Genomic DNA, 72,089 nt, shown 5'->3' on the forward strand with positions numbered 1-72,089 from the left:
ATAATGTAGCTTATCATAAAAAGAATATGTTGAGACCTGATATATTCATTATTTTTTTTTGAAGTATTATAATTTATATAGTATAATAAGAAATCAATATTCGATTATATGTCTTGACAAGTTAACTCAAAAATAAAAGTTTAGAAAATTAGAGCTTCATTTTATGAGAAATATACATATCTTTCATTTTGATGTGGAAAACCAGAAACATAGAACATGGGTCAACCATCAAAGAACATGTATACACATCAATTCATATATATAAAACATTTAAGATAGTGCGAGAAACTAAAGTTTGTACCTTTGAGGTGATGCTTGGCGTGTGATTAGATTGGGTATTTCCAGTCATAGCAACTGTAGCAGTAAACTTTGCCGACTACCTTTATGATGAGTTTCTTGTGATGAGTGTAAGGTACGGGGTAGTAGGATTTTGGTGGTGGTGGTGGAGAACTGTAGTAATAGTGTGGGGGAGACTTTGTTGGTGGTGGTGGGGATTTGTAGTAGTAAGGTGGTGGTGGAGAATGCACAGGAGGAGGAGGAGACTTGTAGTAGTATGGTGGTGGTGGTGATTTAACTGGCGATGGTGGAGAATTGTACAAATATGTTAGTGGTGGTGAATGCACCGATGGAGGTGGAGACTTGTAGTAGTATGGTGGTGGTGGTGACTTAACTAGGGGAGGAGGAGACTTGTATTCATATGGTGGTGGTGGTGAATGCACCGGTGGAGGTGGAGACTTGTACAAATATGGTGATGGTGGTGAATGCACCGGTGCTGGTGGAGACTTGTACAAATATGGTGGTGGTGGTGAATGTACCGGTGGTGGTGGGGACTTGTAAAGATATGGTGGTGATGGTGAATGCACCGGTGGTGGTGGAGACTTGTACAAATATGGTGGTGGTGGAGAATGCACTAGTGGTGGTGGGGACTTTTAAAGATATGGCGGTGGTGGTGAATGCACCGGTGGTGGTGGAGACTTGTACAAATAGGATGGTGGTGGTGAATGCATCGGTGGTGGTGGAGACTTGTACATATATGGTGGTGGTGGTGAAGAATAGATATAAGGATCAGCTGAGACAACTATAAGGTTAGCAACGCCAAAGAAGGTTAATGCCTGAACGGGGCCCCGGTGGTAACTCTCATGGTTCATCGGTAGTTAGAGAGGATGAGGTTGAGGGAGGGAGGTTATGCTTTTGGCTGTGTGTAACAACGTGAATTTTCAAAACAATTTTTCGTTTCTCAAACAATATAAACCATCATATAATATTCTTAAGTCTCATGTTTAGCAAATATCATCATAATAAAATACATCCCAAGATCATAAAATAAATCTTTCATTAGTGTGTACAGATCATGATGGCGCCTTCCCACGGTCCTCGCTCGTACCTGAAACACATAACACAACAACTGTAAGCATAAATGCTTACTGAGTTCCCCAAAATACCACCTACACACGTACGCCCTTCCAGGCCATGACCTTCCGGTCCATGTGTCTCAGGGGACTTCCATCCCAACCCGGTAAACCTTCCGGTCCTACCCGCGTCGACCTTCCGGTCCACATCACAATGCCTTCCGGCCCATAACATAATGCCTTCCGGCCCATATCAAGCATAACATACATAGCACATACCAAACGGGTAATTAATCACACACATTACATATATCATATAGCATATCCGGCCTTCCGGTCACACATAGGTACCCTTTCCAGGTACAGTATACTGAGAAGACTCACCTTTGATATCTCGGTAAATCACTGACTCGGTAGAAATATGATCTAGCCTTCACCTAAACACATAAAACAAATACTCCCATAAATATTACTATACTCCCACTTTTCCTCAGAAGGGTAAAAGACCATTTTACCCCTCTTCTGGCTCAAAAGGCCTTACTGCTAACCAAACCCTAAAAGTTAACCAAAGTCAACGGTCAACCTTTGACCCGACTCGGCGAGTGCGCTTGGGCAACTCGGCGAGTCCACATGTGTCCACTTAACTCCTTAGTCCCACTTAACACGTCGAGTCCCTCCCTTTACTCGACGAGTCCCCAGCCAAGAATCACGGGGCTACCCTGACTCAACTCACTGAGTCCCAAGAACAACTCGGCGAGTACATGCCATGCACATGTTTTATTGACCTCCTGAGGTCAGTTCCGTTCCTCAAATCCATAGATCTGACCTTCCCAAGCAATATAATCACGTAAAGCTCGAATCTTGATGCTTATAAATATACATAATGGCATCAAATGGTGATTTAGTCCCAAAAAAGGCAACCTAAGTCCAATCACCCCACAAGGACTCATAAAGCTTAATGGATTGAAGTCTCTGGACCTCTTTGAGTCCAGATCCAAAGCATAGATTCGATAAGGGACCAATTGTTCCACATAAACATCCTCACAAGAGGTTAGAAAACCCTAATCTCTAAGTTCAATACCAAAACTGAAGAAGGTCCGAATGAATACCTCAAGTTGTAGTCTCTGGACTCTGAAACCACTTGAATCACACCTCCTTCAGCCTCCTCTTGCTCTTGATCACCTTCTTTTTGCCAAACCAAGGATAGAAAGATCAATTATGGCTTCTCCTTCCTCTCAAACGATATAGATCACTAAGGGTGCTCTCAAGGGACTGGTAGCCGCAATGGAAGGCTAAGAGTGCCCTTAAATAGGCTCCAACCTCGGAGGATTAAGGTTTAATTAAACAGCGTGGACTCGCTGAGTCCACTCATGGACTCGCCGAGTCCAATGCGAACCCGGATGATCAACCACGACCCTACTCGGCGAGTCTACGCATCAACTCGCCGAGTTCCTTCACATAATCCAAAAATAAATATTTAAATAATATACTTGGGATTCCGGATGTTACACTGTGAAGCTGAGAGGTATAAATAGCAACTAACACCAAAAGAATATGCCAGTAATTTGTATATTAAAACACTTGTAAACGCTTCCAAGGCAACTAGGCCACATTCTACTTTTTTTAGGCGCTCGTTCTCAAGAGTTACTCGGACAATTATTTGGGTTGACATTTATTTTATCTCAAGCTGAGCTTTGAACTATTCAATAAACGAGCTTTATATATTTGACTTGTTTTCATTTCCATAAGGAGTCTCTGCGAGCTTTGGGTTACCTCTTGGTAAGTGGAGTCAAATGATAGAGCATTATTTGATTTTATATTGTTTGAATACTAATATTTAACGCATTTAATGGTTCAGACTGCTATACATGAAATTTCGAAGGAATATGGTTTCTGTGTCTATTAGGTATTATCATAATTTATTTTGTTTGTATGTGTTTGTACTGGTGATTTTATTTATAAATTGAACTTTATTAAGTGCATATATTTTAAATTGAAAATGCATTATTTGTATTTACCAACATAAACTTACAAACTCGATTGCTAACATTCTTTCTGTTTACTGTAATGTTTCTATTACCATCTGATCTGAACGTAAATGATAAAACCAACTTTAAAACAAAAAAAAAAAAAAAAATGAAATTAATGGGTAATGAATATATAAAGTACTTTAGCCTTCAGTAATTTCAGTAATATATCATATGTTAAAAAAGTTCCAAAAGGTAAACGATACATTTTATCACGTGGTAAAACTCCAAAACAAAAAACGAATAAACATATAAATTAAAGAAGTAGAAAAGAAATAACGTTCTTTCACACGTCAAATATGTATTTATAATATTATCTTTCACATATATTTGGATGCTAATTAAAACTCCTTACGGTCATATAAAACTCTTACGGTCATATAAAACTCCCATTTTTACTTTATTTTCCAAAAACATACAAAAAGCGACACTGATTATTTTAAACAAATTTAATTTTAAAACAATGCATGTGTCATACTCTGGTATGTGGGAACACTTAAATGAATTTTCTTAATCATCTTTTTCTCATGCAACCCAATTGGAGAGGATTAGTGCGATCTTGAACTTGTTTATTTAGAAAACATGAATTGAAAATGAAAATAACAACCGATATATGCTTGGTTCACATGATAATATTTTGTTACTTTTAGTATTTTAATTGTATATGAGTAAATTACTGAAATCATCCCTGTGGTTTGATCAAAATTAAACGTTTGGTCCTTAATTTATTTTTTTTTTCATTTTGATCGTCCCTATGGTTTGATTTTGTTACGTTTTTCATCCCTATGGTTTGGTAAAAATTGTATGTTTAGTCCCTAACTTTATGTATGTAATTGACGAAAAATGCAACAAAATCAAACCACAGGTACGAAAAACGCAACAAAATCAAACCACAGGGACGATCCGAGTGCAAAAAAAAATTAGGCATACAACGTGCAATTTTGACCAAACCACAGGGACGATTTCAGTAATTTACTCTATACATTTTAAACAAATTTTAGTGTATATATATATATATATATATATATATATATATATATATATATATATATATATATATATATATATATATGGAAAAGTAAATATACCCTTAAGGGTATATAAGCTTAGGTATCCAAACCCACCATAATACATCGTTTTGTTTGATATATTCATTATATTTTTCTTAAATTTCAATCTCTAACTTGAATTATGTTTAGGATTTTCAAAATATCACCATTATCTTTCTCTTACATCTCATCTTTTTGCCAAACACCTACTAAACTATGTATATATTATAGTTGAAAATGAAAATTATGTAAAAGGAAGATAAATGTGAAATTTATAAAAATCTTGGAAGTAAATAATGTTAGAAGTTGAATTATAAGAATATTGGACTATTACAATCTATATATATATATATATATATATATATATATATATATATATATATATATATATATATATATATATATATGATACAAAACGATATACTATGATGAATTTGGGTACCTAAGCTTATATACCCTTAAGGGTATATTCACTTTTCCCATATATATATATATATATATATATATATATATATATATATATATATATATATATATATTTATAGGTTCAAATGTTTTTGATAATTATTGTGTGCCTGTGTGTACCAATGAGAATTTAGGAAATAATAAATCTTTAAATAAATTATTTAAGGGTATTATAGTAATCTTGACATATTTAAATATGGTAGATAATTAATATATTTGTCATCCCTTTAAATATGGGATATCAAAGTCAAACCCAAAAAACCCTACGCTTGAAAATTACAATTGCCGTCAATCCCTTCACCCATTTTCCATTCAACACAACCTGTTTTTGCAGAGTAGCTAACTCAGTATTGTTTATCGATCGGGGTTACTTTAATATTCCTTCTATATTCTTGATTGTTCCCTTCTACACCACCGCCTAATGCATGGTCGGTTTGATTCCACCTCTTACCAATATGAAGGGGTAAAATCTAAAATGGTACCTGGTAGCCTTACCAGGAGATTTATAAAGGTATCCCATTGGTTCATAATGTCTTCGCGAATCTCGATCGGCCTCATCATCGCCGGATTTTAGTCCTTGTTGCAGCAGTCCTCTTGAGGTTAGCGATTTTAGGTTTTAGCTACTGATTTGTTTTGAATTCTCCGTGTTATCCTGCGACTTCATTTGCTTATGTGTAAATTTAGATAAATTGCACATCAATTTCGTTCTCCGTTTTGTTTTTCTGTTCTTATTTGCTTCTCCTGACCGCTAGAAATCATTTAAATTTTTTGCTGGTTGTGATTTGAGATATAAAAAGTAGATATAACTTTCTGAACTACTGCAATGATCTGAATGACGGACGAGGTGTGCGCATTAAAATAAAGATTTGTAGTTTATGTTGTTTATCACTAGTATGTATGTCTGGTACTCAAATGGAGTATAAAGATTTATGAATATGATTTTGCCCGCCAAATGTTTGTTAAAATGCTTGAATCAAATATTTCAGCCATTTTTTTTTGTAATATTTGAACTATCATATCTCTATCATACTAGCTTGGAATGATATGAAATTTTTTTTATGCATATTCTCCTTTGTGTTAGCTACAAGTTAGGTTCAGAATTCATTTAAAATTGATTAATATTGGTTGAGTTATAGTCCTTCGAACATGCGATGTTAAAGTTGTATTTTTAGCACTCTTTGTTCAGAAACATTTGTGATCTTTGAACTATCATATGTACAACATTCTAACTTGTAATAAGCTGACCTTTTTCCAAAATATTGTCCTCTATGTTAGCAACAATGTAGTCATTGTATTAGATTAAGTCGATAATTATAATTTGGATCAGGTGACTCGGGAAATACTTGATTGTAACATCCGGACTTTTATCAGGTATCATGTTAATTGCATTTTGTTGATTTGTGAGGGGGACTCGGCGAGTTGGAGCTCAGACTCGCCGAGTAGGGACGCGGATTTGGACGAAGGATCGCGCCTGGACTCGGCGAGTCTGCGCTGTGTAATGAAACCCTAATTTCTCAGGTTGAGACTTATTTAAAGGGCCTAATGGCCGTCATTTGTGCCCACCAGCCCCTTGAGTGAAACCCTAATCGTGTGTGAGCACTTGGAGCTAAGTAGGAGGCCATTATTGACCTTGGAGGTGCCATTTTTGCAAGGAAGAGAAGAGCTAGCCAAAGGGAAAGCAAGAAGGAGCCATTTCTGTGGGTTAGGAGTCCAGAGCATCATTTTGTGGTAATAAATCCGAGTTACCTTCTTGTTTGTTGTTGTTTATTTAGATTTAGGGTTTGTTAAACCCTTTCATGGCTAGATTTGGTGCCCTTTTGGTCCCTTATGAGGTTGGAACCATAGATCTGGACCCTTAGAGGTCCAGAGTGTCCCTTACCCAAGCTTTTTGGGGATCAATGGAGGCTTTGGATTGGAATCCTCATGCCTTGGGTCAAAAACTCCATTATGGAGCTATAGGGGGTGTTATGAGCACCAAGATGGGAACTTTACGTGATGAATCAGTCGAGGGAGGCCAGATCTATAGTTTTTGGAAGCAGATCTGACCTTAGAAGCGAGTTGGAGTGGTTGCATGGCATGGACTCGCCGAGTCTGTTCATCCGACTCGGCGAGTATCTTGAAGATTGCCTTGGGACTGTTCAGCGAGTGGTCCAATCGAGTCATGGGTAGACTCAGTGAGTCAGGGTGAGTTGGAGGAGGGTAACGGGTGGACTGAGTCAACCTTGGACTCGCCGAGTTGTCCTTGAGACTCGGCGAGTTGAGTCGGGGTGGCCCCGCGATTCATTCAGGTGAAACTCGTCGAGTAAAGGGGGGGATACTCGACGTGTAATAATAGGATTTCAGAGGGTTGGTAAAAACGTCTAGACTCGCCGAGTCGCCTTGGTACTTGCCGAGTCCGGTCAGAGTTGACCGTTGACCGTTGACCAGAGTTGACCTGTGTTGACTCCTTATTGATAGTCAACCTTAGAGATATAAAGTGTTAATTAGAAGCATATAATGTTATAGGAGGATTAGAGCTCGGAGGATTGAGCACGAGGGATTTCCAGGATTCGTGAGATACCGAGATACGCGAGGTGAGTCTTCTCACTATACTACATTACCTTGAGTAGGTAACCTGAGTTATGTGTTAGGGTATTGTATGCTATGCATGTTATGTGTTGTACTGCATTATTTCTATGTGATTTATGTAGTGCATGTTTATCAGATCTAGAACCTGAGGGTTCACAGAGTTTGGGTGCACGGACCCACAAAGTTATAGCCTCGAGTGGCTAATATGTGTTATATGTGGTATTTTGGGGAACTCATTAAGCCTTGTGCTTACAGTGTTTGATGTTATTGTTTCAGGTACTAGTGACGATCGCGGGAAGGCGCCGACTTGATCCGTACACACACATGCTCGGAGTTTTTACATTGTGATCTTGGGATTTTGTATTGACCTATTTTGGATAATTAAAATGGTTGTTTGATGAATATTGATGGAATTATGTTTTATAAAAATTGAAAAATTTGTTTTGAAATTTACGGTGTTAAAAATTGGTATCAGAGCCTTGGTTTGAGGGATTCGGGTACACCTTCGGGAGTATTTGAACTCAAACTGAGGAATTGGAAAGATATTTTCAAAATAAAACCAAAATTTTCTAAGAGTAAAAGACTTTCTTGAAAAAGAAACAAATTCCAGGAAGAAACGTGTGTATGATCAGTCAGCGCCCGAATGGTGAATTCCCAAAATACCTTTATATTACGTGATATTTAATATTAATATGATGTGTTTGCATGCTAGAGTAGGCTAGGTATTGGTAATAGGACTAGAGTGGCCTGATTTGTGATGCCTTAGCCTAGGGAGGGGTGAGCTGCTATGAGATGCTGAGAGTGAGTAGGTAGCAGCTAGGGGTTTATGAGAGATCTGTTAGAAAGTGGTTTACGCATGATAGAGTACTTGGGAATTGGGATCCGAAGAGGAAGGTCTGGGGTGTGTACTGAGACGGTGTGGACAGTAGTATTGGGCCCGTACTACTGAAAGCACCGGGGCAGTACACAGTCCAAATAAGAATCTTGGGATACCAAGAATCAAGGAGGGGTGGATTGTCGGATGTAAGAGTGTTCGAGTGAATTCTAATTAATCTCATGTTGTATTTCAGTGGTTGATCATGGTGAGGACACGTCATATGCCGGAGGATGCCGGAGCTAGTGATGAGAAGATTCGACAGATCATTCATGAGGAGGTGGCTGCGGTCATCAGAGCTGAGATACCAGAGATGTTTGGGTCTATTAAGACCGCGCTAATTGAGACATTTGACGAGCGTTATGCCGCTCTTTCTGAGGCTGCTGTTGCAGCAGCTATCGCAGCGATCGCTGCGGCGAGACCCCAGGGAGGTGATGCGTCACTGTTTAGGGAATTCAGCAACACCAAACCACTAGAGTTTGATGGTACACAGGATCCGGTAGCAGCTATGAGGTGGATATCTGACATGGAGGGGTGCTTCTTCACTTGCTCATCCCCTGAGCATTTGAAGGTTCGGTTCGCGCTGAACCAGCTTCGCTTGGGAGCGAAGGACTGGTGGAAGTTTGTGACGGCGCACTTCACGCCTACTAAGCTTTCGGCAGTGACCTGGGAGAGGTTCACTACCATGTTCCGAGATGAGTATGTTCCACAGGTGGAGAGGGAGCGTTTGGCACATGAGTTTCTAACCCTCAAGCAGGGTACCGAGTCAGTTACAGCGATCACGAGGATGTTTCATGAGAGGGCGATGTTCTACCCTGAGCACGTGTCCACTGAGCAGGCACGTATGAGCCACTACCTGAGCATTCTGAGACGGGATATTCGGGAGTTCGCTGCGAACTCCTCGTATCGGACATTTGCTGAGCGAGCTTGAGACTCAGGCCAGGGAGGAGGCGGAGTCTCTAGGGAGGGATCGGCGGCCGGCACAGTTTCAGCCGGCAGCCAAGCGGGCCAAGCCCGCTGATCCCAAACCCGGGAGCCAGAAGGGCCACACTTGTGGGAAGTGCGGAAAGGGTCACGATGGAGTCTGTCGAGCAGGGTCTTGCTACAAATGTGGCAAGGAGGGGCATATGGCCAAGGACTGCCCCAAGGGGTTTGTAGTGTGTTTCCACTACAACCAGACCGGACACCGGAAGGCGGAGTGTCCACTGCTGCGTGGAGCGTCTCAGGGATCTGCTCCCGCCGCCATCAGAGCTACAGAGAGTCGGACCGTGAAGGCCGAGGCACCGAAAGCTCGAGGGAGAGCCTTTCAGCTAACTGCGGAAGAGGTCCGCGCGGCACCCGACGTTGTGGCTGGTACGTTTCCTTTTATATATTTATTTTTGGTGTTGAGATATTATGCTTATATTATGCTATGCATAGGTACCTTCCTTGTGAACTCTGTGCCTGCTTTAGTGTTATTTGACTCGGGTGTGAGTCGGTCTTTTGTATCTTTGGCCTTTAGTCAGCATATCAATGTTAGTCGTGAGGCATTGAGTCGGCCTCTGCGGGTTTCCATAGCCGCCGACAAAGTGATTTGTGCCACGGAGGTCCTCCGGGGATGCGTGTTAGAGATTTTTGGTGTCGAGTTCCCGATCGACCTAATTCCTATTGCGATGGGTGATGTCTGTGTTATCGTGGGCATGGACTGGTTGAGCCGATTCGGCGCGGTTATCGATTGCGAGCGTCAGCTGGTGACCATACGAGATCCTAGTCGGGGAGTTCTTTCGGTTTACGGTGAGGGTACACGTTCTGGATCAGCCTTTTGTTCGGCTGCTAGGGCGAGGCAGTGTTTACAGCAGGGCTGTAAGGGTTTCGTGGCGTATGTGATGGATACGCGAGTGATCTCCGAGAGACCGAGTTCAGTGGATGAAGTTCCGGTGGTGCGTGAGTTTCCAGATGTTTTTTCCGAAGAGTTGCTAGGTGTGCCTCCCGTGAGGCAAGTGGAGTTCGGTATCGATTTGGTTCTGGGAGCCGCGCCTATCGCTAAGGTGTCTTATCGCCTTGCACCTCCAGAGATGCAAGAGTTATCCTTGCAGCTTCAGGAGCTGCTGGGGAAGGGGTTTATTCGGCCGAGTAGCTCGCCGTGGGGAGCACCCATTCTGTTTGTGAAGAAGAAAGACGGCTTGCATCGCATGTGTATTGATTACTGAGAATTGAATAAGCTGACGGTCAAGAACCGTTACCCATTGCCGAGGATCGACGATTTATTCGATCAGTTGCAGGGAGCATCTTGGTTCTCCAAGATTGATTTGAGGTCGGGCTATCATCAGGTGAGAGTGCGGGAAGAGGACGTCCAGAAGACAGCATTCAGAACGCGTTATGGGCATTATGAGTTTGTGGTGATGCCTTTTGGGCTCACCAATGCCCCGACTGTGTTCATGGACCTCATGAACAGGGTATGTAGGCCGATGTTGGATCGGTCGGTGATTGTGTTCATCGATGATATTTTGGTATATTCGAGATCTAGAGAGCAACACGAGGAGCATTTGAGGGAGGTTCTTGGAGTTTTGAGATCGGAGAAACTTTATGCAAAGTTTTCCAAGTGCGATTTCTGGTTGCGAGAGGTCCAGTTTTTGGGGCACCTCATTAATCAGAAAGGGATATTGGTCGATCCGGCCAAGGTTGATGCGGTGATGAGGTGGGAGGTGCCAAAGTCACCTTCTGAGATCAGGAGCTTCCTTGGGTTGGCAGGGTATTATCGGAGGTTTATCAAGGATTTCTCCAAGATTGTAGTGCCACTCACCAGATTGACCCGGAAGGGTGTTACATTTTTATGGGGTCCCGAGCAGCAGACCTCCTTTGAGACGCTTTGCCAAAGATTGTGTGAAGCTCCGGTATTAGCTCTTCCGGAAGGGATGGAAGATTTTGTGGTATTCTGTGATGCATCGATTTTAGGGCTGGGAGCGGTGCTGATGTAGAAGGGACATGTGATAGCATATGCATCGAGGCAGTTGAAGCCTCATGAGATGAGGTACCCCACACATGATTTGGAGTTGGGGGCAGTGGTGTTCGCTCTCAAGATTTGGCGGCACTACTTGTATGGGGTTCGTTGTACGATATACACGGACCATAAGAGCTTGAAGTACTTGATGGATCAGCCTAACCTAAATATGCGGCAAAGGAGGTGGTTAGATGTAGTCAAGGATTATGATTGCGAGATCTTGTACCACCCGGGCAAGGCTAATGTGGTAGCCGACGCATTGAGTCGCAGGGCGGAGAGTACTCCACTGCGAAATGTATGTTTGAGATTGACCGTGATAGCTCCAGTTCTGGACGCCATTCGTGGGGCACAGGCCGAGGCTGTGCATCCGGAGATGCAGAAGAGAGAATGGGTCGTTGATTTGGTTTCTGAGTTTGTGTCTGATAGTCGAGGGCTTATGACTTATCAGGGCCGGATTTGGGTACCGTTTGTGGGCGGTACGCGTACTACATTGATGGAGGAAGCTCATAGATCGAAATTTTCGATCCATCCCGGGGCTACAAAGATGTATTTGGATTTGAGGAAAGAGTATTGGTGGCCTTGTATGAAGAGGGACGTCGCATGGTTTGTCGAGAGGTGTTTGACCTGTCGAAGGGTGAAGGCCGAGCACCAGAGACCGCATGGCAAGTTGCAGCCATTGGAGGTTCCCGAGTGGAAGTGGGAACAGATCACTATGGATTTCATCACCAAATTGCCGAGGACTGCCAGAGGAGTCGATGCAATTTGGGTGATTGTGGATATGTTGACAAAGAGCGCTCACTTTCTTGCCATCAGTGAGAGTTCTTCGGCGGAGAAATTGGCAGAGATTTATGTGAGGGAAGTTGTATCTCGGCATGGGGTGTCGATCTCGATTGTTTCGGACCGCGATGTGCGTTTCACTTCCCGATTCTGGAAGAAATTTCATGAGGAGTTGGGTACTAAGCTGCATTTTAGTACCGCATATCACCCCCAGACAGACGGCCAGAGTGAGCGGACGATTCAGACGCTTGAGGACATGCTTCGAGCATGTGTATTGGATTTTGGGGGTAGTTGGGATACGTATTTACCCTTGGCAGAGTTTTCCTACAATAACAGCCATCATTCGAGCATCGGTATGCCGCCCTTTGAGCTGTTGTATGGTAGGAGGTGTCGGACTCCCATTTGTTGGGGTGAGGTTGGGCAGAGGGTAATAGGCAGTACAGAGATCGTGATTCAGATGACAGCAAATACAGCTGGTCGGACAGAGGTTATTGACCGCCCAGAGCCGACAGAAGAGTTACGCGGACAGACGCTGGTCCGAGCTTGAATTTCAGGTCGGCGACTTCGTTCTCCTGAAGGTTTCTCCTTGGAAAGGGGTGATCCGGTTCAGGAAGAGGGGCAAGTTGGTGCCCCGGTTTATAGGTCCATTTTGTGTGATTGTAAGGGTAGGCCGGGTAGCCTATCGGTTGGAGTTGCCAGCAGAGTTGGGACAGATTCACAATACTTTTCATGTATCGCAGTTGAGGAAGTGTATAGCCGATGAATCGGCAGTGGTTCCGCTAGAGGATATTCAGGTAGATGCAAGCCTGAATTATGTCGAGAGACCAGTGGCCATCAGGGATCGGAAGATCAAGGTTCTGAGAAACAAGGAGGTACCTCTGGTGTTGGTTCAGTGGCAACACCGGAGGGGATCAGAGATGACCTGGGAGCCAGAGCGTATGATGCAGGAGCAGCACCCGGAGCTGTTTTAGAGCGAGATTTCGAGGGCGAAGTCTAGTTCTAGTGGGGAGAGTTGTAACATCCGGACTTTTATCAGGTATCATGTTAATTGCATTTTGTTGATTTGTGAGGGGGACTCGGCGAGTTGGAGCTCAGACTTGCCGAGTAGGGACGCGGATTTGGACGAAGGATCACGCCTGGACTCGGCGAGTCCAGGATATGGACTCGACGAGTCTGCACTGTGTAATGAAACCCTAATTTCTCGGGTTTGAGACTTATTTAAAGGGCCTAATGGCCGTCATTTGAGCCCACCAGCCCCTTGAGTGAAACCCTAATCGTGTGTGAGCACTTGGAGCTAAGTAGGAGGCCATTATTGACCTTGGAGGTGCCATTTTTGCAAGGAAGAGAAGAGCTAGCCAAAGGGAAAGCAAGAAGGAGCCATTTCTGTGGGTTAGGAGTCCAGAGCATCATTTTATGGTAATAAATCCGAGTTACCTTCTTGTTTGTTGTTGTTTATTTAGATTTAGGGTTTGTTGAACCCTTTTATGGCTAGATTTGGTGCCCTTTTGGTCCCTTATGAGGTTGGAACCATAGATATGGACCCTTAGAGGTCCAGAGTGTCCCTTACCCAAGCTTTTTGGGGATCAATGGAGGCTTTGGATTGGAATCCTCATGCCTTGGGTCAAAAACTCCATTATGGAGCTATAGGGGGTGTTATGAGCACCAAGATGGGAACTTTACGTGATGAATCAGTCGAGGGAGGCCAGATCTATAGTTTTTGGAAGCAGATCTGACCTTAGAAGCGAGTTGGAGTGGTTGCATGGCATGGACTCGCCGAGTCTGTTCATCCGACTCGGCGAGTATCTTGAAGATTGCCTTGGGACTGTTCAGCGAGTGGTCCAATCGAGTCATGGGTAGACTCAGTGAGTCAGGGTGAGTTGGAGGAGGGTAACGGGTGGACTGAGTCAACCTTGGACTAGCCGAGTTGTCCTTGAGACTCGGCGAGTTGAGTCGGGGTGGCCCCGCGATTCATTCAGGTGAAACTCGTCGAGTAAAGGGGGGGATACTCGACGTGTAATAAGAGGATTTCAGAGGGTTGGTAAAAACGTCTAGACTCGCCGAGTCGCCTTGGTACTCGCCGAGTCCGGTCAGAGTTGACCATTGACCGTTGACCAGAGTTGACCTGTGTTGACTCCTTATTGATAGTCAACCTTAGAGATATAAAGTGTTAATTAGAAGCATATAATGTTATAGGAGGATTAGAGCTCGGAGGATCGAGCACGAGGGATTTCCAGGATTCGTGAGATACCGAGATACACGAGGTGAGTCTTCTCACTATACTACATTACCTTGAGTAGGTAACCTGAGTTATGTGCTAGAGTATTGTATGCTATGCATGTTATGTGTTGTACTGCATTATTTCTATGTGATTTATGTAGTGCATGTTTATCAGAGCTAGAACCTGAGGGTTCACAGAGTTTGGGTGCACGGACCCACAGAGTTATAGCCTCGAGTGGCTAATATGTGTTATATGTGCTATTTTGGGGAACTCACTAAGCCTTGTGCTTACAGTGTTTGATGTTATTGTTTCAGGTACTAGTGACGATCGCAGGAAGGCGCCGGCTTGATCCGTACACACACACGCTCGGAGTTTTTACATTGTGATCTTGGGATTTTGTATTGACCTATTTTGGATAATTAAAATGGTTGTTTGATGAATATTGATGGAATTATGTTTTATAAAAATTGAAAATTTTGTTTTGAAATTTACGGTGTTACATTGATCAAGTGACTCAAGTACATTCTGTTAGAATAAATTAAAAGTCTTTAGTGTCTAACACATTCTGTTAGAATTATAGTTTTATTCTATTAGAATATACTAAAAGTTATACTATTTTAAAGTTGATTTTGTTTTTTTTTTTTTTTGTTTTTCTTTTGGATTTAGGTTTTGAAGGGGCTACCATTGATGTGAAAAATGAAGAAAACATGGAGAACGAGAGTATTCTAGCAGAAAGTTGTTATTTTTTAAGAATGTTATTCATTTTTGTTGATATTCTTTTAGAATATTTTATAACTATATTAAAAATATATCAGAATGTTTATTTAGTCTTTAGGAATATGTATGAATTTTTATTTAAGTTCGGATGTATAAAAATATATCAGAATGTTTGTTAATTTTCAACATTTGGTTGAAGAATTTTGTTTTTCTTCAATAATATTCTATTAAAATAAAATTTTGAAAGATTATCATTCTAACAAAAAATATTTTGGCAGAATAAATCGGTAAAAATTCAAATTAAATTAATTAAAAAATTCAGAGTTTTTTAAATTAGGAGAATTAATCATCCCTAAAAATCCGAAACTTTACTTTTATAAATGTAGTTAATTGTCCAAAATACCCTTTTGCTAAAAATTGTGTGATTATATGGTACATGTTACCCCATTGTATTATCATACACTCTCAAATCATGTCCATTGATTAATTTCATCCGTTGGTCCAGATCTGTGCATTCTGGCACACAATACTTAGTAAAAACAAAATAACCTAAGCCTATATATATATATATATATATATATATATATATATATATATATATATATATATATATATATATATATATATATATATAGGTTATGGATCCAATAAGAAGTGAGAAAATGGTAAGAAGGTAAGAAGAGAAAGTAATCAATGCTGCACAAGAGGTATATTGGTAATCTTCTATCTAAAAATTTAATTATGTAAGTGTTCTTTATATGGGTGGAGTATATCACGTTCCAAGTTTACATAATAAACAAATGCTTCAGTTACAAATAAAAAAAGGTCTGCGTTTTTTTTTTTTTTTTTTTTTTTTTTTTTTTTTTGTCTGGGTTATTTTTTGTATCATAACGACATAAAGAAAAGCAACTCTAATTACGAAGCTAAATGTACATCAACCAATTCACGACCAACAAGCTCATATGTACAGCAACAAATTACAAGATTGAAACTATTAAGCAACATATTCACGAGAAGAAAGAGACGGAAAAGTACACAGGTTTGTGTTTTTGTTTTTTTAGTGTAATATAATGCAGATTATAAAAGTGATAAAGAGTGGGAAAATCGATTCAATGAAGCAATGTTTAATGATTCAATAGAGTTTGTTATGCTATTCATGTTATTTGGGCCTGTAAGAAAAGAAGATGACATTTGAATAGCATAACAGGTGAATTAGTTGTAGTTGCAAGAAGTCGTATGGTATACTGATGGTGAATTGATTGGAGTATATTGTGAACTAGTGTTGTAACAGTTATATCATATTGAGTTTGTTAATTTTTGTAAGTTAGCATTTCACTGAATCCGACATAAAACTTGATATGTGTTGCAGATATGTTTGATTCGGAACAAACATGTATTCAATCTGATGAGATGCAATGTCTTCAAGTTGTTGAAAAGGGTAAGAAGCTTGAATAAACCTTGTCAATTACGCACTAAAAAGACACCAATAACATTAATTTTTTGTTTATTTATTGCAGATATGTGTGAATCGGAACCATCAAGTTTTCACTCTGATGGGGTTCAAGGTGTACTAGTTGAAAAAACCTGGACACCAAAAACTGAGTTGAAACCATTTGTAGGGCAATTATTTCCATTGTATGATGACGCACTGTTGTTTTATAGAGAATATGCACGTAAAAGTGGGTTCGAGATACGAAAAGGTACTACAGAGCAATCGAAAACAGGAGATGGGTACTCGCGTAGGTACATATTATGTAATAGGGAGGGCGAGAAAAAAAAACAGAAACGTTCATTTGATAGTTTGATAGACCGGAGCAAACAAAGACGAAATCGGCCAAGTCACAGAAAAGGATGTAAAGCTTGTATCCGATTGAAGCTCAATGATGAAAATGTTTGGGTAGTCAGACATTTTGAGGAGAAACACAATCATGAGTTGGTTAATCCAGAAGACTTCCATTTTTTGAAAAGTAACAGGAGGCTTACATATCAACAAAAACAACTTATTCATGATGTATCAGATATAAACATTGGTCCGGTTAGAGCATTCAAGATATTGAAGCAAACACAAGGAGGATTTCTCAACGTCGGGGCAACTGAAGTTGAATGCAAAAATTTGAAAAGGGATTGGATAGAATACATTGGTGAAAATGATGCGGACATGGTAATTGACAAGCTCAATAAAAAAAAAAGAATATTTACACGACTTTTCTTTTGAATATCGTGTGGACAGTGAGGGAAAGTTGTGTGGTTTATTTTGGGCGGATGAAGAAGCAAAGCGAAATTATTCAGCATTTGGAGATATTGTCGGATTTGATGCCACATACCGAACAAACAAGTACATAATATCTTTTCATATTAAACAAATATCATGGTTGTTAAAATAACGGTGGTAATAACTTGTGTAATTTATATTGTATATTTGTTATACAGGTACTTCATGATTTTCGTGCCATTTACAGGTATTGACAATCATAAAAAGTGTGTCACTTTTGCAGTTGGGCTGCTTTCTAGTGAATCAATAGAATCGTATAAATGGTTGTTAATGGCTTTTAAAACGACTTTTGGACGAGAACCAACTGTGTTGATGACAGATCAAGACGCAGCCATCAAGCAAGCGATTCCAGCAGTTTTCTCACCATCTTGTAGGCATCGATTGTGTATGTGGCACATATCACAAAAGTTCACCGACAAGGTAAACAATATACCCTCAAAATAGTATGTATATATGGGAATATTTAGTTAGTGTAACTGAATCGACACTTAAAATTAGTATTAAAAGCGTATAGGCATTGAAGAATATTAAGTTAGTGAAACCGAATCACGTTTTGCATGAAGCACTTTAGTTCTAGTACTAAATTCAGTTGGAACCACAAGTAGCTTGGAAGTGAATCACCTAAGAACTGAATCACCTGTTACCAAAAGAAATTTAGATGAAGCATCACGTAAAATCGTATGTATGTATAGAAATATTAAGGTATTCATGACTGAATCATGTTTTGCATGAAGCAATTAAGTGTTGGAACTTGAATCACTGGGCAAAACTCAATTCAGTTGGAATCACATTTTGCTTAGAACTGTTAGTTAGTATATTCAAATGAAATGGTTCAATTTTAACTATTGAAGCACCTATTACCAAACAAGATTTGTTGAAGCATCAGTTAATATTGTATGCACGTATAGGAATATTAAGTTAGAGTGACTGAATCATGTTTTGCATGAAGCACATAAGTGCCAGTACTTGAATCACTTGGCATAACTCATTTAAGTATGGGATCACATTGTACTTGGAAGTGTAGGTTAGTATATATGAATGAAAAGATTAAGTTTTTGCATTGAAGCACCTGTTACCAAATAAACTTTGTTGAAGCATCGGATAATATCGTATGTAAGTTAGTGTGACTGAGTCATGTTTTGGCTGATGCGCTTAAGTGCTAGTACTTGAATCACTAGGCATAACTCAATTCTGTTATAATCACATTCTGCTTGGATCTCAACTCTATTGAAGCACCTTTGACCAAACAAATTTAGTTGAAGCATCACTTAAAATCGTATCTATACATAGGAATAGTAAGGTAGTGTAATTGAATGATGTGTTACATGAAGCACATAAGTGTCGGTACTTGAATCACTAGCTAGAAATCTATTCATATGGAATCATAATTTGATTGGAAGTGTAAGTTAGTATGTAAAAATGAAATGATTCTATTTTTTTTTTTTCTGTTGAAGCGCCTTGGACCAAAAAAGTACTTAATTGAAGCGTCATGTATAATCATATATAAATATAGGAATATTAAGGTAGGTGTGACTGAATCATGTTTTGCATGAAGCACTTAAGTGTCAGTACTTGAATCATTAGGCATAACTCAATTCAGTTGGGATCACATTGCACTTGGAAGTGTAAGTTAGTATATATAAATGAAGTGGGTCAATTTTTTCTATTGAAGCACCTGTTGCCAAAAAATACTTAGTTGAAACATCACTTAAAATCATATGTAGATATGGGAATATTAATGTAGATGTAACTGAATATATAAATGAGATGATTCAATTTTTTCTATTGAAACAGCTGTTATCAAACAAACTTAGTTCAAGCATCACTTACAATCATATGTATTTGGAAGTGTAAGTGCTGGTTACTTGAATCACTAGACATAAGTCAATTTAGTTGGAATGACATTGTATTTGGAAGTGTAAGTTGGTACTTATAAATGAAATGATTCATTTTTTGTCAGAAAAACTAATGATGATTGCCCATTGCTTTTTCAGTTGGGTTCCCATATGTCAAAGACGGGAGTTTTGCAACGATTAAACAATGTTATATGGAATGAACGAATCAATACAAGCGAGTTTGAAATAGAATGGCAAAGGATAATGGATGAGTATGAGTTAAATGATAACAAATGGTTTAAAGATATGTTTGCAATTCGTGATAAATGGATTCCTGCCTATTTCAAGGATTGCCACTTGTCAGGGTTAATGCGAACGACATCAAGATGTGAAGGTGAAAATTATTTCTATGGGTTGATGACAAATACAGATTTGCATTTAATTGAGTTTCTCGGTCATTTTGAAACGGCAATGGAAGCACAACGTTGTGTTCAACGTAAAAATAATCATGACTCCCGCTACACGAATCCTGATATTAAAACAAACTTGTTGATTGAAGAGGAGGCATCTGAGACCTTTACACGAACTGTTTTCTTTGAAATCCAAAAGGAGATAATGGCATCCATGCTTACATGTTACTCAATTAAAGTCGAAGAATATGACGGAATTAATAAATTCAGCATCAAAGATACTGATAAAGACGTTAAGCATTTTGGTGTTTTTGAGGTATGTAAATTGTACTTGGTTGTATCTAGAAACTTTTTTAAAGAAAACGAATTTTAATACTTTGTTATATTGACAGGTTTCATTCATGAAATCTGATTGCACAGTTACTTGCTCTTGTTTACGCTTTGAATTAACCGGGTGCCTATGTAGACACTGCTTTTATGTATTAAGGATGTCAGGAGTAGAACATTTCCCTAGAAAATATGTTTCAAGAAGATGGACAAAGGATGTGGTATCGACGCCATCAAGTGGGTATAATATGTGTCAGTCTGTTAAAGATGATGCAAATGATGATTTTAAATCAATGATCCGGGACATATACTATTCTGTTGACTATTGTGTTGATCGGCTAGTTTCTGATATGGAAAAGTTGAAGTTGTATCGAGAGAAACTAAGGGAGATGACGCAAGAAGTTGATGAAGATACAAGAAGTGTACAACCCATGACGAACAAGGGCTTCATTGAAGCGGTGTTTGGTGTCGAGAAGCGAGATGAAGTAAATGTTAAAATTCCAGAAGGAATTAGAAACAAAGGTAGTGGGCCGGTTAAGAAAAGGATGATAGGAGAAAAAGAGATGGCGATTTTGAAGGCTAAAAAGGGTTCGAGAAAATGTGGACGATGCGGGGAGTATGTTGATCATAATGCTCGCACTTGCAAGAAAAAAGCAAATGACTATGCTTCTAAATAGTTTGGTTTATTTTTTCTTCTTAATTATTAAGTATTCAAGATAGCAATGTTACTTTACGAGTTAACGTGAGTCTTTGAGTTTAAAATTTAGAAGCATTTTATTTTTAATGCAGAGACTTAGAGGATTTTTATTTTTAAGATATTAGTATCTATGTGTGAATCAAATGTTGTGGTCGCTGGAACGCATACATGATAAGTGATAAATGTTGTGTGAATCAAATTTTATTTTTAATTTTATGTTTTTAATGCAGGTGAGTCATACGTAGATCTAGATTGCAGAATGTGATTGGAAGGTGTAATTGCCATAAAATATGAAATCAGTTTTAACTGTCATGATGGCTTAAAGTTAGTGATAAGAAGAATTCCTTCAATTAAATTTTTGTTATTTGTTTTCCATGGGAGTGTAAGTGTCATGAATAGTGTAATGTAAGTGTCCTGAATAGTCAAATGTAAGTGTGATGAATAATCAAAAGTTGCATTTAATAACAATATTGTTGTAACTTTGTTTCAAAATTGATAGTAAAAAAATGTGTAAATGGTATTAAAAAGGTAAATTGTAGTAAATATCAAACACAAATAATAAATTAATAAAAAATATTGTAATTGAAGATTGGTCACTTAAAATTAGATGAGACAAACGTAAATAATATTATTGTCAAACCAAACAACAAAACAAAAGTAAAAATAGTGTAAGACATGGTTCAAAGCTTAATGTAAATCTAATAAAACAAACTGATTCTGCGCTCAATGCGTTGGAGATGTTCTTCAGTGTTCAAGTTTTCCTTCTCCGCATCAGATAACTTATCGTATGATGCTAACTTTCTGTTGACAGATGGTTTGATAATGTTCAAATCTGATGTCAAAATTTTTGTAACATACTTCTTTCTCAATTCATTTAGTTGTATTTGTTGGTCATCACTGTCTGCGAATTCAGGCTCCAAACCCACAATCCATTTATTCGGATCCCCACCTTTATATGTTTCCATGTGTTTCATAAGGAATAACCCACAATCTATGTAGTTTTCCTTTGTCATCCATTCCATAGACGATCGAACTATGATTGCACTCTTCATTGAATTTCTTCTTGGATGATTCCAAGCATCAATGTACAGAGTAAACAATATTTTCTGGAATAAATATGATATGTGATCAGAATATAGTATATGATCCTGGTTAAATTAAATATATATGAAATTTTGTTACCAGATCGTTAGGCACGTTTCCATAAAGCACTTCAATCGACTCTTCACGGTAAATGTTGTCTATGATTACACATTCGGATTTTATGAAATCAAAGACAATAAGGTAGTAATGTTCATTGTCAAGCACGGGGAAGAATACCTGATGTACATAATAAAATTGGTTGAACATAGTTTTGTGTGAAACAAGTTAGTTAATGTAAATTGATTGAATAAATGAAAAGGACTTACAAGGTCCACATCTTTGAAGCTTGTGCATTGTTTGAATTTTTCGATATGCTCATTCATGCGATCAACAAACCTTTTGTATCGCTGCTCAATACAAATCGCCTCATCCAGTATGAAGTTGCTCTGGAATTAAAATATGTAGATTATTGGATCATTTAAAATAAGCATACGACATAAAAATTAATTTTACCAGAAGTGTGCAGGATAAAAACATCCTTGATGGTGACTTCTTATTTCTGCGTAGTTCCTGATGGTTTAGAAGAGTAGCCCAAATGTCTAATATTGTTACATGGATTTTGGATCCAGGAATCATACTCTCAAAAATTCCCCTATGTCCGCTATCTCCAAAAGTTGATTCAAATACAAGATCCCTAAATTACAATTAGTTTTCATCAATAAGTATATAGTTACTGTGATTCTTTATTTACTGTAGAATAGATATATTGATTTAGAAATGTACCATTCCTCGTCCAGCCCTGCGAAAATCCAACCGGACACTCTGTCCTCGATTGGTCTAAGAACTTTGTTTGGATCAACGACCCTATTAAAATAAGGTGATCTAATTTTCTCGGTTAGTTGCACCAATCTTCTTGTCCGTCTTGGTGCCACAACAGTGACAGGACTAACCACCAATCTTGATGTCCGTCTTGGTGCCACAATAGTAACAGGAACCGCGTTTACATCATCAATTTTGATATTTGGTTCGACATGATCCGATGGAGTTGAAAGCCTTGTAGAGGTCGCAAATGCCGATTCTAACATCATGTCAAAAGCATCTGCATTAAGAATTTGTGTAAAAGGTGTACACACAACATCAATAAGTGGCTCATCTGCCATTTGAGCTTCCGTAAACTGATCAACTTTAGTTTCAGCTGTATTATCTCGGACTGGCATAACAGGTGTCGCGGCTCCATTGAAAAATGTCCCAGCATGAGAGTCAACAGATGTTGAAAAATCTGGCCAAGCCAGATTGAATTCGTGATGCCTTTTAGTTACTAACATGCGCAGTTCGACAGAATCTGGAAACTTCTTTACACCTTGCATCAACAACTTCTGTATAGCTCGCATTGCATTGTCGCATGCATTGAATTCGATGTTAATTTCGCTCATAATATCCTGGAAAGAAGCATGGCATAAGTAGAATGCTATAAAAGTGATAGCAGGAAATGGTAAAACAAATATGCTGAAATACTAATTTTCGATTTGGTTTTATGTTGAATTAGTAAAAGCACAAAAGTCACACATATCCCGATAAGGTCACATATACTAAAGTTCTTTAATAATAGTAAACAAATAATGGTTTTACATGGTATAACGTGTGTAAAAGAACTAGCACATGGAACACATTTAGTGAATCAGTTTACTAAATAAAGCACTAAAATCACGAATTTTACCATGATTAACATTAGTAATAAACAAAATGGCATCATAAATTTGTTAAAATGTATAGTTTCATTACCTTCAAGTTGTTATCTGCATCATTTTCACTTTGTGATGTTTCTTGAACTACATGTTCAATAAAACCAGCAGGAGATTTACAATCTCTTTCAGATCCAGCAGCATCATCGTCCTCGCCATCTTCTGTTTTGGAATTTCCGTATGTGAATTAAAGATTTGTATAATTTATATGCTTAATACTATTCAAATAGTTTGAAAATGCTATAATATACCTTGTTTAGTGTGGTTCATGCTCATGTGTTGTGATGATATGATTACATTTCCGAAACCTCCTTTAGACAACTCTTCTAACTCCCTCTTATCTAACATGTCTGTTGTCCAATACATCATTCCAGTAGTTGGACTTTGAAATGTGGCATCCTCAACTTTTGTGCAACTAAGGTAAAACAACTAAAAAGAATATGTTATTGAAGAAAATATACATATATAAGCATCTTTAAGCATGTTTTGATATATTTCAGAAAATGTGTTTACCAAAAGAAATACAATGGGACCACTGTAAACGCACTTATCGTCCAATCTTCTCCACATCATACGACTTGATTTCAGACATGCTACAACAAATCCGCACCAGTCTAATTGTTTGATATCCATATCATCTGGAATATTCTCCAAGAATCCTTGATTGACAGTCCCCATCGTTGGATACTCAATCATCACAGATACAAACAACACAAGAAAATTCATAATAAAAAAAGGACCAACATTTGTGTCCTTTTGTATCATGTCTACAACGTGTGTTAGTCGTATTCGTTTGACTGATTTTGGAAATTGGGATTTCCAAAGTTTGACAAACTTGTTTCTAGAGTTTGCTCTACAAGGGTTAGACATTGGCATGTCACCCATTGGAATCCCATATATATCATGTACCGTCTCCCTTGTCACAACAAGTCTCTTGTCCTTTACACGAATCGAATTGGTATTTGGGTCATAGTTGTCGACAACCCAATAACATATCCTACGCGGCAGTTTTTCTAATTGTATATTTAAAGCGGATCCAAAACCAATAGACTCTACACACTTTCTTTGATCATTGTTCAGCAATGCCATGGTTTTGGTAATGTGTTCCGGAGGGAACCTGGTGTTCAAATATCTTAAGAGATCAAGTACGAAGAGATCAAGTACGAAGGAAGTTTATGTGCGAAGGGTGAGAAGGTATGTGGTTCCTTAAAAATATTAGATTCAATTGTTATAACGTATATATGGCAATTATTATTAATTTAAAAGATGAAAGAAGATAAATACGTTACAAATATATATGTCATTTAATAAAGTTCATATCTCGTATCCCATTTATATCACACCTCTTCATTTATTCCTTGCCCTAATTTCCGCGCCCAAAAGAAGCCATCAGATTAGAGATTGATTTTGAAAAGGCAATCGTATTTTACAAGATATTTCGATGTAATCAAATTCAACGTTATTTCAATTTCTGCTTGAAGGGTTCATAACGAGCTTCATCAATTATTTAGGATATCAACCACGCATTGGATGCATCTCTTCCCGGCCATAATTTTCGCCCAAAAAAAACCCTTCAGGATGGAAATTGAGAAACAATAATCGATGGTTTTTAATTGCCGATTGGATATGATTAAACTCAAGATATTGGGTATAATCAAATTATTGTTTATGTGCTAAGAGCTTTAACTTCTGCTGTAAGGGTCCATAACGAGCTTCATAATTTCGGGATGGAAATTGATAAAGAAGAATCGATGGTTTTTAATTGGAGATTGGATATGATTAAATTCAAGATATTCTACTACGGATTTTTCTGGTATAATGGTTCTATAAAGATTCATTGGCTTGATAAGCTACATAAAGAGTTTCTAGTCGGAGGGTTCATGCCAAAATTTAGCAATCAGCCATAATTTCATCTGTGTTTTGCTCTGGAGTTAGAAATTTTGGACTTATGGAGTCTGTAAGTGTATCGGAACCTCATCCAGACTCACAAAGTAAGTAATTTTTGATAATCTTCTTGGTTTTCATTTATGGTGATTCAGGACAGTAGTGATTGACAAAATGTTGTTGGTGTGTTTTTACTCTGGAACTGACATTATTTATTCAAGTTTTACACCTTTTGTTCTTAATGATATTAGTTGTTTTAGTGCTTCAAGTGTTGTTACTGTTTATGGTGGCAACTTTAGAGTAGTGACAAAAACTACGTAACAAAATAATTATGTTAGTAGAAATAATTCAGGTGTTACCAGTACTTTTTTGTCAAATGAATCCTAATAAATATGCTTCTGTTTAAGTCTTTGTATTATTGTTAATTATTTTTGATAATTTTTATTCTATCTCAATCAACAGGGAAACAGAGCGAACACACTACAGTCATTAACAACAAAGACATTTCCATCAACAATGAAATGGAATCCAATATATCAAAATCAAGTATAAAGAAATGATCATAAATCATTATTTAATGTTTTATTATATTTATTTTTATGTGTTAATAATATGTATATGAGGATGGTTTTTCAGAAAAAAGCAGGACAAAGTTTACATCAGATTTTTATTCTCGAAAGCGTCCAAATGATGATGATGATGATGATGATGATGATGATTTTGTAAACCCGCAACCTGTTACAATTCCGTTACAAAAGATCGTGAAAAAGCAAACTAGAATGGCAAATCCAGGAAAAGTGGAAGATTCCTTAAGATATTTGAACACCAGGTTCCCTCCGGAACACATTACCAAAACCATGGCATTGCTGAACAATGATCAAAGAAAGTGTGTAGAGTCTATTGGTTTTGGATCCGCTTTAAATATACAATTAGAAAAACTGCCGCGTAGGATATGTTATTGGGTTGTCGACAACTATGACCCAAATACCAATTCGATTCGTGTAAAGGACAAGAGACTTGTTGTGACAAGGGAGACGGTACATGATATATATGGGATTCCAATGGGTGACATGCCAATGTCTAACCCTTGTAGAGCAAACTCTAGAAACAAGTTTGTCAAACTTTGGAAATCCCAATTTCCAAAATCAGTCAAACGAATACGACTAACACACGTTGTAGACATGATACAAAAGGACACAAATGTTGGTCCTTTTTTTATTATGAATTTTCTTGTGTTGTTTGTATCTGTGATGATTGAGTATCCAACGATGGGGACTGTCAATCAAGGATTCTTGGAGAATATTCCAGATGATATGGATATCAAACAATTAGACTGGTGCGGATTTGTTGTAGCATGTCTGAAATCAAGTCGTATGATGTGGAGAAGATTGGACGATAAGTGCGTTTACAGTGGTCCCATTGTATTTCTTTTGGTAAACACATTTTCTGAAATATATCAAAACATGCTTAAAGATGCTTATATATGTATATTTTCTTCAATAACATATTCTTTTTAGTTGTTTTACCTTAGTTGCACAAAAGTTGAGGATGCCACATTTCAAAGTCCAACTACTGGAATGATGTATTGGACAACAGACATGTTAGATAAGAGGGAGTTAGAAGAGTTGTCTAAAGGAGGTTTCGGAAATGTAATCATATCATCACAACACATGAGCATGAACCACACTAAACAAGGTATATTATAGCATTTTCAAACTATTTGAATAGTATTAAGCATATAAATTATACAAATCTTTAATTCACATACGGAAATTCCAAAACAGAAGATGGCGAGGACGATGATGCTGCTGGATCTGAAAGAGATTGTAAATCTCCTGCTGGTTTTATTGAACATGTAGTTCAAGAAACATCACAAAGTGAAAATGATGCAGATAACAACTTGAAGGTAATGAAACTATACATTTTAACAAATTTATGATGCCATTTTGTTTATTACTAATGTTAATCATGGTAAAATTCGTGATTTTAGTGCTTTATTTAGTAAACTGATTCACTAAATGTGTTCCATGTGCTAGTTCTTTTACACACGTTATACCATGTAAAACCATTATTTGTTTACTATTATTAAAGAACTTTAGTATATGTGACCTTATCGGGATATGTGTGACTTTTGTGCTTTTACTAATTCAACATAAAACCAAATCGAAAATTAGTATTTCAGCATATTTGTTTTACCATTTCCTGCTATCACTTTTATAGCATTCTACTTATGCCATGCTTCTTTCCAGGATATTATGAGCGAAATTAACATCGAATTCAATGCATGCGACAATGCAATGCGAGCTATACAGAAGTTGTTGATGCAAGGTGTAAAGAAGTTTCCAGATTCTGTCGAACTGCGCATGTTAGTAACTAAAAGGCATCACGAATTCAATCTGGCTTGGCCAGATTTTTCAACATCTGTTGACTCTCATGCTGGGACATTTTTCAATGGAGCCGCGACACCTGTTATGCCAGTCCGAGATAATACAGCTGAAACTAAAGTTGATCAGTTTACGGAAGCTCAAATGGCAGATGAGCCACTTATTGATGTTGTGTGTACACCTTTTACACAAATTCTTAATGCAGATGCTTTTGACATGATGTTAGAATCGGCATTTGCGACCTCTACAAGGCTTTCAACTCCATCGGATCATGTCGAACCAAATATCAAAATTGATGATGTAAACGCGGTTCCTGTTACTATTGTGGCACCAAGACGGACATCAAGATTGGTGGTTAGTCCTGTCACTGTTGTGGCACCAAGACGGACAAGAAGATTGGTGCAACTAACCGAGAAAATTAGATCACCTTATTTTAATAGGGTCGTTGATCCAAACAAAGTTCTTAGACCAATCGAGGACAGAGTGTCCGGTTGGATTTTCGCAGGGCTGGACGAGGAATGGTACATTTCTAAATCAATATATCTATTCTACAGTAAATAAAGAATCACAGTAACTATATACTTATTGATGAAAACTAATTGTAATTTAGGGATCTTGTATTTGAATCAACTTTTGGAGATAGCGGACATAGGGGAATTTTTGAGAGTATGATTCCTGGATCCAAAATCCATGTAACAATATTAGACATTTGGGCTACTCTTCTAAACCATCAGGAACTACGCAGAAATAAGAAGTCACCATCAAGGATGTTTTTATCCTGCACACTTCTGGTAAAATTAATTTTTATGTCGTATGCTTATTTTAAATGATCCAATAATCTACATATTTTAATTCCAGAGCAACTTCATACTGGATGAGGCGATTTGTATTGAGCAGCGATACAAAAGGTTTGTTGATCGCATGAATGAGCATATCGAAAAATTCAAACAATGCACAAGCTTCAAAGATGTGGACCTTGTAAGTCCTTTTCATTTATTCAATCAATTTACATTAACTAACTTGTTTCACACAAAACTATGTTCAACCAATTTTATTATGTACATCAGGTATTCTTCCCCGTGCTTGACAATGAACATTACTACCTTATTGTCTTTGATTTCATAAAATCCGAATGTGTAATCATAGACAACATTTACCGTGAAGAGTCGATTGAAGTGCTTTATGGAAACGTGCCTAACGATCTGGTAACAAAATTTCATATATATTTAATTTAACCAGGATCATATACTATATTCTGATCACATATCATATTTATTCCAGAAAATATTGTTTACTCTGTACATTGATGCTTGGAATCATCCAAGAAGAAATTCAATGAAGAGTGCAATCATAGTTCGATCGTCTATGGAATGGATGACAAAGGAAAACTACATAGATTGTGGGTTATTCCTTATGAAACACATGGAAACATATAAAGGTGGGGATCCGAATAAATGGATTGTGGGTTTGGAGCCTGAATTCGCAGACAGTGATGACCAACAAATACAACTAAATGAATTGAGAAAGAAGTATGTTACAAAAATTTTGACATCAGATTTGAACATTATCAAACCATCTCTCAACAGAAAGTTAGCATCATACGATAAGTTATCTGATGCGGAGAAGGAAAACTTGAACACTGAAGAACATCTCCAACGCATTGAGCGCAGAATCAGTTTGTTTTATTAGATTTACATTAAGCTTTGAACCATGTCTTACACTATTTTTACTTTTGTTTTGTTGTTTGGTTTGACAATAATATTATTTACGTTTGTCTCATCTAATTTTAAGTGACCAATCTTCAATTACAATATTTTTTATTAATTTATTATTTGTGTTTGATATTTACTACAATTTACCTTTTTAATACCATTTACACATTTTTTTACTATCAATTTTGAAACAAAGTTACAACAATATTGTTATTAAATGCAACTTTTGATTATTCATCACACTTACATTTGACTATTCAGGACACTTACATTACACTATTCATGACACTTACACTCCCATGGAAAACAAATAACAAAAATTTAATTGAAGGAATTCTTCTTATCACTAACTTTAAGCCATCATGACAGTTAAAACTGATTTCATATTTTATGGCAATTACACCTTCCAATCACATTCTGCAATCTAGATCTACGTATGACTCACCTGCATTAAAAACATAAAATTAAAAATAAAATTTGATTCACACAACATTTATCACTTATCATGTATGCGTTCCAGCGACCACAACATTTGATTCACACATAGATACTAATATCTTAAAAATAAAAATCCTCTAAGTCTCTGCATTAAAAATAAAATGCTTCTAAATTTTAAACTCAAAGACTCACGTTAACTCGTAAAGTAACATTGCTATCTTGAATACTTAATAATTAAGAAGAAAAAATAAACCAAACTATTTAGAAGCATAGTCATTTGCTTTTTTCTTGCAAGTGCGAGCATTATGATCAACATACTCCCCGCATCGTCCACATTTTCTCGAACCCTTTTTAGCCTTCAAAATCGCCATCTCTTTTTCTCCTATCATCCTTTTCTTAACCGGCCCACTACCTTTGTTTCTAATTCCTTCTGGAATTTTAACATTTACTTCATCTCGCTTCTCGACACCAAACACCGCTTCAATGAAGCCCTTGTTCGTCATGGGTTGTACACTTCTTGTATCTTCATCAACTTCTTGCGTCATCTCCCTTAGTTTCTCTCGATACAACTTCAACTTTTCCATATCAGAAACTAGCCGATCAACACAATAGTCAACAGAATAGTATATGTCCCGGATCATTGATTTAAAATCATCATTTGCATCATCTTTAACAGACTGACACATATTATACCCACTTGATGGCGTCGATACCACATCCTTTGTCCATCTTCTTGAAACATATTTTCTAGGGAAATGTTCTACTCCTGACATCCTTAATACATAAAAGCAGTGTCTACATAGGCACCCGGTTAATTCAAAGCGTAAACAAGAGCAAGTAACTGTGCAATCAGATTTCATGAATGAAACCTGTCAGTATAACAAAGTATTAAAATTCGTTTTCTTTAAAAAAGTTTCTAGATACAACCAAGTACAATTTACATACCTCAAAAACACCAAAATGCTTAACGTCTTTATCAGTATCTTTGATGCTGAATTTATTAATTCCGTCATATTCTTCGACTTTAATTGAGTAACATGTAAGCATGGATGCCATTATCTCCTTTTGGATTTCAAAGAAAACAGTTCGTGTAAAGGTCTCAGATGCCTCCTCTTCAATCAACAAGTTTGTTTTAATATTAGGATTCGTGTAGCGGGAGTCATGATTATTTTTACGTTGAACACAACGTTGTGCTTCCATTGCCGTTTCAAAATGACCGAGAAACTCAATTAAATGCAAATTTGTATTTGTCATCAACCCATAGAAATAATTTTCACCTTCACATCTTGATGTCGTTCGCATTAACCCTGACAAGTGGCAATCCTTGAAATAGGCAGGAATCCATTTATCACGAATTGCAAACATATCTTTAAACCATTTGTTATCATTTAACTCATACTCATCCATTATCCTTTGCCATTCTATTTCAAACTCGCTTGTATTGATTCGTTCATTCCATATAACATTGTTTAATCGTTGCAAAACTCCCGTCTTTGACATATGGGAACCCAACTGAAAAAGCAATGGGCAATCATCATTAGTTTTTCTGACAAAAAATGAATCATTTCATTTATAAGTACCAACTTACACTTCCAAATACAATGTCATTCCAACTAAATTGACTTATGTCTAGTGATTCAAGTAACCAGCACTTACACTTCCAAATACATATGATTGTAAGTGATGCTTGAACTAAGTTTGTTTGATAACAGCTGTTTCAATAGAAAAAATTGAATCATCTCATTTATATATTCAGTTACATCTACATTAATATTCCCATATCTACATATGATTTTAAGTGATGTTTCAACTAAGTATTTTTTGGCAACAGGTGCTTCAATAGAAAAAATTGACCCACTTCATTTATATATACTAACTTACACTTCCAAGTGCAATGTGATCCCAACTGAATTGAGTTATGCCTAATGATTCAAGTACTGACACTTAAGTGCTTCATGCAAAACATGATTCAGTCACACCTACCTTAATATTCCTATATTTATATATGATTATACATGACGCTTCAACTAAGTACTTTTTTGGTCCAAGGCGCTTCAACAGAAAAAAAAAAAAAAAATAGAATCATTTCATTTTTACATACTAACTTACACTTCCAATCAAATTATGATTCCATATGAATAGATTTCTAGCTAGTGATTCAAGTACCGACACTTATGTGCTTCATGTAACACATCATTCAATTACACTACCTTACTATTCCTATGTATAGATACGATTTTAAGTGATGCTTCAACTAAATTTGTTTGGTCAAAGGTGCTTCAATAGAGTTGAGTTCCAAGCAGAATGTGATTATAACAGAAAACAGTTCGTGCCTTTTGGATTTCAAAGAAAACAGTTCGTGTAAAGGTCTCAGATGCCTCCTCTTCAATCAACAAGTTTGTTTTAATATTAGGATTCGTGTAGCGGGAGTCATGATTATTTTTACGTTGAACACAACGTTGTGCTTCCATTGCCGTTTCAAAATGACCGAGAAACTCAATTAAATGCAAATCTGTATTTGTCATCAACCCATAGAAATAATTTTCACCTTCACATCTTGATGTCGTTCGCATTAACCCTGACAAGTGGCAATCCTTGAAATAGGCAGGAATCCATTTATCACGAATTGCAAACATATCTTTAAACCATTTGTTATCATTTAACTCATACTCATCCATTATCCTTTGCCATTCTATTTCAAACTCGCTTGTATTGATTCGTTCATTCCATATAACATTGTTTAATCGTTGCAAAACTCCCGTCTTTGACATATGGGAACCCAACTGAAAAAGCAATGGGCAATCATCATTAGTTTTTCTGACAAAAAATGAATCATTTCATTTATAAGTACCAACTTACACTTCCAAATACAATGTCATTCCAACTAAATTGACTTATGTCTAGTGATTCAAGTAACCAGCACTTACACTTCCAAATACATATGATTGTAAGTGATGCTTGAACTAAGTTTGTTTGATAACAGCTGTTTCAATAGAAAAAATTGAATCATCTCATTTATATATTCAGTTACATCTACATTAATATTCCCATATCTACATATGATTTTAAGTGATGTTTCAACTAAGTATTTTTTGGCAACAGGTGCTTCAATAGAAAAAATTGACCCACTTCATTTATATATACTAACTTACACTTCCAAGTGCAATGTGATCCCAACTGAATTGAGTTATGCCTAATGATTCAAGTACTGACACTTAAGTGCTTCATGCAAAACATGATTCAGTCACACCTACCTTAATATTCCTATATTTATATATGATTATACATGACGCTTCAACTAAGTACTTTTTTGGTCCAAGGCGCTTCAACAGAAAAAAAAAAAAAAATAGAATCATTTCATTTTTACATACTAACTTACACTTCCAATCAAATTATGATTCCATATGAATAGATTTCTAGCTAGTGATTCAAGTACCGACACTTATGTGCTTCATGTAACACATCATTCAATTACACTACCTTACTATTCCTATGTATAGATACGATTTTAAGTGATGCTTCAACTAAATTTGTTTGGTCAAAGGTGCTTCAATAGAGTTGAGTTCCAAGCAGAATGTGATTATAACAGAATTGAGTTATGCCTAGTGATTCAAGTACTAGCACTTAAGCGCATCAGCCAAAACATGACTCAGTCACACTAACTTACATACGATATTATCCGATGCTTCAACAAAGTTTATTTGGTAACAGGTGCTTCAATGCAAAAACTTAATCTTTTCATTCATATATACTAACCTACACTTCCAAGTACAATGTGATCCCATACTTAAATGAGTTATGCCAAGTGATTCAAGTACTGGCACTTATGTGCTTCATGCAAAACATGATTCAGTCACTCTAACTTAATATTCCTATACGTGCATACAATATTAACTGATGCTTCAACAAATCTTGTTTGGTAATAGGTGCTTCAATAGTTAAAATTGAACCATTTCATTTGAATATACTAACTAACAGTTCTAAGCAAAATGTGATTCCAACTGAATTGAGTTTTGCCCAGTGATTCAAGTTCCAACACTTAATTGCTTCATGCAAAACATGATTCAGTCATGAATACCTTAATATTTCTATACATACATACGATTTTACGTGATGCTTCATCTAAATTTCTTTTGGTAACAGGTGATTCAGTTCTTAGGTGATTCACTTCCAAGCTACTTGTGGTTCCAACTGAATTTAGTACTAGAACTAAAGTGCTTCATGCAAAACGTGATTCGGTTTCACTAACTTAATATTCTTCAATGCCTATACGCTTTTAATACTAATTTTAAGTGTCGATTCAGTTACACTAACTAAATATTCCCATATATACATACTATTTTGAGGGTATATTGTTTACCTTGTCGGTGAACTTTTGTGATATGTGCCACATACACAATCGATGCCTACAAGATGGTGAGAAAACTGCTGGAATCGCTTGCTTGATGGCTGCGTCTTGATCTGTCATCAACACAGTTGGTTCTCGTCCAAAAGTCGTTTTAAAAGCCATTAACAACCATTTATACGATTCTATTGATTCACTAGAAAGCAGCCCAACTGCAAAAGTGACACACTTTTTATGATTGTCAATACCTGTAAATGGCACGAAAATCATGAAGTACCTGTATAACAAATATACAATATAAATTACACAAGTTATTACCACCGTTATTTTAACAACCATGATATTTGTTTAATATGAAAAGATATTATGTACTTGTTTGTTCGGTATGTGGCATCAAATCCGACAATATCTCCAAATGCTGAATAATTTCGCTTTGCTTCTTCATCCGCCCAAAATAAACCACACAACTTTCCCTCACTGTCCACACGATATTCAAAAGAAAAGTCGTGTAAATATTCTTTTTTTTTATTGAGCTTGTCAATTACCATGTCCGCATCATTTTCACCAATGTATTCTATCCAATCCCTTTTCAAATTTTTGCATTCAACTTCAGTTGCCCCGACGTTGAGAAATCCTCCTTGTGTTTGCTTCAATATCTTGAATGCTCTAACCGGACCAATGTTTATATCTGATACATCATGAATAAGTTGTTTTTGTTGATATGTAAGCCTCCTGTTACTTTTCAAAAAATGGAAGTCTTCTGGATTAACCAACTCATGACTGTGTTTCTCCTCAAAATGTCTGACTACCCAAACATTTTCATCATTGAGCTTCAATCGGATACAAGCTTTACATCCTTTTCTGTGACTTGGCCGATTTCGTCTTTGTTTGCTCCGGTCTATCAAACTATCAAATGAACGTTTCTGTTTTTTTTTCTCGCCCTCCCTATTACATAATATGTACCTACGCGAGTACCCATCTCCTGTTTTCGATTGCTCTGTAGTACCTTTTCGTATCTCGAACCCACTTTTACGTGCATATTCTCTATAAAACAACAGTGCGTCATCATACAATGGAAATAATTGCCCTACAAATGGTTTCAACTCAGTTTTTGGTGTCCAGGTTTTTTCAACTAGTACACCTTGAACCCCATCAGAGTGAAAACTTGATGGTTCCGATTCACACATATCTGCAATAAATAAACAAAAAATTAATGTTATTGGTGTCTTTTTAGTGCGTAATTGACAAGGTTTATTCAAGCTTCTTACCCTTTTCAACAACTTGAAGACATTGCATCTCATCAGATTGAATACATGTTTGTTCCGAATCAAACATATCTGCAACACATATCAAGTTTTATGTCGGATTCAGTGAAATGCTAACTTACAAAAATTAACAAACTCAATATGATATAACTGTTACAACACTAGTTCACAATATACTCCAATCAATTCACCATCAGTATACCATACGACTTCTTGCAACTACAACTAATTCACCTGTTATGCTATTCAAATGTCATCTTCTTTTCTTACAGGCCCAAATAACATGAATAGCATAACAAACTCTATTGAATCATTAAACATTGCTTCATTGAATCGATTTTCCCACTCTTTATCACTTTTATAATCTGCATTATATTACACTAAAAAAACAAAAACACAAACCTGTGTACTTTTCCGTCTCTTTCTTCTCGTGAATATGTTGCTTAATAGTTTCAATCTTGTAATTTGTTGCTGTACATATGAGCTTGTTGGTCGTGAATTGGTTGATGTACATTTAGCTTCGTAATTAGAGTTGCTTTTCTTTATGTCGTTATGATACAAAAAATAACCCAGACAAAAAAAAAAAAAAAAAAAAAAAAAAAAAAAAAAAAAAAAACGCAGACCTTTTTTTATTTGTAACTGAAGCATTTGTTTATTATGTAAACTTGGAACGTGATATACTCCACCCATATAAAGAACACTTACATAATTAAATTTTTAGATAGAAGATTACCAATATACCTCTTGTGCAGCATTGATTACTTTCTCTTCTTACCTTCTTACCATTTTCTCACTTCTTATTGGATCCATAACCTATATATATATATATATATATATATATATATATATATATATATATATATATATATATATATATATATATATATATATTATTGAAGGTATTTGATTTAGTATGTATTATATTAGTTGCTGCATCCACATATCTAGTATGCATTAATGAGCTGCTAATTGGTTACTGATTATGAGAAGAATACTTTTGAGGGATTAGCTAGACATTAGCGACAGTAGTAATTCTTCGATAATTTCTTCTTATGTGAATTTATTGATTGCTTTCTTTTTTCTTGACTACGTATCTTCTTATGTGATTTCATGTTTAGCTTTTAATCTTGAAAATCATTTACAGGATGAAGAAACCATAATCAGCTTTAATGAGAAGCCAAGAAATTATCTATCTCAAAGGAAGTCTGGAGTATTGGAGGATGACTCCTGAGGTACTTTTATATCCAGAAAACAATTTTCTAATCATATAATTAAAAACACACACACGCACAAAAAAAATCGAATTGTGATAAGCCATTTTCGGATATATTTTCATGCAAGCTTAATTAGGATGGAAGGAAATATAAAATGTTGCAACCTTGCAGTGAATACTTGGACCTTCGGATTTATGATTCTCAAAACAGAAATTTCAAAATATCCTTGGGACTAATTTAATTGGGAACAGTGCCTTATTTTTACAATGCAAGTGTTTTCTTGCAAAGCTATTCAATTCTAAGAAACCTTCTTTTCAGTTTATTTTTATAAATGTTGTTATTGGCTATATATGCTGAGAATTTATCCAAAAATCAAAGCATATTACACAACATTATTACTCATAGTTTACTAACACATACTTGTTACTTTAGAAGGAAAGAACAAGTTACACATCTTCCTGTTATATAAAGTTTTGTCCAAAATCATGTAGAAATTCCCTCTCAAACAATGGTTAAAAATCACCGCCTCCCGCTCCCTTTTAGTTATAACTTATGCATCTAAAAACATGTCATCTATCTCTTATATGTTGTATTGTTGACTTCACTACTAGAAAACAGCTATTTAAGGACACGTATTGGTTTTATGACACGTAAAAGTCGGTGTATTAAAACTAATGTCATCTCTCCTAAATTTTGAAGGATTTAGGACACGCGCTTTTGCATGTCCTCAAATTTTCTGTCATTTCATATTTTTTAGTTAACGCACATCCTTTCTTCTTAAAAACCTCAAATCCTCTTCTGATATCTCTACCTATGATTTCAGAAAAGACAGATGAAAATTGTAGTTTTTACAAGAGAGAAAGTAATTGAAGAAGTGTCATACTGAATGCTACAAAAAAAACCCAAAAGAAGGGGATGCAAACAACAGCTGTCTCCAGTATTTTATTTTTATGGTCACTCTTGGTGAGTATTAGAGGAGTTTTTGATCATAATAAGAACAATAAAAGAGGTAACCTATTTTTCCGATTCAACATTTAAATAGGTGTTTGATTTTGTTGGTCGTTTTTAGGAGAATTCCTGTCTAATTAGGGATCCAGTGTTTCATAACTCATCAAATAATTCTGAATCACTTCTTGGACCCGAATATTAGCCACTTCAAGTATTGAATCAACAACCACGTGACCTTTCTGCCCTTCTTCAAAAGCTTCATTCAAGGTAAAAATAAAAATTTGGGATATTTTTAGTGCAGATGATTTTTGTACTTAATTCTTTTTTATTTTATGATTTACAGAGTCTGTGCATGACGCTGTAATTCGAGGGTGCGAGGAGCACCATTGCTGAGGTTAGCACTTTTTCTTTTATTTTACATTTTATCATTTGAATAGTATTATACAAATAACATCAAATATTTTATTATTTTCAAACAGATGAGTTTAATGTTGGGGGGATATTCTTTGTTTACTTGACCTTATATAGTCATGGATATCTCCATCAGGAGGCGATGAAGATATCTTCTGGAAAATTCATCATAACTTTTTCATTTCGTTTTTTTAATAAAAATTTTGCGTTTTACATTTTCTGAAAATTATTTCTTTTTCTTTCTGGAAGGCCTCATGGTGACCTCAGATGATCCGTTTTCGGGCACATTTAGTTCTTGTTCTTCATCTTTTACTTCCAGATGAAATAAAGGATTCTTTTAAGGTGAAGACAATGGCACTCGGTGATCTTATTCCTTACATGCAAGTGTTTTTCATCTGGTGAATGTATGCCTCCAACAACACTTACAAGTGCTCTTTATTCTTCGGTATAGTTCATAATTTTTATTTTGTGATGTATATTCATTAAGCATTTCCTTTTCCAGTGCCAATGCGCTATGTAAATGATGATTGGAGCTAATAATATCAAAAAAAGAATATGAAATGTTTGTGATGATGGAACTGGGTGATCTGCAACATTTCTTGACAGTAGTTTTCAATTAGTTGGACAAAGAAGAACCATGCACTACAAAAAAAATGACATTTAGTGGCACACATTTTTAATTGCATATCTCTTTTATGCCACAATAGTATGTTTTCAGTGGCATATTTTACATGCCACTATAAAATTAATAGATTTAACGCCACTTAACAACTTATGTCACTAATATTAATATTTAAAAATGGCATAAAAAATAAAAATGCCACTAAAAACTCTATATTTTGTGTCACATATATTTTTATATACCGCTAAAGATGTATGTAACAACCCGTTATTTGAGGTCAATGTAATGTCTAAAATTCAAGTCTTGTAATCTCTTTGTAAAGTAATAAGAATATCATCAAAAATGAAATGTTCGAAAAGCTCCGTTTGAGTACACTATGTGGTAGATATCGTGATAAGGTTTCCAAAAATATAAAGAACACTAAAATCTAAGTTATAACGAAGGAGTTATGACCAATCAAAGATTCGTAACAATACCGGTAAAACACTGTTAAGCATAAAACGAGTATTTTCAATAAGATACTTTTTAGCCTTAAGTATCTAAATAAGAGTCGTAGATATCATTAATGGTATTACAACGGTAAAAAGTCTGATGAAAACGGACATCAGATAATGAAGTTATGGATTTTTAACGGACTTTTCGTGTCCCGGCCTTTTAAAAATAAATAATAAAAATAATTTCAAAATTAGTCGACGGAGTTCGTATGAGGAAGATATGAATTTTTGAAACTTATTAAATAATTTAAAATTTAAATTAATAACCCGGTATAATCCGAAGTAGGAGTCACTGGACTGATTCGAGTTACGCCCAATGTACTCGGGTGCTAGGCCTCGGATCATCCACGTCGCCCCTACGCCTCTATGCCCTCCCATCAGATGCTTCGTCCGAGGATGCGGTAAGCGATGACGTACCGGTACGCCCAGCGTAACGAGCGGTTCCGAGGCCTATAAAAGGGGTGCAAGGGTTCCGGGCAAATTTGCTCAATTCCTCTCTTTCTCCTCCGTTTTGCATGCTAGCAATATCCCGAAGCCCCGGTTTTCATATCCGTGTCCCGAAGGAAGTTTCACGCTCCCGAGATTCATGAGAATCCCGAGAAACCCGTTTTCTCTAGTCGAAGTTCTGCTAAATTCTTGTCTCGACTACTTCAAAACAACCACTTCAATCAAGTGAGTTCATACCCCTTCTATACTTCTTCAAATACTTTATAATGTACTTTTGAATACATTTCAGGGGAGAATACATGTAAACACCCGGTTAATCCCGAGTGAAAATGTAAAATCTCTTGTTATACCTTGCCTGCATTAGATTTACACAAAATGCATAGTATCTAGGGTAGCCATCTTTGTTAAACCATTTTATGCATTCAAAGAACTTGTGATTTATGCTTTTTCAAACATTGTGAAAGAGAATAAACATTGCATACAAAACTATCATTTTAATACAGACTTAGTCGAGAATCCGTGAGACGACTACATCTTCAATGCTACCTTTTTGTTAAAAGGTACTACCTAAAGTCCTATCTATTATAACCAGAGTCTCCCGTTTGGAGAGCATGTCAAATGTGTATAGATCTATACGGAAGTCATGGTTCCGCGCCCTGACTATTAGCTACGGTCCTTTTGTTGGATTAGTGTCTAAGTCCATAACTATTTTGCTATGTACTTGACCCGATGGTGCATGGTCCTTTTGGGTTGCTTTCACCAAAGCAACTTGATTGGAGAAATGAATAAAGAGAGAGAGGATAATATGATTTATTAATATGTTATAAGAATAATATATTAAAGGAGAAATCATATTTGTTTAATTAATATTGGTCAATAATTAATTAAGAATTAGTTTTGTGATCAAATGTAATTAATTAAACTAGAGGGGCTGATTTGTAATTATGTGATAGTTACAAAATAAGGTAAGGATTATCTTATTTATATGGTGGACGAATTTAAGGTTGGAAAGCCTTAGAATTCGAGTATGATAAGGATTCAAGGATTATCTTATTGGTTGCTTAATGGATAATCAACTAGATAAGGATAATGGCTGAAACCCTATCTCTACACCTATATAAACACCCCTAGGGTCATGAATTCGTGTATCCCTTCCTAAGAGGTCCTAGATACGAATTCTAACCTCTCATCTCTCTCTTTATACCTTCTCCATTTGCTTATGGTGTTTGTAAGCCATTAGAGGAGTGACACTTGTGACTCTAAGCCTTCCAATGTCAATACAAGGAGATTTGGGATTGTTATTGATACATAACAATCAAGGTATGTTCTTAAACCTAATTATATGTTAATGTCGATTTTCATATGTTAGAATCAGGGTTTATAGTCTTGGATTCAAAGCATGTACAATAGAGAAACCTAGATCCAAGCATTAGGGTTTGTATGACCACATAGGATGTCTTATGACCAAAACCCATCAGTGGTATTAGAGCCTAGCTTGGTTTCAATTGTATTGATGCATTGTATAACTGGAAAATCGTTTTTTGGGCTTTATAGCTGAGGAACTCGGCGAGTACCACAGTGTACTCGGCGAGTAGACCTCTACTCGGCAAGTACAGTGCGGTACTCGGCGAGTTCGAGCGTCAGATAATGCTTATCTCGGGATTTCTTGCTGTTTTTGCATATGGATAGTTACCTTATCATGTTAGATCAATATAAATCCGATTTTATGATATATATGACTATATTCTTGATCTAATTAAAGATAATTATCAATTAACAAGATAATTGTTTCCTTATAAGATAATTGATTAATTATTTTGAGTAAATTGATAAATTGTTTTGCAAGAAATCATTAAATAAATCAAATATAGATAATTATGTGATTAAATGTTAATTTAGATTATTTGTTATTTGATCCTTGTTGTTATGAAAAGTTTCATATTTTAACATTTACGTTTTATAGTTTAAATTTGAACCTAAAAGTTTTGTTGTTTTGAAATTTAAATAGTTAAAACCCTAATGTTTTGAAAAAGGTTTCAAAACTTGCCCTCAAGTTTTGGAATTTAAAAGTTGATTAAAGGTTTAATTAGAAATGTTAAATTCTAATACCCTAGTAATGTTTTGAAAAGTTCAAATCACACCCTTATGGTTTTATTAATTAATTAAGGAGTATAATTAAAAGAGGTTTAATAAATCCATAAAAGTTTAGGTTAACCATTTAATTGAATTAAAAGTGTAATTGTTAAAGTTAACCATATAGTATTTTAAAAGTGTGAAATACACCCTATACTATATATATAACATTAAAGGTCTAACATTATATATATGTATGAGTAAAAGTCAGTCTTACCGTTAGTAGGCCTCATTCACGAAGCTGATCTATAAGGGGTGTTTAAGGAAATTGCTTATAAAATGGCAATTGAATGGGTATCCACTCTTACCCACCGCACTCTTGACTAGTGGAGGGTCGTTAGCCGAACGGGTAGGATAGGACGACATCTTCCATTATAAGTATAATGAAATTCAAAGTAACTAAATGTTTTTCTAATTCCCAATCTTAGTTACTTAGGCAAAAGTGAATTGATGCAATTCCATGAAATTACACTTTGTGCCCTTGCGAAGACGTTAGTGGAGCGTGTGTGGTTTACCGGCACACTAAATGGTTCTAAGCAAAGGTAGCAAAGGGTGACTCAATGTTTGTCATAGTTCGGTGGAGCGTGTGTGGTTTACCGGCACATCGAATAGGTGACTGTAACATGTGAGGGCACCATGTAGTTTGCATGGTTATTCACACCCGCTTTGTGATCCTCGGCATCCCAGTCACAAACAAGAGGGGCATATCGAGATTTAAACATGCCATTGAAATGTTCAATGAATCTCAAAGGATCTAGGAGTTTTCATAGATTTAAAACTTAAATTTCTTTTTCGTTTTTGATGGTGGAAACTAGTGAATCGTCATTCACTTACCTTCAAATGTTCTGCAATTTGGGTTACGGCATCCCTCTCCCGAGTTGTAGCATATTGTGTTGGGTCCTAGCCTTGGAATTTCATTTGGGTGATTTACCAAGGACTCAATCAATCAACTAACTTGAATTCGGTTTTCTCCCGATGTCAAATTTCGACAACTATGGTCTTCTCAAGTCCCGTGGAACAAGCATTCCACATGAAGATGATATTCCACGATTCGATCGAGGAACAAGAAATCATGCTTCACTTCCTCCTCCTCCTCCAATTATTCTCCCTAACCCACAAGATTGTAAAATTGAAAGGTTCAATATCACTCAAATCCTTTTGGCAAGTGAACTTAAAGAGGGCAAGTCGGTGTGTGCACACGTCTTAGGGATGAAGTCACACATTGATAGACTAAGAATGATGGGATCCGTTGTCAGTGAAGCGATGACTGTTGATTGGGTTCTTCAGTCACTTCCTAACTCGTATAGTGAGTTTGTAAGAGAGTACTATATGATGAACCACGACGTGACACGTATAGCTCTCACCTACATGCTTATTGCTGCTGAATCAACAATGGTTTAGCGCAATAGAAAAGCAAAGTTGATTGGTGAATCTGCCTTCAAGACCTCTATGGATATAGACAATGGCAATGAAAGACATGCAATGATCGAAAAGTTTGATCATAAGAGAATGGCGATGTCTGAAGTAGTTCCATGTGTTGTTCCAAAGGAGTCAATTTGCTTTTATTTCCAAGAGAAGGGGCATTGGAGACGAAGTTGCCCTATCTACCTAAGAGATCTAAGAGATGGGAGAGTCAAAAGTATGACTACGCTTTAGGTAAGAATCCACTATCTAACTCCATTAAGTTCCTATTCATTGATTCTTAATACATGATGTGATAAGATTGCATTTGAATGTTTTGAAGGATCGGTGAAAAGAAAGGAAGCTTGATAAGAGAGCAAGATGAATCTAATCACAAGAGATGGATCTCGATCTCACGGACTTGAAGATTGGATTTTGAGCTTAGATATTTATGATAGAGTTGTTAGAAATTTTCTTTTTACATAGTTTTCAATAGATTTTGCATTATAAGGACAAATGTTTTTCCGCTGCTTTTATAAATAAAATAAATTTTGTTTGACTTATTTCTTTGTTTACTTCCTTGCAATGAAATCGTTATGAAAATTGATGTTTGCATATTTCTACAACGAATGGATATGATTATTAGTTATGGAAATGTCAAGAATTTACCAAATAGGGAGAGTTTCTCATCGCCCAAGTTTCAATTGGACAAAAACTTGGAATCACGCAACTTGGTTGTACGATGAATGAGAAATTTCATATTTGGAAATTAGACTAATTCATTGACAAAGTGTCAAGTGAAGGACTAGGAGATCGAGTACACAAAGTTGTGTGTTGATCGAGTTTACCATAAGAGTAACAAAGATATTCACCATGATTTACTAAAGGCTTAGTAAATATGATTACACTTACAAGATTAAGTGTAATTTTGAATTGATTAAAGGGTTTAGATCAATAGCAAAACGAATAAGAAGAATCAAGTAGGCAGAGAGATAAAAGTTTCTCCATTCTAAGAAGAAGGGAGAGTACCTTTTATACTTTATGATAGGTCTTAATGATTGAGAACCATATCTCAATTGATCCTCTAAGTGAGTCTTGGTACAATTGTATGTCCATGAAGAGGAACCAAAGATTGAAGAAATGGTCAAATCAAGAAGTCAATCATACTTCGTTCCAAAACAAGTCTTAACGTCAAGATTGTGACATTGAGTGAATAGTATTAAGAAGGTTTATAACATTCATCAATTGTGGAAAGTTGTGATGTCGTGGATAAGACAGAGACCAACTAAGACCAATTTATGAAGTGTTTTGATAAAAGCTACACTAACTCTTGAATATTTGGTTGTCAACAAATGTTTATTGACAAGAGAATCTTATATGTCAAGGAGTCAGTGGGAGTCTTAATGGTCTTCAAAGGTTTCAAGAACAAATCAAATAAACCTTATTGATCATCACTAGCACACGAGTTGAGGTTTACAACCTATCGTGAAGACATTATTTTGTTTCTGTGCCAATCCAATCAAGTTAATTATGCATGTGAGTCCTATGAGTTCTCATTTGAATGCATAAAAGGCAAGGACCTTGATCAATGGAAAGTACATTGATAGGAAAAGGTGAGCTGCTTAACTACTTGGAAGACGTGGTGGGCAGCTGTGCTACCATAAAGCAAGAAATCAAGATTAAGGAAGTTCGATCCATATGAGTTTGAATTTGTCGTAAACTTTAGTTTTAAAAAATTCACAAGGATAGGAACACATACACCATTTAAATCTAAGTGTCATAAGATTTCCTCCTTCATGAAAATGATTGTGAGGAAATGCTTTCACTAAGAAAGATTTTAAAAGATAGTGATTGTAAAATTGCATTCTCGAATTCAATCATGGTTACGGTATCCCTTTCCATAATTTGAATTGTGAGGTTTGGCAATTAGTCTTAATTGTTTAGACACACATATCAACTATCAAAGGCAAAGGTGTACAAGTTCAAGAAGCCTTGATAAAAGATTATCAAAGCACTAAGTATTAGAAACATGAACTTAAGAAATTCAATAAGTATTGTTTTTCTGAAAGTTAAGATGTTTATAAATACATGTCGAAGCTAGTGGGAGCATAAGTGTTATGTTTTATAATAATCATCATGATAGTGGGAGCATAAATGTTATGATTGTATGATTATTAAGGCACGTATTGCATAGTTGGCAATATTAATTATAGAGCACAAGAGTCATACTTTGCAAAGTTGTAAGAGTTGAAAGGTTGTTTTGCTATAATTAAGGTAGAGAATATTATGATTCATTTCAAATATAAAGGATTAGGTTGAGAAATGTTAATAAACTTAGTCAAGGGTACATAGTGTGTTCTTAAAATTTCGATCATGATTACGGCATTCCTCTTCACAATTCGAATTTTGAGAACATAGCAAATAAAACATTGTGCATCGTGTCCCATACGCTTCGGGTATAGGATCGATTGCAAATGCTTTAATGTTTGACCATTCTAAAATTTTCCAAATGTCTAGCGCATTTAGAGGGAAAAGGGACTAGAATTGGTTCTGACTAAAATAATTAAACAACTATCAAAGGACGATTCGAAGTTTGACGAGAATTGGTCGCTTGTGAGTAGTTGGAAGTATAGTATTGAAAATTATGGAAATGTTTCCATATTGGATGGACAATATCGACATCATTACGAATAGATAAGATTCTATTAAGAAATTAGTTGTCATATGGAAAATATGGAAGCGTGTCCATATTGGGAAGTAAATATTGAAAATCTATGACTAGATTAGAAACCTTTATGCAAAAGGATGTTCAAAGGAATGTGCTTTCAGTGAGAGACATCGTATCTAAGGAATTGTCTTGTAACAATCTCTGATAGAGGACTTTGTAATATCATTGGAAATAGTACTTGAGACTTTGGTGCAGTGACATTACAAAAAGGATCGTTGCATAAAGTGTTAGAATCTAGTATATTCTATAAGTAACAAGAATTTGATATTCTTACACTTAAGAAAATGGATTTGGAGTTGTGAAATGAGAATGATTGGAAATGTGTTCAATTTGTCTATTTCACAAAAGTAAGAACCATAGGTAAACATTGTGTGCATGCTAGGAGCATGGGACAAGTGTAATGATTCAAGTAAAAAGTTGATTACCCGAAACGACAAATAATGAGTAATCGATATGGTGATAAATAAAACGTGTTTTGTTTATACTCAAAGGTTTGAGGCCAAATGGGATTAATATTATTCTTGTGTTTCACTCTGCATGTTTTGACTTCCTGAATAATTGAGTTTATTAAGAATAATCGAATTATTCAAACGGGCCACAGTCGTTCATATGTTGGAAGTAGATATGAATGAAGACTGTCGTGAATTGGTGTGTGGATTGTCTAAAAGAGTATTAGACATAAGCAAATGTTTGCTGCAACGTTCATGAGTGCTTATGAATATGATTTGAGCATTGGATTAAACCCACGCTCACTTGGATCACTATCTCGAGTGATTAGTGAGACGATAACATCTTATATTCTTGAAACTGAGATGTGTGAGTTGTATCTTGCTAATCGGTTGCACATTGATAATATGTAAACGCACTAGTAACTTGGTGTTATAAAACATATTGTTGTGTGTGATTTGGTTAGTGAGTGCAAGCGAGCATTGTATCAAAGTTTATCCGTTCCTTTTATCCAAGGTAGGATAAAAGCGATATCTTTGGGCCCCTCGATGGTTTAGTGATGACATACGTAAATGCTCGGCCGGGCTAGGGCTAATTTGATTTGTTCAATTAGTCTGTCGTCATAAATCGGAAATCGAGATATAGTACAAAGAGAATGATTTGAAATCATATCTCATACGATATCTAGAATGGAGGAATATATGATCCCTTATCTAAGGACACGCGTATCTGATATGATCAGAGTTAATAGCGGCTTTGGAAAGCTACGATTGCAGATCAGGATCTGAAGTCATACGCAGAATAGTTGTTAGACTTATCCAAGTGGGAGACTGTTGGATTAGTGTCTAAGTCCATAACTATTTTGGTATGTACTTGACCCGATGGTGCATGGTCCTTTTGGGTTGCCTTCACCAAAGCAACTTGATTGGAGAAATGAATAAAGAGAGACAGGATAATATGATTTATTAATATGTTATAAGAATAATATATTAAAGGAGAAATCATATTTGTTTAATTAATATTGGTCAATAATTAATTAAGAATTAGTTTTGTGATCAAATGTAATTAATTAAACTAGAGGGGCTGATTTGTAATTATGTGATAGTTACAAAATTAGGTAAGGATTATCTTATTTATATGGTGGACGAATTTAAGGTTGGAAAGCCTTAGAATTCGAGTATGATAAGGATTCAAGGATTATCTTATTGGTTGCTTAATGGATAATCAACTAGATAAGGATAATGATTGAAACCCTATCTCTACACCTATATAAACACCCCTAGGGTCATGAATTCGTGTATCCCTTCCCAAGAGGTCCTAGATACGAATTCTAACCTCTCACCTCTCTCTTTATACCTTCTCCATTTGCTTATGGTGTTTGTAAGCCATTAGAGGAGTGACACTTGTGACTCTAAGCCTTCCAAAGTCAATACAAGGAGATTTGGGATTGTTATTGCTACATAACAATCAAGGTATGTTCTTAAACCTAATTATATGTTAATGTCGATTTCTATATGTTAGAATTAGGGTTTATAGTCTTGGATTCAAAGCATGTACAATAGAGAAACCTAGATCCAAGCATTAGGGTTTGTATGAGCACATAGGATGTCTTATGACCAAAACCCATCACCTTTGGGTGACAGTTTGTCATAACGTTTCGACGCCTGAAGACCATCGCCATAGGCATATTATGTTTAGTATGGTTATAAAACTCATCGGATAGACAATTATTAGAGTATTTTGCTTTTATGAATGAGTAGTTACTAAACTATTCTTCCTCTAACAAGTGCAATCTTCTTATAGCTTTATTTTATAAAACTATGCCTCACCCTTTTAAGCATTTCAGTTGCTTTCGATTTTCGGTCTTGGACATTAGAGACTGCCTATTACTTTAGGAAGATAAGGGATTTTCCTATATCCAAAACAATCAACTAATAGGAAAATAAGGGATTTTCCTGGTACAACTATCTACATTTCACAACACGAGCATTTATATGCATTTCATACTTTTATAAGGAAATAAGGGATTTTCGTGGAAAAACACACGAACTTTGGAATGGCATACATTTTTCTCAAAACCGATTATGAACTCACCAAATTAATTGTTGACACTTTTTCTTTGAAATAACTTGTATTCTCAGGGAACCGCTAAGTAGGTTTGGAAACCAACTTTTGGGGATTAACGCTCTGACGTTAATTACTTCTTTTGAAAGATGTTTATGTATTTATCTTTTGAACATGTGACGAGTACAACTATGTAAACATTTTGAAACCTTTATATGTATGGTGGTGTGCACCTTCCTTACTATGAACTGTTATGATACTGAATATGATGTCCTCCATCCCCCGAACGTTTGCGCCGTTCTGGTTTGGGGGTGTGACAGATTGGTATTAGAGGTAGGTTTATAGTAATCAGAGTCATACTTTTAAAATTAAATTTATTATATTTTTGAAAATTAAGCATGTATTCATTTCATATTAATAACAGTGTTATAAGTATATCAATATAGAACTATTATAAATAAATTGTGCAGTGTTGTTGTGCCTTAGGACATGTAATCAGAATTGAGATGAATATAGCATGGTCAACTATATTTGTCTGAGAGCCGACTAACGTATGCCAAGGAGTGTCTGCAGTGGACAACAAATTTAAAACTTACGAAGAGCATATCATTAAGAATACTATGGGAGTATTTGGGTACCTTCAACCGTCAAACATAAGGGTAAATTTTACGTGCTTTAGCTTATAGTCAATTCTTAACCCTATTCTCGTATAGACTCAATGGTTGGATTCCATCACCCTAGTGACCCCTACTACCCCAACCAAGGTATTGGGGGATGGATTGAAGATGACCATGAGGAGGAACCCATGGAAGACGAGGAGGAGGAAAGTACAGATAGCTCAACCTCAGAGCCTGAGATAATCAATCCGCTAGTCGTCCGACTTCCATTCGTCCGACCTCCTTTCAGGATGGGATTTCAAGGACCAACTCCCGTTTGGGGAAGCCACATCCATCATTGGAGCTAGCAGTAAGGATTGCGTCCTCCTTACGGTATCTGTCAGGACTTCTATGATGTCAGCGGAGGAAGTTCAGCTGATCGAGCACTCCCAGTTATGGTAGGCAAACTTGCCAATCAGGCTTATCAATCTAGAGTCCAAGCAAACTAGATTCGTGAGGTTGACATAAGGATGGAAGAAAACGCAGCTGATATCCGTCGCCTAGACATGCTACAGGGGAATGCTGAACTCCACACCAACTCCTTCCAGGAGAAAATGAATGTAGCTCTCTCCGAAATGAGGGAGTTAAGGGAGCAACAAGCTGCCTTTGACAGGCGTCTCATGGGAGTCAAGCAATCGGATGCGGAGTCAAGCTCCAAGCGTAATCCGTGCAGCAAGTAGTGCTCGCCTGACTCCCAAATTTCGATATAGAATAGGACCATCGGCTAAAAGTCTTACTTTCTTTAACTTTTTGTAAATCGGAGACCTTTAGAAAGGTCAAATTTTTTATAACTTTGGATGTAACGCAACCATATGTTTAATATATATATATATATATATATATATATATATATATATATATATATGAATATCTCTTTCGTGTGTTAATTTTGTGCATTTCATTCGAGTTCATGAGTTTGTTTATTGTTATTCAAACTCCATTTGTTAATCAAACTCAAAGCCCTGTGTAGGTCAAACCAAATTCTTCAACTATTAAAGATAGTTAACTCATTATCATTCAACTCTCAACGACCAAAACTTATAATCTTTAATTTTTATTCTTGGCAGCGCGATGCCGCCTCGTCCAAACCTAAGACCCAGACCGAGCATGGTACCAACACCACCTCCAGGCTGCTATCACAGTAGCAGTAACCGCCGTCCTCTCACAAATAAACTCCAATGGAAATGGAGGGGCAGGAAGCAGCACGAGTCATTCCAACCATGGCACTGGTCATGGTTAAGTAACGAAATGCACTTACAAGGAGTTTTCCAACATAAAGCCAAAAACTTTTAATGGCATTGGGGGAGTCATTGCAGTGATGCAATGGTTCGAAAAGACCAAAACGGTCTTTGAGATCTACTCTTTCCAAGAAGCGAGCAAAGTCAAGTTTGCTGCTTACACCCTCACTGATCGACCCCTCACCTGGTGGAAAATCCATTTGATGTCCGTGACTCTCACCGTCGCCACCGCCATGAGTTGGTAGGATTTGAAGGTCCTACTACTAGGGGAATACCGCCCAAGGGGCGAGATACAAAAGCTAGAGCAGGAGCTCTGCAATCTAAAGATGACTGGGTCGGACCTAGTCGCCTATACGGCCAGGTTCAGTGACCTTGCTGCCTTCTGCCCTGCCATGGTCAACCCATAACCGTAGAAGAATGGAAGGTACATTTGGGGGTTCTCACCCCAAATTTAAGGTCATGTTTTGGCCTCCAACCCTATCACATTCAACAGCGCTAAGCGCCTGGCTCAGCAACTCATCGACCACGGGGTCAAACAAGGTACTGTTGCAGCTACTGCCGATCCATCAAAGAAGGTACAGGGTCAGGGAAGGCCTTAGAGCAAGAGAAGGGGACAAACCCTATGGAGGAACCCCAAGAAACAACAAGTGGTAGCGGCGCACGCTGTTACTCTTCCTGCCACAACGGCACCTACGAGTTCTTACAGTGGGAAACTTACGAAGTGCAACTAATGCAACTTCGACCACCACAGTCTTTGTCGTGACCTGCAATGCATCAGGTGGAATAAGAAGGGGCATACGGCCCGCTTTTGCAAGGATCCAGCCCAACAAACCAGCCCCACTGTTGATGTCGGAGTAAGTTGCGCCTGCTTTGAGTGTGGAGCCATGGGGCACTACACGCAGGGACTGCCCAAAGGCAAACAACATGGATACTAGAAGAAGGGGCCGGGTGTTTGCAATAGGACAAGATGAAGCCGTTGCAGAACCCACTATTGTTACGGGTATGTTTCTTCTCGGTAACTCGTATGCATGCATTTTGTTTGATAGTGGAGCGGAGAGGAGTTTTGTGAGTCATAATTTTAAAGGCCTGCTGAAACAAACACCCTAATCATTAAGTGAATCGTTTATAGTAGAAATGGCCAACGTTAAAAAACAGTAGGCACTAAGGAGATATACTTAAACTTTACCCTAACTCTAAATGATAATCCCTTTCCATTCAACTTCATGCAAGTCTCAATTAGGAGTTTCGATGTCATCATAGCCATGGATTCGCTGAGTTCTCATCATGCGGACATTTTATGTTACGATAAGGCCATTCGCCTTAATCTACCAACTGGTGAAACCCTCATTATCTATGGCGACAAACCCAGTACCACTTTTCGTATTATCTCGAGTATCGAGGCTCAGAAGTGCCTACGCAAGGAATGCCACACGTTTTTAGCACATGTCGTGGATGTGAAACACGAAGTCTAGGACATCAAGAGCGTGCCTGACATATGCGACTTTCCTGATGTTTTTCCTGAAGATATTCCAGGAATACCACCCTCGAGACAAGTTGAATTCAAAATCGATCTGATTCCTGGAGCTACCCCGGTAGCCAAAGCGCCCTATCAATTAGCCCTAGTGGAGATGCACGAGCTATCCAGCCAACTAAATGAGCTGCTCAGCAAAAGGATTCATCAGGCCGAGTTTCTCGCCTTGTGGAGCACCAGTGTTGTTTGTGAAAAATAATGGATCATTTAGGATGTGCATCGACTACCGAGAGCTCAACAAACTTACCATCAAGAACCGATATCCCCTACCGCGAATCGAAGACTTATTCAACCAACTCCAAGGAGCCAACTACTTCTCCAAGATCAGTCTGAGATCAGGATATCACCAGCTGTGAGTCCTGGAGAGTGATATTCCCAAGACGACCTTCCGAGCAAGATACGGGCATTACGAGTTTGTAGTGATGCCGTTCGGACTAACCAATGCCCCTGTCGTGTTGATGGACTTAATGAATAGTGTATGTCGTCCATTCTTGGATAAATTTGTGATAGTATTCATAGATGACGTACTCATTTATTCAAAGACGAAAGAAGAGCATGGTCAACATCTGAGACAAGTCTTAGAGACATTACGAGCTGATAGACTTTATGCAAAATTCTCAAAACGCGAGTTTTGGGTTAAGAAGGTGGAGTTCCTAGGTCACGTGGTCAGCGAAAAAGGAATCCACGTGGACCCATCTAAAATCAAAGCTATCGAAAATTGGTCTACACCAACTACACCAACGGAGATTCGCCAATTTCTAGGCCTTGTTGGTTATTATCGAAGGTTCATTCAGAACTCCTCCAGCATCGCAAAGCCTCTTACGTCCCTAACTCAAAAAGGTGTGACCTACAATTGGGGAGAAAAGCAAGATGCCACATTCTAGACTCTAAAACAGGCCCTATGCAGTGCACCCATTCATTCTCTTCCAGAGGGGATTGAAGATTTTGTGGTGTATTGCGATTCTTCGAATCAAGGGTTGGGATGTGTGCTAATGCAGCGAGGAAAGGTTATTGCGTATGCCTCCCAACAACTGAAAACACACAAAGTCATGACTTAGAACTTGGAGTTGTGGTCTTTGCTCTAAAAATCTTGAGGTAGTACCTATACGGTACCAAGTGCACCATCTTCACAGACCACAAGATCCTTCAACACATATTCGACCAGAAGGAGTTTAACATGAGACAACGGCGTTGGGTCGAATTGTTCAGCGACTACGAATATGAGATTTGTTACCATCCGGGAAAGGCAAACGTAGTGGCTGATGCCCTTAGTCGTAAGGAGTACTCTGGTCGAAAGGTGAAGTCATTAACCATGTTGATCCATTCGCATCTATCAACACAAATCAAGGAAGCTCAAGTAGAAGCCTTGAAACTCAAAAATGTGATAGGTGAAACCCTTAGAGGAATGGACAAGAATCTAGAGATCAAGAGTGACGGAGTGCGCTACCTCATGAACTGAATGTGGACACCAAAGTTTGGTGGGTTCAGAGAGATACTTATGAATGAAGCACGCAAGACTCCATACTCCGTACACCCAGGTTCAGATAAGATGTATATGGATCTCAAGCAACTCTACTGGTGGCCAAACATGAAAGCAGAAACTGCTACCTATGTGAGCAAGTGCTTGACTTGCGCCAAGATAAAAGTAGAACACCAGAAGCCCTCATATCTACTCCATCAACACGAAATACCTGAGTGGAAATTGGAACAAATTTCCATGTACTTCATAACAAAACTACCCATGACTCTGGGTGGTCACGATACCATTTGGGTGATCGTCGACAGACAAACCAAGTCTACTCATTTTTTACCAATCAAGGAAACTGATAAGATGGAAAGGCTAACTCGAACCTACATCCGAGAGATTGTGCGACTTCATGGAGTGCTGATGTCTATCATCTCATGCAGAGATAATAGATTAACTTCCAGATTTTGGCAATCATTGCAAAAAAAAAATAATAATAAATAAATAAATCCATGGGAACAAGGTTAGATATGAGTACAACCTATCACCCACAAAGTGACGGACAAAGTGAGAGAACGATCCAAACTCTAGAAGACATGTTGCAAGCATGTGTGATCGACTTTGGTAAAGCGTGGGATGTTCACTTACCATTAGTCAAGTTCTCTTACAAAGACAGTTATCATACTAATATCAAGACTGCTCCATTTGAAGCCGTTTACGGCCGTAAGTGCAGATCACCTCTATGATGGACAGAAGTGGGCGACACGCAGTTGCAAAAGGTCTAGTCCCTGATAGAACTCTCACCGGTCTAGAGATCATTAGGGTGACAACTGAAAAGATTTCCCAAATTCGAGAGCATCTGAAAACCTCTAGAGATATGCAGAAGAGCTATGCCGACAAAAGACGAAAACCCTTGGAATTCCAGGTTAGTGATCGCATTCTACTGAAGGTCTCACCCTGGAAGGGGATGACACGCTTTGGGAACCAGGAAAACTAAATCCAAGGTACATTGTACCCTTCGAAATTACTTCAAGGATTGGTCCAGTGGCTTACAGACTTCAACTTCCAATCGAGCTTAACAAAGTTCATCTAGTATTCTACGTATCGAACCTGAAGAAGTGTTTTTCCGACGAAACTTTTGTGATTCCACACGACGAAATTGAACTTAACGAAAATCATAACTTTATGGAAGAACCCGTCGATATCATGGATAGGGAAATCAAAAGAACTAAACAGAGTCGCATACCAATAGTGAAGGTTTGCTGGAACGCTAAGTGATGACTTGTATTCACTTGAGAGCGAGAAGATCAGATGCAACAAAAGTACTCGCATCTATTCCCTAGTCCATTGGCACTTATTTTGTAATTTATTTCGGGACGAAATTCCCTCTAACAGGGGGATGATGTAACAACCCGTTATTTTAAGTCAATATAATGTCTAAAATTCAAGTCTTCTAATCTCTTTGTAAGGTAATAAGAATATCATCGAAAATGAAATGTTCAATAAACTCCGTTTGAGTACACTTTGTAGTAGATATCGTGATAAGGTTTCCAAAAATATAAAGAACACTAAAATCCGAGTTATAACAAAGGAGTTATAACCAATCAAAGATTCGTAACAATACCGGTAAAACACTGTTAAGCATAAAAAAAGAAATTTCAATAAGATACTTTTTAGCGTTAGATATCTAAACAAGAGTCGTAGATATCATTAATGGTATTACAACGGTAACACGCCTGACGAAAACGGACATCGGATGAAGAAGTTATGGATTATTAACGGACTTTTCCTGTCCCGGCTTTTTAAAAATAAATAATAAAAATAATTTCAAAATTAGCCGACGTACTCTAAACAAAAGTTGTAGAGCGTCGTCTCACCTACACGTGGATATTAAGAACGTTGAAAACGGAGTTCATATGAGGAAGATATGGATTTTTGGATTTTATTAAATAATTCAAATATAAAATTTAAATTAAAACCCGGTATTATCCGAAGGGGGAGTCATTGGACTAATCTGAGTTACGCCCCTATGCCTCGGATCGTCCACATCGCCCCTACGCCTCTATGCCCATCCATCAGATGCTTTGTCCGACGATGCGATAAGCGATGACGTACGAGTAAACCCTGCGTAGCCCTGTACGCCCAGCGTACCGAGGTGGTTCTGCCTCCAATAAAAGGGGTGCGAGGGTTCCAGGAAAATTTGCTCAATTCCTCTCATTCTCCTGTGTTTTTACTCCATTTTGTGTGCAAGCAATATTTCGAAGCCCAGGTTTTTATATCCGAGTCCCGAAGGAAGTTGCACGCTCCTGAGATTACCGTGATTCCCAAAAAACCCGTTTTCTCTAGTCGAAGTTCTGCTAAATTCTTCTCTCGACTATTTCAAAACAACCACTTCAATCAAGTGAGTTCATACCCTTTTTATACTTCTTCAAATACTTTATAATGTACTTTTAAATACATTTCGGGGGAGAATACAAGTAAACACTCGGTTAATCCCGAGTGAAAACGTAAAAAGTCTTGGTATACCTTGCTTGCATTAGATTTACACAAAATGCATTGTATCTAGGGTAGCCATCTTTGCTAAAACATTTTATGTATTCAAAGAACTTATGATTTATGCTTTGTCATACATTGTAAAATAGGATAAACATTGAATACAAAACTATAATTTTAATACAGACTTAGTCGAGAATCCGTGAGACGATTACATCTTCAATGCTACCTTTTTGTTAAAAGGTACTACCTAAAGTCTTGTCTATTAGAACTAGAGTCTCCCGTTTGGAAAGCGTTTCAAATGTGTATAGAACTATACGGGAAGTAATGATCCCGCTCCCTGACTGTTAGCTACAGTCCATTGGGTGATAGTTTGTCATAACGTTTCAACACCTGAAGACCGTCGCCACAGGCATATTATGTTTAGTATGGTTGTAAAAGTCACCGGATAGACAATTATTCTAGTATTCTGATTTTATGAACGAGTAGTTATTAAACTATTCTTCCTCTAACAAGTGTGGTCTTCTTATAGCTTTATTTTATAACACTATCCCACAACCTTTTAAGCATTTCAGTTGATTTCGATTTTCGGTCTTGGACATTAGAGACTGCCTATTACTTTAGGAAAATAAGGGATTTTCATGTATCCAAAACAATCAACTAATAGGAAAATAAGGGATTTTCTTGGTACAACTATTCACATTTCACAACACGATCATTCGTATGAATTTCATAATTTTATAAGGAAATAAGGGATTTTCTTGGAAAAAAGCACGAACTTTGGAATGGCGTACATTTTTCTCAAAACTAGTTATGAACTCACCAACTTAATTTTTGACATTTTTTCTTTGAAATAACTTGTATTGTCAGGGAACCGCTAAGCAGGTTTGGAAACCAACTTTTGGGGATTAACGCTCTAATGTTAATTACTTCTTTTGAAAGATGTTTATGTATGTATCTTTTGAACATGTAACGAATACGACTATGTAAACGTTTTGAAACCTTTATATGTATGGTGGTGTGTATTTTCCTTACTATGAACTGTTATGATACTGAATATGATGTCCTCCTCCCCCAAACGTTTCCGCCGTTTTGGTTTGGGGGTGTGACAATGTATGGGATGATTTTATTGATTTGATTTATGCCACTAAAGAACTTAAATTCACGGTTCTTACTCACCTCTCCAAAATGAATTGATGTTTACCTAATTTCTTATATGCGTCCTTTTACATCGTAGGTGTTAGAGAGTAGAGTCCAATGGGGTGTTTGGATTGGGAAAAAAATAGGTTGCTTATTGCTTATTGTTTAATCCCACCGCAATGAGTAAATTTAAGTATTTGGATAGGAGTCTTTAAAAATCAGCTTATTGCGGTAGGAATAAGCTAAATAAGCTGATTTTAATAAGCATGAGGGGGATGCTTCTTGGTCATTTTACTCATATAAGTTGTTTTATTTGTCAAACACTTAAAATGCTTACTGCTTATTGCTTATTCCCACCGCAATAAGCTAATCAAAACACATTTTAAAAAAGTGTTTATTCCCACCGCAATAAGCAAATAATCAATAAGCTAGTAAGCTCAAAACTATTTATCCAAACACCCCCTAAACAAATACTTTTCCCCCAATCTCGTCACTCTCTTTTCTCTCATATTCTCTCCCACACCTAAGACCACCACAAAACCGCCATCACCGCTCACTACTTCCACTTCCAACATCGCATCACCACCGCTACTATGCCTCACCACCATGCACTGGATATTTAGACTCCGACCAATGAATGTCCCTCTATTCTCCACTCGACTCTAATTAGGTACTATTTTATTGATTCCGACCACCGAATTTGGCTCTCCTTATTCTTTTTCAGTTTGTTTATCTGAATAGTGCCTTCGAGAGCAATAATTCCATAGAAATTGTAAAATCAGATACTCGTTCCTTTAGTTAATTCCTTTTAGAAGTTTTTTATAAACCTCTACATCTTAGTAGAAAGTTTAGTAATTGCAATCTGCATCTTTCTAGTTGAAGATGAATCTCTTAAGTGATGTAATTCTAAACTTTTGTTTATCAAACTTGATAAGGTTGTAGTTACCTTGGGATAACTCATCAACATCAACTAGTAGAAGCTTTCTTTATAAGTTAAGCAGCATAGTAAATAACCACTATATATTAAGTAGAATTCATTAATATTTTAATGAGTGTATAATCAATGGTTTACCTTTTTTGGTATAACAATATATGTTATTTATTTGTAACAAGCATCTTGTCTATTGCAACTTGTTGGATTTATATAGTGTTCCTAAAGTTTAGGGTTATCACATTATGGTATAAATTTGGATGCGTGATACTCTTCATTCCTTATTGTTCCCCAAACAGTGCATAGAAGTTGTAACCAATATTTAATTCTTTAATTCCTAAACTTAATTCTTGGTCTTGTTACTCATTTCACATGTAGCTACATAGCTTCAAGAATGAACTCATTATGTACCTTCAATATGAATAATGATGTTTTGTGAGTTTTTTCTTTAAGATTTTGGGTAGATGAAAGACTTGTTATACGGTTTGAAGTCTGCCTTTTGTTGCATGTGTATAATTAGAGGAGATAAGCATACTTTAAACTTTAACTATATGATAATACAGTTTGACACTTTACGTCCAGGCCAGGGACATTCCTCGTTGTTGCACGAAGTATGTGAAACAATTCAAGCTTATCTCAGTCGTTTATTGGAGGTTACTTAATTTCTAGTTTTACTTCAAGACTTTGAATTCTAAAAAGAACTTTATATGATAATAAAATACAATTTGTTTTAGAAGATGAAGAAACTGAGCCACCTTTAAGTGCTTCACCAGGTCAGACAAGCTTGTGACAGATGGTGAGCTACATAGAGAATCCTTTTGATAAATTTACATTGCTTTTTCTATCACTTGGGGTAAACATGGAAAATTTATCTTATCTGCCTCGTGATTCTAGATTTCTCAAGGCCTGTTGTTAGCATCTCGATCAAGCATACCTCACTTAACGCCTCATGGATTCCTTCCAAGCTTATCAGCATCTGGATCTCTAACAAGAAGGCACTCTATTTCTTTTTCCACCACAAGAAGCATGTCAGACGATAGATTTATAACCTCAAGCCGATTAATCTCCATGATAGGTGTGGATAATGGATCTTAGACCTTTACATAATTATCTTTAAAAACTTCAATTTAGTGTAAAGAATAACTAGAATATATCACATATTTGTTTGTGGCTGCATTAATTTCACTCAAGAGTACCTTATAACTGTCAAAAGTTGTGTTACTTATCTAACTTTACTATTCAGTCCAATTTATCAGTCAGAAACGTATGGTATCCACATGGTGTCATGTGAAATGCAACTTTTATTTTTATTTTGTTGAGTTGGCAACATGGACATCACTTCAGCATTATGCCTGTAAAAAACTTTTACTAAGTGGAGTGACTTTATGAAACCTTGGGACTCATCAAAAAGTTTGTTGTTATTTAGTAAGGTTAACCTTTCCTATTTATATGTTATGTAACATCCGAATTCCCAGGTATGATCATATGATAATTTATTTTGAGATATGAGGAGTGACTGGACGAGTTGAAGCCCGAACTCGTGGAGTAGGATCGTGAATGATGACTTGAATTAATGAGTGGACTCGACGAGTCCGTGTTGTTGACAGAAACACTCAATCCTTGGGCTTGTGCCCTATTTAAGGGTCCTTATGGCCTTCATTTACGGCCACCCATTCAAGAAAAAGAACCCTAGCATATTTTAGCGTGTGAAGTGAGAGGGAGAGCCATCTTGAGCCATTTGGTGTGATTTTGCTAAGGAGGAGAAGTGATCCAGCAAGAAGGACCAAAGGAGGTTGTTGTTCTGAGACTTTCAAGCAAGGAGACTTCACTTTGAGGTAGCAATTCGCCCTTTTCTTCTTTACTGTGTAAGCTTATTTAATCAAGGGTTTCTTTACCCTTTTTGCAGTTGGAATACGAAGCAGGAGATGTCCCAATGTGAAATAGACCTTAGATCTGGACCTTGGGAGGTCCAGAGTGTTCCAATCCAGCTTTATGCAGTCCCTTTGAGGTTTTCGATATTGGTTGTCATATTAAGAGCTAATTCATCAAATAGAGCCATATGAGTGTTGCATTAGCATAAACATTGGACCGTTACGTGACTTTTGAGTGTTTACAGGTCAGATCTATAAGTTATAGAAACAGATTTGACCTCATAAGGTCAATTGGGATTTGCCATGGAGGAAACTCGCCGAGTCCATGAAAGGACTCGAAAAGTCGAGTCGGGTTGCCTTACAATTCGGAATTAGTGGTAACCTGTCGACTGAGGCCTTAGAAGGATTCAAAAGATGCACACGAACTCTCCGAGTCCCACGAGTGCGCTCGGCGAGTCTAGTCAAAGTTGGACTGTTGACTAACTTAACTTTCTTTGACTTTTAGGGTTTGGGCAACAATTGGGCCTTTGGGTCTTGGAGGGGTAAAATGGTCTTTTACCCTTTTGACGAATTATAAGGGGGACTAATCTAGCCTTTGAGAGCCATTGTTAATTAGATTAAAATTGTTTATTTGATTAGGCGGAGGCTAGATCAATATTTCGAGTTCGAGACTTTTCGAAATTAACCAAGGTGAGTCTTCTCACTATACGTTACCTTGAGTGGTATCTATGTGCAGACCGGAGGGTCCTATGTGTATATGTATGTTTGAGATTTATGTGCATTACATTATATATATGGTATATGTTATATAAACTGGACCGGAGGGTCCAACGATATAGACCGGACCAAAGGGTCCAACGATACAGACCGGACCAGAGGGTCCAACGAGCTACGGGACTGGACGGTCCCGCTGAGACACATTGACTGGAGGGTCATACCAAGTTATAGCCTTGAGTGGCTTATGTGCTGTATGTCGTATTTTGGGGGACTCACTAAGCATAGGCTTTACGTGTTATGTGTTATGTGTTTCAGGTACTAGTGAGGATCGCGGAAAGGCGCCAGCATGATTTGTACACACTGACAGAACATTGTGTTTTTGAGAATCTAGGATATGTTTATTTGTGATAACATTTGATAACATGAGATTTGAAAATAGTATTTGAGTTTTATTGTGTTGAAAAAAACTGTTTTAAAAAAAATTACGTTGTTAGAAGTTGGTATGAGAGCCTTGGTTTGAGGGATTCGGATGCACCTTCGGGCACATCTGAACTCAAATTGAGTAATTGAGAAAAATTTTCATAATAGAAACATTTTTTTTAAAGAATAAGATATTTTTGAGAAAAGCAAAATGGAGCAGTGTGTACAATCAGCCAGCGCCCGAACGACGATTTCCCATAATTCCCTTATATTATGTGTATGAGATATTATGTGATATGCTATGCATGCTAGAGTAGGCTAGGTATTCATATCTAGGACTATAGTGGCCTAATTTGTGATGCCTTAGCCTAGGAGATTACTGGTACTTTGAGATACTTCTCGAGTGAGTAGGTAGCTGCGAGGAGCTTATGAGTGGTATACTAGAGGGTAGCCTATGTTTAGAGAGATATAGAGTACTTGTGATCTGGGATCCTAGGAGGAGGACTTGGGGTGAATACCGATGTGTTGTGGAAGGTAGTATAGGGCCCGTACTACTGGAAGCAGCAGATCAGTGAGCAGTCTAAGTAAGAATCCTTAGGGTACTAAGGAACAAGTAGGGTTGAGTATCGAGTGTTAGTACACTCGAGTGAGTCTCCGATTTCTTTTGTGATGTGTTTCAGAGACATCATGGTTAGGATGCGCCACACACCAGGGGGCAGCGGCATTAGCGACGAGGAGATTTGTCGAGTAATTCACAACGAGGTGACCGCAGCGATCCGGGAGGCCATTCCGGATATGTTTGGGTCTATCAAGACCACTCTGATTGATACGTTTGACGAGAGATATGTTGCTGTTACTGAGGCGGCTGTTGTTGCAGCCACTGCAGCTGTTGCTGCCACGAGGCTATATGGGGTGACTCGTTGCTGTACCGAGTTCAGCAACACGAAGCCACCAAAGTTTGATGGGACTCATGACCCAATAGTTGCGCTGAGGTGGATCTCTAACATTGAGGGATGCTTCTACACCTACTCTTGTCCATAGCATCTGAGGGAATGATTCGCGCCGAACCAACTTCTCTTGGGAGCAAATGACTGGTCGAAGTTTGTGACGGATGACTTCACTCCTGCAGAGATTACAGCAGTGACCTGGGAGAGGTTCACCACCATGTTTCAATTAGGGATGAGCGTGGGATGGAACCGGTACCGACCGATCCTGTTCCCAAAATCCCAAATACTGGATTTGATCGAAAGTTAATCCCGAATACCGAAGCGAATTAAAATCACCGGTACCGGTACCGGGAATGGTACTGGTACTCGGTACTAGTACCGGTACTGGCGATACCGATTCCTAAATTTTATGTATTTGGGGTACCAAGTACCGTCCCGTATTTTTAAATTTGGTACCGTTCGGTACCAGTTCCGGTATGGTACTGGTACGGGATCGAGATTTAGGACAAATTGCTCATCCCTAGTTTCGAGATGAGTATGTTCCCCCTATGGAGAAGGAACGTTTAGCCCAGGAGTTCTTATCCCTCAAGCAGGGGACGAAATCCGTGACTGTGATTACACAGATGTTTCATGAGAGGGCATTGTTTTTCCCTCAGCAGGTGTCTTCTGAGCAGGAACGCATGAGTCAATATCTAAGCATTCTGAGGAGAGACATTTGTGATTTCGTAGAGAACTCGACATGCCAGACATTTGCTGAGCACCAGGAAAATGCCCGGAAGAGGGAGATCGAGCAAGATACTCAGGCCAGGGAGGAGGCCGAGTCTCAGAGGATGGATAGGCGGCTGGGACAGTCTCAGCCGGTAGCCAAGCGGGAAAAACCCACTGATTTGAGATCTGGGGGGACAGAGGGGCCGCAAGTGTGGGAAATGCAGAAATAGCCATGAGGGAGTGTGCAGCACAGGGTTGTGCTACGAGTGTAGCAAGGAGGGGCATTTCGCGAGGGAATGCCCAAAGGCGTTTACAGTTTGCTTTCATTGTAACTAGACTGGCCATTAGAAGGATGAGTGCCTGTAGCTACTTCAGGGATTATCTCAGGGGTCTGCACTTGCTGCTAGGGCTTCCGAGGCCCGGCCAACGAAGGCCAAGGAGCCGAAGGATCGTGGGAGAGCCTTTTAGTTGACAGAAGAGGAGGTCCGCGCAACGGCTGATGTCGTGGCTGGTATGTATTCATTTATTTACCTTCTCTGCGTTTGAGATATTAATCTTATATTGTGATATGCATAGGTACTTTTCTTGTGAGTTCTGTACCTACTTTAGTGTTATTAGATTCAGGTCCGAGTCGATCTTTCTTGTCATTAGCTTTTACCAAGCACATCAGTATCCAGCGGGAGGCGTTCAGTCGCCCTCTACGAATTTCTATCACCGACGAACGAGCGGTGTACGCTACAGATGTGATTCAAGGATGTGTACTCGAGATTTTTAGTGTCGAGTTCCCGATAGATTTGGTACCGATTGCGATGGGGGATGTCTGTGTCATCATGGCCATGGAGTGGTTGAGCTGATTTGGAGCTGTTATTGATTGCGAGTATCAGTTAGTGAACATACGAGAAATTAGTGGGGGACTTCTTACGGTGTATGGCGAGAGTACCTGGTCTTGGTCAGCATTTTTCTCGGCTGCCAGAGCAAGACAGAGTCTACAACAAGGTTGCAGAGGGTTTATAGCCTATGTGATGAATACACGAGTTGCCGCAGAGAGGCGAAGTCCTGTCGACGAGGTTCCGATAGTGCACGAGTTTCCGAATGTTTTCCCTGAGGAGTTTTCGGGTGTGCGTCCGGAGAGGCAGGTGGAGTTTTGTATTGTTTTGGCTCCAGGAGCGACGCTTATTGCTAAGGCACCCTATTGCCTTCCGCCACCAAAGATGCAAAAGTTATCCTCGCAGCTTTAGGAGTTACTGGGGAAAGGATTCATTCGACCGAGTAGCTCGACGTGCGGAGCACCGAACCTTTTTGTCAAGAAAAAGGATGGTTCACACTGGATGTGCATTGATTACCAGGAGTTGAACAAGTTGACGGTCAAGAACCGTTATCCACTACCAAGGATCGATGATATGTTTGATCAGTTTCAAGGGGCGTCTTGGTTCACCAAGATAGACTTGAGGTCTGGATATCACCAGATGAGGGTGTGTGATGAGGATATCCAGATGACAGCGTTCAGGACTTGTTATGGGAATTACGAGTTCATGGTGATGCCTTTTGGGCTCACCAATGCACCAACAACATTCATGGATCTCATAAACTGAGTATGCAGGTCAATATTGGATCGATCGGTGATAGTGTTCATTGAAGACATTCTAGTGTATTCGAGATCCCGAGAACAGCATGAGGAGCATCTAAGAGATATCCTCGGAGTATTGAGATCGAAGAGGCTATATGCTAAATTCTCCAAGTGCGATTTTTGGTTACGAGAGGTCCAGTTCTTGGGGTACCTCGTTAATCAGAATAAGATATTGGTCGATCCGGCCAAGATTGAGGCTGTTATGCGTTGGAAGGTGCCGAGATCCCCTACCAATATCAGCAGTTTTTTGGGGTTGGCCGGCTACTATCAAAGATTTGTCAAGGACTTCTCCAAGATTGTCATTCCTCTTACCAGATTGACGCAGAAAGGGCGCTGCTTTTACTTGGGCATCCGAGCAGCAGACCTCGTTCGACACTTTTCGCTAGAGATTATGCGAAGCTTCAATGTTATCCCTTCCAGAGGGAATGTAGCATTTCGTGGTGTATTGTGATGCATCTATATCGGGGTTGGATGCGGTGCTTATGTAGAAATGGCATGTGATAGCATACGCATCGAGGCAGCTGAAGCCTCATGAGACGAGGTATCCCACCAACGATTTGTATTTGGGGGCAGTGGTATTTACCCTCAAGATTGGTGCCATTATTTGGATGGGGTTCCGTATACCATATACATGGACCATAAGAGTTTGAAGTATCTAATGCATCAGCCCAACCTGAATATGCGCTAGAGAAGATGGTTCGATGTGGTAAAGGATTACGACTGTGAAATCTTGTACCACCCGGGCAAGGCTAACGTGGTAGCCGATGCTCTGAGCCATAGGGCGGAGACTGCCCTGATTCAAGACATATGTATGAGGATGATGGTGATGACTCCGGTGTTGGATACCATTCGAGAGGCCCAGGAAGAGGCTGTGAGACCGGATAACTTCAAGAGAGATCGGGTGATTGGGCAGGTATCCGAGTTTGTTACCAATAGTTGAGGGCTTATGTGTGACAACCCGAAAATTTTTCCGTCATGATAACCCGTTCCCATCAGCGAAACCCATCTATCTTTCAATTTTTCCGCTAACATTTTGGGTTAGGTCATTTAATTTAAGACTTTTATTATGATCTCGTAAGTATCCAACCCGTTTGAAACACATGAAAATACCCCAAATTATTATTTGCAAAAATTTTAGTTTTATTTTGTCGGGTTATAAACAATTAAATCGGGTATGACCAAAAGCCCCGTTTAACGTCAGTATCGGGTAGAATTCTACCGAGCCCGAAACCCAAACCATATATAAGGTTGAGTGGGCTTCATTTGAAGCTTTTCCACACTCTCTCTACTCTCTCATTAGAAACCCAAGTTTGATCCAAAAATCATCCAAATCAAGCTCCAAATCGGTAAGATAACTATCCTATCTCATAGTATAACATCTTTGGCCTTCAAAATTCGTGTTTAAATCATGAAATAGGACCATAATCATGTGTTTACGGCCCTGGAACAGTCTTAGGCCGCAAAGACATACAAATGGGGTTTTTGAGCCTTAAAACCCTTCCAAACCACATTTGGAGCTTAGATATGACTTAGGGGCTTACAATACTAGACTTGGAACACCAAAAAAGGCATCATTTAAGGGGTAACATGAGTTTACGGTCCAAGCACATGCTTGGACCGTAAACACACTTTCATGGGCCGTAAACATCTTCTAAGGTGTTAAGATACCCCTTAAACACCTCCTAAGCCTTGGAATAAAGTCTAGAACCAACCACCATTGTGTTAGGGGCCTCAATCATCAAGAAAACTACTCCCTTAGGAGTTCACGGCCATAAACCCCCAAAGGATGGGTTCCTGAGCCGTAAACTTATATAAATGGGTCAAATGGTGCCTTAACTTCATCATATGACTTGTTTATTGAGCTAGAAACTCTTGTGATTGACCTAGGACCACCAAAACACACTTTGAATGGGAACATAATAGTTTACAGCCGTAAACGCCTAGTTTACTACCGTAAACTCCTCAAATGGTCCCTATGATGTTCAAATCCCATTCCAACGCCTTAAAACAAAGCCAAGCATTAACCCACAAGAGTTGTGAGACCATTTGGCACCCTAGAACACCCCACCATGAGTTTACGGCCGTAAACTCTTGGGGAGTTGTTCATTAGGGCCGTAAACTCCCCTACGAGTTTACTCTTGAAGAGAAAACTCCATATCCGAGCCATACACACCCTTAGATGCTACTTGGGTCACTCCTAACACTTGGAATGAAGTGTTTTCGCGTCTCGGAGTGTATATTCTCAATTAATTAGTAGTGCAAAGCCTAATTAGATACAAATATGTATCTTTTCATATTACATAGGAACCTCGCACGTGTTCAAGCCTAGAACTGATGTTTAGCATCCAAACCGACACATTCCTCGATTGGTGAGTTCATACCCCTACTCCTTTTTCAGTGTTTTTCAAATGTTTTCAGGGAGAATACAAGCAAACGTACAAGGACAACTTGTACTAGGGATGTCAAAAAGTCCCGTGGGACCCCGTTCCCATGGGGGCCCCATCCCGTTTGGGGGATTTTTTTTTTAAAAAAATCGGGGGCGGGGGCAATGTTAACCCCCGTTTTATTTTTGGGGGCGGGGGCGGGGGTAGGCAATCCAGTCCCGAAACCCCCATGGGGACCGCGTTAATAAATTACACATATATTTACATATATTATTTATATAAATATAAGAAACAATAACATAATTTTGAGCTTCCAAAATTTATCAAAAAACATGTTTTTAAGTTATTAGTAAATTTTTTTAAAATGCTATAACTTTTTTATTCTTAACATGTAAAATTCTGCTATAAATAATTATTTGTTACCTAAAAAATAGCTTCTTTTAGCTTAAATAACAACTTCTTTTAACCCAAAAAAAGGTACCCCAAAATCAATCGGGGGCGGGGGAACAGGAACGGGGGCGGGGGTAAGAAAGGGGATTCGGGGGCGGGGGCGAGGGTAGAAAGGCTGAATATTCCGGGGGCAGGGGCGGGGGCGGGGGAACCAGAAAATTTCGGGGGCGGGGTGGGGGATGCACTCCCCATCCTGTTTGCCCCCGTTGACATCCCTAACTTGTACTCAAACTTATTATTTCAGTTCAAATGTTCATATTCTATATGATTTTAATATCGAAAACCTTGTTAACCAACAATTTGACTCGTAGGGTTAGCTTTCAAACTAATTGTAGATTTCTTTATAAAATGTTATAATCTATGTTTCATTTTATAATTTTAAGAAAGATTCATGCTAATCATAAACTAAGTTTACTAATAATAAAATACACCCTCGGATAGTAACAGAATGACGAAAGTAACAGAACGATGAAAGTAAAGCTAGTACACGCCTTTGGATGACACCAAGACTTCAGAAATACAGCTAGTGGATGCCTTGAGTGTCACCAGAGTTTCGGAAATAATTCGAAAGTACGCCTTTGGATATCGACAGAGTTTCGAAAACATACGCCTTTGGATGTCGACAGAGTTTCGGAAATATGTCTAAAGTACGCCTTTGGAAGTTACCAGAGCATCGAATATACAGGTAATGTACGTCTCTGAGTGTCTCCAAACATTCGAAAATAAGGATAAGTAATGTAGATATTCGACATTCGAGTGTAGGATAACCAGGATATGAGAATACCTAACTAATACTATAAGTATGATAAATACTAGTACATAGCATTCCGAACCAAGAACTAACCACGACTTTTAGGAAAATAAGGGTTTTTCCTGGGATTACGAACCGTTCCTAACCAAACTGTAGAATAAATGAATAACTAAACTTACATATAAGAAAATATGGGATTTTCTTGGATTACGAACTGTTCTTAACTTGACTGTGTAACAAATGAATAACTAAACTTACATATAAAAAAATATGAGATTTTCTTGGATTACGAACTGTTCTTAACTTGACTGTGTAACAAACGGATAACTAAACTTTGCTTATAAGAAAATACAGGATTTTCTTCGATAACAGCTTTTTTAGAAAAACCAAAGGAAACCTGTTCTTTTACAAAAATAAACCGCTTATGAACTCACCAACTTTATGCTGAAGTTCAAACTGCTTGTATTCTCAGGTCCACATTAGACAGGTACACAACGATCTTTTGAAGAAAAAAGAGCATATAGAAGACTCTTCTTATCTTTTGTTCATATGATATATATGTATAACTCTTGTAACATTTTGTTTTCAAACAATGTAAATATTTCTATGTAATGTAATGGTTGTGTTTACTACGCTTACTATGTACATTGGTTGCGATACTACATGACGTCGTCCGCCCTGGAACGTTTCCGCCATCGATTTCGGGGTGTGACAGATTGGTATCAGAGCCCTTGTTTATAGTGAATTGGTATACCAAACCTTACATGGTATAAAACTATAAACACTAAGGGGCCAAAATGATCTAAACAAAAAGTATACTTTAAAATATAAGTATTTTCAAAAGTATACAAGTACACCTAATCGTCGGAATCCGTAACCTCGAGTAGAACAAAACATAACTAATTGGGTGTTGTGCACTGCGGTTAAACCTGGGCAGTTATGTAGTCGTGTCTAGGGTCAATATAGCCTGATCAACTATATGCATTCGTGACACGGCCAAAATGTGCTTGGGAGTGACTGTGGTGTTCAGCATGCCTAAAACTTACCCAATACCCAAACAAAGAGTAATCATCGCAGCGAAACGTAAAATACTATGGGAGTATTTTTAACCAATGCCGAATACGTTGTGGAAATTCATCCCGAGTATTGCTACTCGTTCCTCCTTTGGCGATAGTTTATTTGCTTTGATAACTCTTTCTTGCTTATCGCTTATAGAATCCTATATCTGTCATAATGAGATATCCCCTGTTCCATATCTCTTGATTCAATTCAGAGGACTTAAGATCCTTTCTTTCCTGGCTATTATAGATCAAGATGCCTCCAAGGAAAAGACCAATCTCAAAGAACAACAATCCTCCTCCGCCACCACCTCCTCCTCATTTTGATCCCGTCATGTTTCAAGCAGCTGTCAATGCTGCTGTGGCTGCTACCATATCGCAAATGAACCTCGTTGGTTTAGGCGGGCCAGGTGGTGGTACTCAACCCCAAAACTAGGAAGGTAGCCAGGGACACTGGAAGGAGTGTTCCTACAAGGACTTTATGAATGCTAAACCCACATTCTTCGATGGCACAGGAGGTGTCATTGCCCTAACTCGGTGGTTAGAGAAAATCAAATCTATCTTCGAGATATGTGCCTGTTCAGAATCCGACAAGGTGAAATTCGCCACCTGCACGTTCACTGATAAAGCTCTGACTTGGGGGAACGGCCGAGTCAAATCCTTGACCCTACCTGTAGCCAATGCTATGGGTTGGGAAGTCATGAAGGAACTTCTGCTCTCAGAGTACTACCGTCGGGGAGAACTGCAGGAGCTGGAGCATGAACTCTGGAACCTGAAGATGAAAGGTTCCGATATCCCCGCTTACACTTCCAGATTCGATGATTTGGCGCTTCTTTGTCCGGGAATGGTTACCTCGGAAAGCAAAAAGATTGATAGGTTCATATGGGGGTTGACCCAGCCAACCAAGGGAAATGTCTTGGCTGCAAAGCCAGACACATACGACATCGCCAAATGTGTAGCACAAATCCTGATCGACCATAGTGATGACCTAGAGGAAGCAGCCACCACTCCTAAGCCGACAGAGAGAAGTGGTGAGAAAAGAAAGTTTTGGAAGAAGAAGAAGAAGATTCAACCTTCACAGGAGTCCTCGAAGAAACAACAGATAATGGCAGTCCATGCTACCACTACCCCTGCTGTTGTTTCTGTCATCGGTTCCTCACCTCAAGCACCTATCACTGCATATGTTGGTATTCTTCCGTGGTGCAACCGGTGCAGTTACCACCACCATATCCATGGCCCATGTCGTGAGAATTTTTGCAAAAACTGTAGCCAAGAGGGTCACCTTGCGCAAAGCTGCAGAACCCCAACCCAATCAACCAATCAAGCTTCCGGAGTGGGCATCAGTCAAGCCTGCTATGGTAGCGGCGAAGTTGGGCAGTACAAGAAAAACTGCCCCAAGGCAGCAACAACTGGCAACACTGGGAGAGTCCTAACTATGGGACAAGATGAGGCAGCCACCGATCCCACCGTTGCCACAGGTATATTTCTCCTCGACAGCCCTTATCCTTGCAATCCTTTTCAATTCTAGTATTAAAAGAAAATGTGTTAGCTATTCATTCAAACATCTTCATAAACATAGTCATCAACTAGTAACTGAAACGTTTACCACCGAGACGACAAAAAGTGAGAAAGAGAACGTTGTGCCCTTACCTTGAACGATCATTCTTTTCCCATTAATCTAATGCCGGTTTCCATAAAGAGCTTCGATGTTATCATTGGCATGAATTGGTTGAATCCCAATCATGCTAATATCCTTTGTTACGTGAAATCTATTCATCTCAACCTTTCCTCTAGTCGAACCCTCATAATCTACGACGATAAACTTAGTTTCAGCCTTAGCATCATTTTGTGCATCGAAGCTCAAAAGTTTTCCTGAAAGGAGTACCATGCATTCCTAGCCCATGTAATCAACGAGAAACATGAAGTTAAAGACCTCGAGAGCATCCCCGAAGTTTCCAATTTTCATGATGTCTTTTCTAAAGAGCTCCCGGGAATTCCTCCCGAACGTTGAGTCGAGTTTCGCATCGACCTAATTCCTGGGGCCAGTTACTTCTTGAAGATAGACCTTAGATCAGGATACCATCAGACACGAGTACATGAGAATGATGTTTCCAAGACAGCATTCAGAACTCGATATGGTCACTACAAGGTAGTAGTGATTCCCTTCGGTCTAACCATTTTCCTTGGTCATGTGGTAAGAGAGGAAGACATACACGTGGACCCATCCAAAATACAAATGATAGAGAATTAGTCGGCACCGCTGACACCCACAGAAATCCATCAATTCTTGGGTCTCGCTGGCTATTATCGCAGGTTCATCTAGAATTCATCCAAAATCATCTAACCCCTAACCACTTCGACACAAGAAAGGTGTACCCTTTTGTTGAAGTTTGTGTCCTGTTGAAGGCCTTACTCCCGAAAAGGCATGATACGCTTTGGAAAGCGTGGAAAACTTAACCCTAAGTACATAGGACCTTTCGAAATCCTCGTTGGGATCGATCCCGTAACCCACAAACTCCGACTACCTTCAAAACTTAGCAGAATCCATTCGATATTCCACGTCTCCATTCTTAAGTAGTGACTATCCGATGAAACCCTAGTAATCCCATTGATGGGACTGAAACCAACAAAAGTCTAAACCTCATGGAGGAACCAATCGAAATCATAGATCAAGATATTAAGCGTACGAAACAAATTCGTATCCCAATAGCGAAGGTTCGCTGGAATGCCATGAGAGGAACCGAATTCTCTTGAAAGCATGAAAATCCGATGAAGCAGAAGTATCTGTATTTCTTTCCCAATCCATGAACTATATCTAAAGTTTGAATTTTGCGACGAAATTCCCTCTAACGGGGGGATAATGTGACAACCCGAAAAATTTTCCGTCACGATAACCTGTTCCCATTAGCGAAACCCATCTATCTTTCAATTTTTCCGCTAACATTTTGAGTTAGGTCATTTAATTGAAGACTTTTATTATGATCTTGTAAGTATTCAAACCCGTTAGAAACACATGAAAATGCCCCAAATTATTATTTGAAAAAATTTTAGTTTTATTCTCTCGGGTTATAAACAATTAAATCGGGTACGACCAAAAGCCTCGTTTAACGTCAGTATCGGGTAGAATTCCACCGAGCCCCAAACCCGAACCATATATAACGTTGAGTGGGCTTCATTTGAAGCTTTTCCACTCTCTCTCTCTCTACTCTCTCTCTAGAAACCCAAGCTTGATCCAAAAATCATCCAAATCAAGCTCCAAATCGGTAAGATAACTATCCTATCTCATAGTATAAAATCTTTGGCCTTCAAATTAGTGTTTAAATCATGAAATAGGACCATAATCATGTGTTTACGGCCCTGGAACAGTATTAGGCT

At 37.9% G+C, this 72,089-nt stretch overlaps 3 protein-coding genes across 4 annotated transcripts; 2 read left to right on the plus strand and 1 right to left on the minus strand.

Moving 5' to 3' along the window:
- The first annotated feature begins 15,951 nt into the window (after nucleotides 1–15,951).
- LOC145029962 (protein FAR1-RELATED SEQUENCE 5-like) lies at nucleotides 15,952–20,545 on the plus strand. The gene is made up of 8 exons (XM_078978407.1): nucleotides 15,952–16,063; nucleotides 16,394–16,462; nucleotides 16,542–17,185; nucleotides 17,259–17,359; nucleotides 17,455–17,716; nucleotides 19,091–19,146; nucleotides 19,257–19,857; nucleotides 19,934–20,545. The coding sequence occupies exons 1-8, from the start codon at nucleotides 15,952–15,954 to the stop codon at nucleotides 20,543–20,545; spliced, it is 2,457 nt and encodes an 818-aa protein (XP_078834533.1).
- A 718-nt stretch (nucleotides 20,546–21,263) lies between these two features.
- LOC145029963 (uncharacterized) lies at nucleotides 21,264–24,522 on the minus strand. The gene is made up of 8 exons (XM_078978408.1): nucleotides 23,904–24,522; nucleotides 23,642–23,819; nucleotides 23,431–23,552; nucleotides 22,432–23,087; nucleotides 22,162–22,342; nucleotides 21,975–22,094; nucleotides 21,748–21,885; nucleotides 21,264–21,671 (listed from the first exon to the last, which is right to left on the minus strand). Exons 1-8 carry the CDS (start codon nucleotides 24,477–24,479, stop codon nucleotides 21,264–21,266), a joined length of 2,379 nt encoding a protein of 792 aa, XP_078834534.1. The 5' UTR covers nucleotides 24,480–24,522.
- Nucleotides 24,523–24,696: 174 nt separating this feature from the next.
- LOC145031330 (uncharacterized) lies at nucleotides 24,697–29,502 on the plus strand. 2 transcript variants are annotated; one of them, XM_078979867.1, is made up of 10 exons: nucleotides 24,697–25,381; nucleotides 25,737–25,820; nucleotides 25,911–26,707; nucleotides 26,792–26,969; nucleotides 27,062–27,180; nucleotides 27,524–28,179; nucleotides 28,269–28,449; nucleotides 28,517–28,636; nucleotides 28,726–28,863; nucleotides 28,940–29,502. In XM_078979867.1, exons 1-10 carry the CDS (start codon nucleotides 25,339–25,341, stop codon nucleotides 29,345–29,347), a joined length of 2,724 nt encoding a protein of 907 aa, XP_078835993.1. In that variant the 5' UTR covers nucleotides 24,697–25,338; the 3' UTR covers nucleotides 29,348–29,502. The 2 variants fall into 2 exon arrangements, with proteins under 2 accessions (XP_078835993.1, XP_078835992.1); XM_078979866.1 differs by having other exon boundaries at nucleotides 24,699–25,381; nucleotides 27,059–27,180.
- Nucleotides 29,503–72,089: the final 42,587 nt, after the last annotated feature.

Source organism: Lactuca saligna, chromosome 2 (assembly GCF_052625555.1).
Source record: "Lactuca saligna cultivar CGN05327 chromosome 2, ASM5262555v1, whole genome shotgun sequence".
NCBI lineage: Eukaryota > Viridiplantae > Streptophyta > Magnoliopsida > Asterales > Asteraceae > Lactuca > Lactuca saligna.

Coding starts and splice junctions, on each gene's coding strand:
- LOC145029962 (XM_078978407.1), top strand. CDS start 15,952: ATGTACATCAACCAATTCACGACCAACAAGCTCATATGTACAGCAACA. Junction 16,064..16,393: donor AGAGACGGAAAAGTACACAG/GTTTGTGTTTTT, acceptor TATGTGTTGCAG/ATATGTTTGATTCGGAACAA. Junction 17,186..17,258: donor GTGAAAATGATGCGGACATG/GTAATTGACAAG, acceptor GTGGACAGTGAG/GGAAAGTTGTGTGGTTTATT.
- LOC145029963 (XM_078978408.1), bottom strand. CDS start 24,479: ATGGCATTGCTGAACAATGATCAAAGAAAGTGTGTAGAGTCTATTGGT. Junction 23,088..23,430: donor ATGCAGATAACAACTTGAAG/GTAATGAAACTA, acceptor GCTTCTTTCCAG/GATATTATGAGCGAAATTAA. Junction 22,095..22,161: donor TTTTATCCTGCACACTTCTG/GTAAAATTAATT, acceptor TTTTAATTCCAG/AGCAACTTCATACTGGATGA.
- LOC145031330 (XM_078979866.1), top strand. CDS start 25,339: ATGGAGTCTGTAAGTGTATCGGAACCTCATCCAGACTCACAAA. Junction 25,382..25,736: donor ACCTCATCCAGACTCACAAA/GTAAGTAATTTT, acceptor CTCAATCAACAG/GGAAACAGAGCGAACACACT. Junction 26,970..27,058: donor CATGAACCACACTAAACAAG/GTATATTATAGC, acceptor ATTCCAAAACAG/AAGATGGCGAGGACGATGAT.